General features: G+C 38.7%; 1 protein-coding gene across 2 annotated transcripts; it reads right to left on the bottom strand.

The window, feature by feature from the left end:
* Positions 1-16,840: 16,840 nt before the first annotated feature.
* zgc:113278 (Translocating chain-associated membrane protein 1-like 1-like) lies at positions 16,841-63,106 on the bottom strand. 2 transcript variants are annotated; one of them, XM_062053904.1, is made up of 11 exons: positions 62,708-63,106; positions 44,193-44,253; positions 44,005-44,123; positions 42,463-42,579; positions 42,304-42,362; positions 40,981-41,065; positions 36,523-36,593; positions 32,404-32,508; positions 32,169-32,312; positions 30,497-30,657; positions 16,841-19,276 (listed from the first exon to the last, which is right to left on the bottom strand). In XM_062053904.1, the coding sequence occupies exons 1-11, from the start codon at positions 62,825-62,827 to the stop codon at positions 19,203-19,205; spliced, it is 1,116 nt and encodes a 371-aa protein (XP_061909888.1). In that variant the 5' UTR covers positions 62,828-63,106; the 3' UTR covers positions 16,841-19,202. The 2 variants fall into 2 exon arrangements, with proteins under 2 accessions (XP_061909888.1, XP_061909889.1); XM_062053905.1 differs by having other exon boundaries at positions 40,990-41,065.
* Positions 63,107-72,089: the final 8,983 nt, after the last annotated feature.

Here is a 72,089-nt window from a genome sequence, read left to right as displayed (position 1 = left end):
GGTTTCTTGTTTGGCTCCTGACATCTGGCAACACCGTCTCTGTCGTGTAACAATAGGAACTAGGAAATCGCTAATGTATTTGAGTGATGGACCGGAGGGGTCAGAGTCCAAGCGATATGTATATCTGTGTATCAAAGGTAATGCTCAACCGTCCAGTTTGTTGAGTCAGGACTAAACAGAAAGAAAATACCAAATAGAAACACGTGAAACACAACAGCATCTTCTCAATATTTTCATGGATACATGTTTGTCATTTGGTCATTTGTGGCTGCATGCCCTGAAAGCTGACTGCAGTTTGTGTAATGTGGACTGACACTACAGTGGGGCTGACTTGCTGCTAACAGGTAGGACTTATTTTTAATGGTATGTATGTCAGATTTGGTTTTACATGCACTAACACTTTCAGTTCTGATGGTTGGAGAGCAGGTATATGTCGATGTCAATGCGCACGTCAACTTTCGGAAAAAAAACGTACGTTGTTTTTTGTTTAAACAAAGCAGGAACAACAATGTGTCACAATATATTAACTCTTCATTGCTCAAACAACACTATTACAAATATTACTTAAACTGACATAACTTATGCTCATAACTCAAGGTATGCTCGCAACTTAAAGGGCCCATATTATAATTTATTTTCAACATTTTAAAACACTTCTTTGTGGTCTACATAACATGTAATGGGGGTTCTTTCCTAGCTGCTTTCGGAAGCGCCGTTTTGTGAGCGGTCTTATTTACGTGCCTCCACTTTGACAGCGCCTTCTCCCTGTCAGCCATGTTGTTATTTTTACAGATTCCATTGCAAGGCTATTGACAGATATAAGTTGGAACTATACATAACTTTGTATTAAAAATGGCAACTGCGGAGGATGCATGTGCCTGTACGAGCCAGTCTGCCCCCACAACAAGAGGATTTAGAAAAAAGAAGGAGCTTATTGACTACAACGGCAAACTACAATGGCGGACTGGGGCAAAGCACTTTGGGTAAATTCTCTACGATACATACAGATATCCGCTGACATCACCTATTGGAAAAACATCACAAATTTGGCAAATTCCAAACAGCTCGTTTAGAAGAAGCAAATGTCGCTGCCATGCCCACATGGTTTGATTTCACATTTTCAGGACTTATCAGATCCCAAATACACAAAAACAGATACCAATAGGTACGAAAAGTTGGTTTTGCATAATAGCTCCCCTTTAAAACATAACAAAAAGCAGAGAGACAGCTTGTACCTCAAATTAGTCATAAGTCAGTTAAGTTGAGGTATTCTTTTTTTATTTTTGATACACCACAGCACAAATGTGAATGCAGCCTTAAAGAACATGAATGCTGGCCTAGGATTTTCGCACAGTACCTTTATCACTCCTTTAGATTTTACATGTCGCCGTAACATAGTCCACAGATTTTCTCTGCAGGCTTTTTTTCCCCCCATCAATCCATTTGTCACCAATATACTGAGGCCCCATTAAAGGAATTATATTGCATTAAGTATGTTTTTTACTTAAACCTGCACCTTCACTGCATTGACATTAAGAAATAATGAGGTGTGTGATCTTTAGTCTTGCTCACAATAGTTAAGTTCGGTAACACTTTAGTATGGGGAACATATTCTAAGTAACAAAGACTTAATTAAGAGTTATTTGGACACTAAGGGAACATATTCTAAGTAACAAAGACTTCATTTACAGTTATTTTGTTAGGGTTGGGGTTAGGGTTAGAGTTAGGGTTGGAGTTAGGGTTGGAGTTAGGTGTTGGTAATGCATTAATAAGTACTTAATAATGACTAATTAAGATTCAATATGTTACTAATTAATGGTGAATATGTTCCCCATACTAAAGTGCTACCTTAAAGGCCTACTGAAACCCACTACTACCGACCACGCAGTCTAATAGTTTATATATCAATGATGAAATCTTAACCATGCAACACATGCAAATACGGCCGGGTTAACTTACAAAGTGCAATTTTAAATTTCCCGGGAAACTTCCGGTTGAAAACGTCTATGTATGATGACGTTTGCGCGTGACGTCGATAGTTGAAGCGGAAGTATTCGGACACATTGTATCACAATACAAACAGCTCTGTTTTCATCGCAAAATTCCACGGTATTCTGGACATCTGCGTTGGTGAATCTTTTGCAATTTGTTTAATGAACAATGGAGACTGCAAAGAAGAAAGCTGTAGGTGGGATATTAGCGGCTGGCTGCAGCAACACAACCAGGAGGACTTTGAGTTGGATAGCAGACGCGCTATCCGATCCTAGCCGCCGACCGCATCGATGATCGGGTGAAGTCCTTCGTCGCGCCGTCGATCGCTGGAACGCAGGTGAGCACGGGTGTTGATGAGCAGATGAGGGCTGGCGTAGGTGGAGCGCTAATGTTTTTAGCATAGCTCTGACAAGGTCCCGTAGCTAAGTTAGCTTCAATGGCGTCGTTAGCAACAGCATTGCTAGGCTTCGACAGGAGGCACAGCATTAACCGTGTAGTTACATGTCCAGTGTTTGGTTCGGTGTCTCCTGATAGTAGTATTGTTGATCTTCTGTCTATCCTTCCAGTCAGGGGCTTATTTCTTTTGTTTCTATCTGCATTTAAGCACGATGCTATCACGTTAGCTCCGTAGCTAAAGTGCTTCACCGATGTATTGTCGTGTTTATAAAAGTCACTGTGAATGTCCATTTCGCGTTCTCGACTCTCATTTTCAAGAGGATATAGTATCCGAGGTGGTTTAAAATACAAATCCGTGATCCACAATAGAAAAAGGAGAGAGTGTGGAATCCAATGAGCCAGCTTGTACCTAAGTTACGGTCAGAGCAAAAAAAGATGCGTCCTGCACTGCACTCTAGTACTTCACTCTCACGTTCCTCATCCACGAATCTTTCATCCTCGCTCAAATTAATGGGGTAATCGTCGCTTTCTCGGTCCGAATCGCTCTCGCTGCTGGTGTAAACAATGGGGAAATGTGAGGAGCCTTTCAACCTGCGACGTCACGCTACTTCCGGTACAGGCAAGGCTTTTTTTATCAGCGACCAAAAGTTGCGAACTTTATCGTCGATGTTCTCTACTAAATCCTTTCAGCAAAAATATGGCAATATCGCGAAATGATCAAGTATGACACATAGAATGGATCTGCTATCCCCGTTTAAATAAAAAAAAAAAATTTCAGTAAGCCTTTAAGTTCATCTATATCTTACTGATAATCATTAAAATGTCATAATTGTAGCTGAATATTTTGTGGGGAAAGTCTAGTTTTGCACATAACACTGATAAGCAAACAAGAGTAAGACTATTGAGGCGTTTCTCTCTTTTTCTGTCCTAATTTGCTGTAGTTAACCCATGGAGACTTCCTTTATGTTTTTAATTGTCTTGTCTCATCATGCCTCAAGGCAAACCCTGAAATGACATTCGACATCCTACAGCCTTCTGTGAACCGGCTTTGTGTGTTTGCGACTGGAGGGAGTGTAGCTCCTCCAGGCCAGCCATCTCTTAAAGATGAGGCCCATATGCAGGCTCCATATGCGAGCTGGCGGGTCCAGCATGGAGCACTGACGTCTTTGCCAGGTGGCCTATGAATTGGGACGCATCGACACAGCGCTCTGACTGCTGCCAAGATACACGAGGCAGGGACAGACAGCAGCAGAATCCGTCGCCATGGTGATACCAGGCAAGAGCACCGATAGATGGATAGATGCACATCACACGCACACACACACACACACACACACACACACACACACACACACACACACACACACACACACACACACACACACACACACACACACACACACACACACACACACACAAACACACACACACACACACACACACACACACACACACACACACACACACACACACACACACACACACACACACACAAACACACACACACACACACACACACACACACACACACACACACACACACACACACACACACACACACACACACACACACACAAACACACACACACACAGTCAATAGATTGTGTTTTGTCAGTGTGAAGGGAGGAGACGGTTGAGAAGAGAAGAGGCTGAGAGAAAAACGGGACAAGATGATGAGATAGTGGCATTTGGTTTAAAGTAAGTAAAGGACTGATCACAGATAATGATAAATGCCGCCTATTTCCACAGAGGGGAGTGGGAACGCCAGAAAGTGTTAAAAAGAAAAAAGTCAAAGAAGAAAAGGAAGAGTTGTAATAGGAGTGAATCGGAGGTGGAAGTGTACAAAAGTAACTCTAAAAGTTAGCAATGGAGACAGTATAAGCCTGCAGAGAGTAAGGAAATGTTAAAATGGGGTTGTGCTGAAGGTTTAAAGCAATTAGCCTTGTGGGTCAGGCTTAATTCATCAGACAAAATGAAAGGGCCTGCCTGGGAGAAGAAAAGGAGATTAGAACATAACTCAGTGAGGGATTCGAAAATGTGACTGTTCTTGGAAAGCAAATTTACACAAGAAAGGTTTTGGGAGTTTAATACTGACATTTTAGAAAAAAGGTGCCCTGAACTGACTTTATTGCATAATCTTAGATTTGTCTTTGTGGAGCTGTAAAATGTTGATACATTGCCACAATAATTTGTGAATAAACATCCATTGTTTATTGTCCGGCGTCATTCAAAAGCTATTTATATATATTAGGTCAAATATCCGTATATAGGGCAGCACGGTGGAACAGGGGTTAGTACATGCGCCTCACAATACAAAAGTCCTGAGTAGTAGTCTTGGGATCTTTCTGTGTGGAGTTTGCATGTTCTCCCCGTGACTGCCTGGGTTCCGGGTACTCCGGCTTTCTTCCCACCTCCAAAGACATGCACCTGGGGATAGGTTGATTGGCAACACTAAAAATTGGCCCTAGTGTGTGAATGTGAGTGTGAATGTTGTCTGTCTATTTGTGTTGGCCCTGCGATGAGCTGGCGACTTGTCCAGGGTGTACCCCACCTTCCTCCCGAATGCAGCTGAGATAGGCTCCAGCACCCCCCGCGACCCCAAAAAGGACAAGCGGTAGAAAATGGATGGAGGTCAAATATCCACATACTTTTCTTATGAAAAGAATAGCTACTGATTTTGATTGATGACAAAAGAGCTGAAGTAACTTGGTTTAAAGGTCAAAACAGTGCTTTGCTGAACTGTACTTTTTTGAGTGCAGTTTGTCGATTCCTGATTGAACGATTATTTTTCTTGTATGTCATGATGGCAAAACGGAATCAGTTTCTGTCTAGATAACACAAAGGTCAATCATATTTCACTTAGTCTCAATAAGAAAAATACTGATGTATTGAATGAATGCATTCCAAAGTAAAAAACAGTGTGCTTTATTTATACGTGTGCGGTTTATTGTCGAGAGTTCCCCCGGTGAGGATTTTGGAGGCTAGAGCGTGAGGTGTGGGAGGGTGAGAAGAACAGGAAGCTGCTTAAAATTCTTAACAGGTAGAGATGAGTTCTCAGGAGGATAGTGGTACAGTGCACACGTTACAGTTTCAACCACCAATGGAACCATAGGCGCCGATCCCATGGGTGCTTCGGGGCCCGAGCAGCCACGTGGGCTTGATGGCAACTTTTGATCTTTAATATCATTTTTTTTAAATCAATGTTGTTGTTAATTTTGTGGCAAGTTTGGTCCATTTTACATTTAAAAAAAGTCGCAAAACATATAGTCTATAATTAACAAAGCCTAACCAAGACTTCATTGTGCCCACTAATGAACTACAGACATACTCATCTTGACTTTGATCACACTGCACACGAGCGAATGAAGGCATACTTAGTCAACAGCCATCGTCGTCATCATCGCCGGTTACTCAAAGCGAGTATGACGATCCTCCTGGTAGGGGGGTATCCCTTAATGGAGGATGCCTGTGCGTGACTTGGTTTAACGTGGGGAGACTGGTGCACAGACAGTCACCACACCATCATTGACAGACCCGAGTCAGGGTCCAGTGGCATGGAGTCCAAGACGACTGGGGACCCTTTTCTGCTGCAGCCTTCATCCGCCATCCCAGCCGTTGTGACGCTCCATAGGGTTAGCAATCATCCTCCGCCTGTTCCACCGTTGAGGTCTTGGGTTGTTAATTCCCCATAACTGGGCCCACAAGGATGTGGGGGTGCCTTTTTCCGCTATCGCAGCCGTTGTGGTGGTTCATAAATCTACCGTCTTCCACCTGCTCCGCCGTTGAGGTCTTCAACGTATCCCTGGCTAGAGAGCAGTCAGGTACTAGGCCTTTGCCAAGGGCCACCTGGGGTAACAGTAGTAAAGGGGTTAACCTCCCAACCCCCCAAGACCCCATAGAGGAGCCTCCACTGCCGGATGCACTTTAACGTCATGCCCAGGACACATCAACAGCCATACATGTCACACTAAGGGTGGCAGTATGAACAACGCCAACACTGTCATAAAGATGTGCCATATAGTGAAACTGTACTCAACAATAACGACAAACACATTTTGGAAGAATATTTGTACCGCAACACAACATAAACACTACAGAACATATTCCCAGAATTCCCTGCAGCACCAACTCTTCCGGGACGCTACAATATAAACAAACGCCTTTGGTGGATCTACACCTAACATCCACTGTAATGATACCACGTACAACAGCGTATCTAGTCGATACTACTATGATTACTTTGATATTTTTAACATCACAAAATCGGCGCCTATGAATGGAACGTTACTGAGGTGAAACCTGCTATGATTTAACTAGGAAAGAGCAGTTTTGGTGACAATGTTATTTTGTCAAATCAATCCTATGAGGCAATGATGTGCTATGATTGTGCAATGTCAAACCATGGGTAGAACAAACGGTTACGTTTCGTGTCGCTGTAGGATGCAGAGACGGCAGGCAAAGTGCAGGTTGTCACCTTGGGGTCGCATTTTACTGCGTGGATCGTTCTCCCAGGATGTAGACGGAAAACTCCGGAGGCAAGGTACAGGTAAGAAAATGATTTAATGTCCATAAATCAGGCAGGAACAAACAAAGCAAGCGTGCTTATAGCACGGGTAGCTAACGGAATAGCTAACAAGAAAAGCATAAGGCAAAGCTTAGCTGAGGGATCCAAAGGGTAAACGGCGTAACTTGTTGCATGTAAGCAAATAAGGAAGTAGTGTTGTAACGATGGTACCGGTACCAAAACTAAATTTATTTTGATACTTTTCGGTACTTTCGGTACTCTTTTAAATAAAGGGTACCACAAACAAATTGCATTATTGGCTTTATTTTAACAAAAAAATTTAGGGTACATTAAACATATGTTTCTTATTGCAGTTAAGTCCTTAAATAAAATAGTGAAAATACAAGACAACTTGTCTTTTAGTAGGGACCGGTACGTTTCAGAGGCGATATAGTATCAAAAATGATTCATTAGTATCGCGGTACTATACTAATATCGGTATACTGTACAACCCTATAAGGAAGCCAGACTGAGTGTGGCGAACAACGGGAATAAGTAGCTCTCTGATTAGTGCCCGGCAGCAGGTGGGCCTGCCGAACACTAATCAGAGGCCAGTGAAACCAGTCTGCACCCATGGCAATCAAAACACAAACCCAGGGGTGCTCAAAACAGGAACTGAGGGAGTCCAAAACTAAACAAAACATGATCTGGCCAACGGATCATGACACAGGTCAAATGTATTTAATGAGAAAAATAGTGCAGCACGGAAGTGCACAAAAAAAACATGCACAGGACACATAGAAAAAGCTACGAAACATAGAGGTACAAAGCACAACAATCCAGAGGACAGGGCTGGCATTAAAAGCATCCTGATTGGCAACCAAAAACTGGTGCGTCCTGATTACCTATCAAGCACAGGTGAAGGAGCCAGCGCTCGGACAAGAGTAGTAGTGGCAAAAAGTAGGCAAATAAGAAATGGAAACACAAATGGGAGCACTGGAAGGAAAGAAAACCAAATACCAGACACTAATAATAATTGTCATGAGAGATCGTGACACAATTAGCATCCAGGTGGGAGGAGCAGAGACGATCACTTGCTGGAGCTCTAAGAGCAATAAATAGTAAACATTGTGAATAAATAATTCATTCTCAAACGGTAGCGACTGGGCTTACTTTGTGTCTTTAAGCAATCACCTCCTCCTGTTAGCCAGCTGTGCAATAACATCATCCAATGCACAATCAATAAAGACAATCAATCACAATTGGGAGCAGTTGTAGAATCACCAACTCTTGGAGATCCTTACGGTGCGTAAAAAGAACACAGCCATCAAGGTGGAGGAGCAGGAACATGGGACTAGAAGTGGGAATGTGTGTTTACTGTCAATCAGGCCAACCCACGTGACTTCTTGGTGCCGACAGCCCAATGCACGAATGCACATGCGTGTGTGGAGCCTCACTATGCATAGATAAATCACGCCAATAACCCCCCATGATGTCTGTTGATCTCGCTTTGCCCAGTGTGATTGCTTCAGGCGACAGTGTGACACGTGCTGACTTCACGCCGCAACATTCCACTGATTTGCTATGGTGTGGTTAACCGCCATGGGCAGCACAGGGTGACCACTTCATCTGCTGCCTGATCATGCCACACACTTCCTCACACCCTTGCAGCTCACAGATATGTGGATTGTGTTTCATCATTGAAGGTTCTAAGAATGGGAGGGACGATATCCAAACGCGCAGTCTGAAGTGTATAGTCGACTCCGCTTGAATGATTCTGTAAAATGGCCCTTTTTTCAGGTGCTATGTGACCTTGCTAAATAAAAGTAAACGATGCAAAAAGCCAAGTTCACGTTGTGTAAAGAGCTAAGACAGCTCGCCCTGGCTCCACTATTTGTTTTTCTCAAAGGTCAGCACCGTCTAATTTGTGAGGATTTACTTTTACTTCCCTGCACTTCTCACTGTAAACCCGAATGCTCAAAATAATTAATAAGAATAAGTAGTGTAAACTTAAAAAGTTTTTAAAAGTTGTACTTACTTAAAAATGTTGAGTGTGAGTAACGTTTTCCTTCTTTTTAAGTTTATTAAACTTGTTATTTTTAATTAATATTAACTTGTTTGCAGATTATGTAACTGCTACTTAAAAGCCTACTGAAAGCCACTACTACCGACCACGCAGTCTGATAGTTTATATATCAATGATGAAATCTTAACATTGCAACACATGCCAATACGGCCGGGTTAACTTATAAAGTGCAATTTTAAATTTCCTGCTAAACTTCCGGTTGAAAACGTCTAGATATGATGACGTTTGCGCGTGACGTCAATAGTTGAAACGGAAGTATTCGGACACCATTGTATGCAATACAAACAGCTCTGTTTTCATCGCAAATTCCACAGTATTCTGGACATCTGTGTTGGTGAATCTTTTGCAATTTGTTTAATGAACAATGAAGACTGCAAAGAAGAAAGCTGTAGGTGGGATCGGTGTATTAGCGGCTAGCTGCAGCAACACAACCAGGAGGACTTTGACTTGGATAGCAGACGTGCTATCCGACGCTAGCCGCCGACCGCATCGATGATCGGGTGAAGTCCTTCGTCGCGCCGTCGATCGCTGGAACGCAGGTGAGCACGGGTGTTGATGAGCAGATGAGGGCTGGCGTAGGTGGATAGCTAATGTTTTTAGCATAGGTCTGTGAGGTCCCGTAGCTAAGTTAGCTTCAATGGCGTCGTTAGCAACAGCATTGTTAAGCTTCGCCAGGCTGGAAAGCATTAACCGTGTAGTTACATGTCCACGGTTTAATAGTATTGTTGATTTTCTGTCTATCCTTCCAGTCAGGGGCTTATTTATTTTGTTTCTAGCTGCAGTTAAGCCCGATGCTATCACATTAGCTCCGTAGCTAAAGTGCTTCGCCGATGTATTGTCGTGGGGATAAAAGTCACTGTGAATGTCCATTTCGCGTTCTCGACTCTCATTTTCAAGAGGATATAGTATCCGAGGTGGTTTAAAATATAAATTCGTGATCCACAATAGAAAAAGGAGAAAGTTTGGAATCCAATGAACCCTTGTACCTAAGTTACGGTCAGAGCGAAAAAAGATACGTCCTGCACTGCACGCTAGTCCTTCTCTCTCACGTACCTCATCCACAAATCTTTCATCCTCGCTCAAATTTATGGGGTAATCGTCGCTTTCTCGGTCCGAATCGCTCTCGCTGCTGGTGTAAACAATGGGGAAATGTGAGGAGCCTTTCAACCTGCGACGTCACGCTACTTCCGGTACAGGCAAGGCTTTTTTATCAGCGACCAAAAGTTGCGAACTTTATCGTCGATGTTCTCTACTAAATCCTTTCAGCAAAAATATAGCAATATCGCGAAATGATCAAATATGACACATAGAATGGATCTGATATCCCCGTTTGAATAAAAAAAATTCATTTCAGTAGGCCTTTAACTGCTAAATAACTCACAGTTACTTAAAACTCAGTGGATTAAACATAATTGTTTCTTATTTTGAAAGAACAAATCAATAAATCAAATCAAGAATAAATTAAGAATGAATCAAATGCATTATAGATTTGTATTGTTATTATCGTCGTCGGCGATCACTCGAAACGAGTATGATTGTCCTCCTGTTGGTGGGATTACCTTCAGGAGAACGCCTGCGCGTGAAATCTTTTAAAGTGGGGAGACTGGTGCACAGACAGCCACCACACTGTCCTTGGCAAAGAGAAGGCCAGGGTCCAATGGCATGGAGACCAAGACAATTGGGGGCCCCATCTTTGCTGCAGCCTTCTTCCGCCTTTGTGACCGTTGTGGAGCTTCTATGCAACCATGTATCCGCCGTTGAGGTCTTTTTCGACGAGGGAGACGTGCAGACTCCAACGTCACTTCTTCACTGTGGGGAGCTGTATCCGGCGGCAAGGAAAACCCAGGACGACCGGCACCTCCTCACAGCTGCAGGAGGCTGCCGTAGCTCCGGTCTGTCGGAGGACCGCCTATGGTGCGCCTACCAGCACTTGCTTTTCTCTCAGGGTGTGCTCCCCTAGCCTTTTGTCTTCCCAGACTAACCCACAAGGCAGCGGTTATAACTGTTATCATACGCTGTGTGTGTATGTATACATAAATTATTACATGCACACACACCCACACACACAGAGGAAGTGCTTTTATTTTGTAGCATGTGCGTGCACTTCCCCTTCAGGCAGCAGACATGAGGAGGAACATTTTTGAGTTGGCTTAATTGGTAAGTTTAATTCAATTATAATTCAAAAGTATATTTAACATAAACTTCAAATATTTACGATCTGATATACTCAAATATTTGAGTTTATGAACTCAAAAAATACGTGGCAACTGATTGCCTCACTTTTTTTTTAGTTCTGCTTACTTATTTGGGTTTACAGTGTACATGAGTCCAACAGGAGATATGAAACTAATCACAGTATCCCCCCAATGGATTGATTAGAAGTGCATGGTCACACAAAAAGCAACTCCCTGTAAGCAAGCTGAAGTATCGCTGAATATTTCCTAAGAACCTTAACAATGTCAAAATAAAATATTTGACTTTTACCATGACTTAAGGTCACTGTGACTGCTGGTAGAAGTTAAAGTTAAAGTACCCATGATTGTCACACACACACTAGGTGTGGCAAAATTATTCTCTGCATTTGACCCATCACCCTTGATCACCCCCTGGGAGGTGAGGGCAGCAGTGGGCAGCAGCGGTGGCCGCGCCCGGGAATCATTTTTGGTGATTTAACCCCCAATTCCAACCCTTGATGCTGAGTGCCAAGCAGGGAGGTAATGGGTCCCATTTTTATAGTCTTTGGTACGACTCGGCCGGGGTTTGAACTCACGACCTACCGATCTCAGGGCGGACACTCTAACCACTAGGCCCAGAACAAGTTTAGTCACATGGTTAAAACTTGATTCTCAAATAAATACTTTGTGTAAGCCAGCCTTACCTGGACTCTAACTCCAGCGGCCCCCAGGTAATTGGAGTTTGAGACCCCTGATATCCACTTAGCCTCACTTGCATGTTTTTGAACTTTGGGAGTAAACCTACAGTAAGACTATTCAGTTTGGTTAGACTGGTTCAGTTGGTGTAAAAGCAAGTGATCTGGCCTTTTTATGACAAAGTGAAAATGTTATTTTTAGATGGAATTGTCCTCCATCACACATACACGAACAAATATGTCCTTTAATTGTACCTTTTGTGCCTCCCACGCAGCCATTATTTGTTCACCACCTCCTCAATGTATTTACATGCAACTCTGACAATATGCACTTTACTTATATCACACACAAGCACACACTCGTCTCCCCATTGTTCCTAAAGTGCATGTGATCACACGCTCCACATCGCTGCCTGTTTTTCTTCCTCTCGCTTCCTTGACCGTGCCCTCCCATCTTTCCATCCCCATGACTACGCGATGCCTCCAGATGTTTCCACCCCTTCATCGTTGCACATCTGCTCCGCTGACCACCTCAAACACACCACTTTGCTCTGCGGGCCTGCAAATAGCCGCGAGGTCATGAACGTCTTAGATCTCCTCCGCACTTCACAGGACACTGCATGAAAAAAAAAAAAAACAACAGTCTTTGGAAAGCAGCTGCTACCCAATTTGCTCATTTGAGACAATCAATGAAAACAATGCTGGAGGACGACAATGCTAAGACTTTGCACACATGCATAAATGCACAAGCTCCAGCCCAGCTAATTGCCGGCTATTTGTCTGCGTGTTCGGGATTACATGTCCTATTAAATACAGAATTTGAAATGAGCTTTGTTGAATAAGAAAGTACTCCACTTTTAATGAAGTTAATTTATATGGAAATTACACATAATACTGACAATTCACTGGGTGATTTATCCTCATTTGGCTGTAAGGGAGGAATCGATGGGGTGGGAAGGTTCACCACCCTCTTCCATGGTGGACATTTTGCCTCTCAAGCACACTCCAGACAATCCAGATCACGCACGTTTGGGTTGGAGATGCAATGTGTGTGCCCGATGGAGAATGCGTGTGAACTCCTGTCCTTGTGTTGACCCTGCAGAGCTCCAGCCTTCCTCCTTACCTCTGACAAATGCATCATGCTGTCTGCTTGGCCGCAGAATAGCCATTACTAAAAGACACGCCAGTGCTGACCTGCTAGTGTCTCTTTTTTTTCAGGGGGAAGACATATGTCATGTTTAGGGTTTAGGTTTAGGTTTACACAACTGTGTTGCAGGTAAGGCCGAGGCCATCAATAAACCCACATTGAAATTTATCATGCAAAAATATCGACTGTTTTGGGGGATTGATTGCTGAGGACTAAATCGTTACAACCGAGCTGGATATTGTGTGAGAAGACATTTTGTCGGTCTTTCTCACACTGACAAATGATTTATTAATGCAGGTTTGTATGCAGCTATGCCCCTGCAGACTGCTTCTGTCCCCCGGGCAGAAAAAAAAAAAAAGACTCAAGGTTGCCCTCTGGTGGTGTTCTGGAATAAAGGAATAGTCCAATAAATAGCAGTGATTTTTAAAAAAATGCTTAATTTAGCTAATCATTTTTAAGAAGCTATTTTGGGGGAAACATTAACTGTGTCATTATGCACAGTTACCATTATTTTACAATCGTCATATTTTTTTCAGCGCTAATGTACTTTTCTAATGAGAGCATTTAAACAATAAAAGTGGAAGAAAAACCTTTATTTAAACGTAAATCAAAGTGACACAAAAAAGGTGATCAGAACACAATCATTTGCATAAATATATACTGTATTTATATATACTGTATGTCATCAAAACATTTCAAAGACAACACATTCAAAAAGGAATACACACCATCTGGTCACAGACGGCAACCTGACAAAACAAGGGTTTGGAGAGTTTAAACAATAACATTTCTGTGGAAACAATTGAAAAAGTCAAAGACCTCAGCAACTCTCACCAAATTGTCCGTCGGATTCAGTTCAAATGGAAAATGTCACAAAATCCATATTTTAAAATCCCACTCAATGCCAAAGATCAGAATGTGTTGGCAAGAAGTGCATTTTCTTTATAAATATTAACTATCAATAATCCAGAGAGAATAATTGAATGTTTTGTCATTCATGTCAGCTAAAATGCACGGGACAGCTACAGCATGGAGGCAACTGAGACTTGCTTCAAATAAGGCCATTCAAAGTGAAACAAACTGAAATATAGAGTACACAAGCTTCATTCTTGCAATACAAACAATTCATACACTGAACAACAGTGGCATTGAGTCACCTCACCCCTATAAAAATAGCATTAAATCTGACATGTATTACAGTGGTGCCTTTTAAATCGGAAAGTTTGGTAACTTCAGCTCGTTTCCATCCCCTGACCCTGCAACTGGGCTGTCAAAGTCCCAATAAGGTGAACTAAAAAGCGCAGAATTGGCATTTATATTTCCTCCTTGTTGGGCATTGAGACTCCAAACTGAAATCTGCAAGCGTTCTCTTCACAGGTCACGTGGTCCATAAGAAGAAAGAGGAAAGTGTCCGTGGTAATCTCCAAATTATTGGATGGATATAAACACAAATCTCAGTCTCTTAACATTGCCTTACACATAGAAATAAAGGACAGGCCAGGTTCAAAAAGACGCAGTGATGTGATATAATGGACAGATTGTCACATTGCTCTGCACACAGACTTTCTTTTCTTACTCGACAAGCAGTAAACATTGCTGTCATCAAAATTTCAAGTCACATATTCACAATAAGCAGAACAAAACACACATGCACACACTTCCCAATGCAACAAGCGGGAAACATGTAATTCCCTGATAAATCAGAATTTTTTTTTTTTTTAAAGTCCAATGAAAGAAGCGCACACACGTAGAAACAAGTGATAAAGCTCACTGACATTATAAGGACACTTGAAGGATTGTATTGTTTGGACTAACTGAACACAGTTTTGATGTACTGCTGTGTTTGCTGGTTATAATAACCATATGACAAAAATAAATAACCCTCTTGCAGCAGTTGTAAAAAAAGGCCACTGAATGCTTCTCGGCGTGTGTGTGAGTAGCAAACTCAACGTTCGCCATAGTGTGTTCAGACCACCATGCATTGACATTACCATAGAGTTGCACACAGAGTTCCTTGCTCAAATGTCTGCTCATGCTGACGGTTTAATTCAACTGCACGCTTATAGTGAACATGTCACAGCATTGCTACCCGGATGCGGACGGGCCCCTGTGAGCAAGGCTAGCGAGAATGAAATGAAGTAGGAAAAGTGCCTCAATCCAATGTTGGATTTCAAAGGCAATGGCCACAGAAGCTCGCAGTCAATGGTTACCAACTTCACCACGGACTACTGAGCACTACTAATTTACACAGACTGACTGATTGGGATGTTTTTGAACAAGAACACCATTTTTGTGCTGTGCAAGAACGGTTCTAAGGAGATGAAATAGCAGCCTGTTAAAACCAACCCTTTACAATTTATCTGTACATGAACACTTATAAAGGAACTGAAAATGTGTCTTACTCTATGACAAACTCCACATGGGATCGTACAGTGGTACCTCAACTTAAGAGTGTTTTCAGATAAGAGCAGTCTTTCAGCTAATTGTTATGCTTTAAGTTGCAAGTAAAAATGTGAGCTACAAACATCCCACCAATAATTGGCATAGCAAATGTTACAGTGAACCTCAGAAGATGCGCCTAAAACATCTGGGGCCTCGTGTATTAGGCATGCGTACTCACTAAAACCACCGTACGCCCTTTTTCACAGCAAAGTTGACATACAGTCGTGGTCAAAAGTTTACATACACTTGTAAAGAACATAATGTCAGGGCTGTCTTACATTTATAATCATTTCTACAACTCTTATTTTTTTGTGATAGAGTGATTGGAGCACATACTTGTTTGTCACAAAAAACATTCATGAAGTTTGGTTCTTTTATGAATTTTTTATGGGTCTACTGAAAATGTGAGTCAAAAGTATACATACAGCAATGTTAATATTTGGTTACATGTCCCTTGGCAAGTTTCACTGCAATAAGGCGCTTTTGGTAGCCACCCACAAGCTTCTGGTTGAATTTTTGACCACTCCTCTTGACAAAATGGGTGCAGTTCAGCTAAATTTGTTGGTTTTCTGACATGGACTTGTTTCTTCAGCATTGTTCACATTTGACATCACATGGACAAAGATAAGACCTTCTGGAGGAAAGTTCTGTGGTCAGATGAAACAAATATTTAGCTGTTTGACCACAATACCCAGCAATATGTTTGGAGGAGAAAAGGTAAGGCCTTTAATCCCAGGAACATCATGCCTCCCGTCAAGCATGGTGGTGGTAGTATTATGCTCTGGGCCTGTTTTGCTGCCAGTGGAACTGGTGCTTTACAGAGAGTAAATGGGACAAAGAAAAAGGAGGATTACCTCCAAATTCTTCAGGACAACCTAAAATCATCAGCCCGGAGGTTGGGTCTTGAGCGCAGTTGGGTGTTCCAACAGCACAATGACCCCAAACACACGTCAAAAGTGGTAAAGGAATGGCTAAATTAGGCTAGAATTAAGGTTTTAGCATGGCCTTCCCAAAGTCCTGACTTAAACGTGTGGACAATGCTGAAGAAACAAGTCCATGTCAGAAAACCAACAAATTTAGCTGAACTGCACCAATTTTGTCAAGAGGAGTGGACAAAAATTCAACCAAAAGCTTGTGGATGGCTACCAAAAGCGCCTTATTGCAGTGAAACTTGCCAAAGGACATGTGACTAAATATTAACATTGCTGTATGTATACTTTTCACCCAGCAGATTTGGTCACATTTTCAGTAGACCCATAATAAATTCATAAAAGAACCAAATTTCATGAATGTTTTTTTTGTGACAAACAAGTATGTGCTCCAATCACTCTATTACAAAAAATAAGAGTTGTAGAAATGATTGGAAACTCAAGACAGCCATGACATTATGTTCTTTACAAGTGTATGTAAACTTTTGACCACGACTGTAAATCAAAAGTGAACTGAGCATGGAAATGTGTGCTGCCTCACGCCAACTTGAGGAATGTGCCCACTTGGTGTCACATGGCTGCTACCACAAGTAGTTCTCCTGTGGTGTAATAATACATTGAGTAATCAAAGGAGTCAAAGTCTTTCATATCTTCTTTGAATGCCAGTATGTTTAAATGTAAAACATTGCAAACAAAATATTACATCATCAGGCTACTGTATGAACACATTTTGTTGTAAGTTATAACAAATTATATTTAACTTGGGGTAATCAGAGTCACCCACCTCTTCTAAAGTTTTACGTAATATTGCAGCCACTATCTTTTCAGACAGGAAGAGCGCTACTTTATTTTCGGTCCCCTCGCTTGTTTGGGACATATCCATCTTCTTCTTCTTCACTTTTTCCTGATGTAGTAGTTAAATGGGGGCGTGGACAGGGAGTGGCCAGCTGCACTCCAACATTTCTAGATTTGAGCCTACACTATTTTTTTGTAGGAAATTAACACAATTCTTAATACATGAGGCCCCTGGTCTTACTCTTTAGCATTAGTTTTTAGCTGGAGATCAGCATTACTTTGTTTTCCAACAATGGGAAGGAAGAAAGTGAGCGTGAAGGACAGTGCTGAGAAGAAGTGGCTGTTATGCACTGAATTAAAGAAATAAATAATCAAAAACATGACAGTGTGTGCCCTACTTGACATAGCAATTCAAGCGTATAACTGCTAGTCTGCACCGTACTGAAGCAAAACACTCCTCAAACATCTGTTTACGCCCCTTCACCTGTCCTGCTATTATGCTACAAAAACTACTGCTATTGTGCTGCCTATGTATGTACCAGAAGTGACCTGCACCACCACAATATGCTCCAAAATATTGTTGACAAGTATAACTGATAATAATAATAATAATAATAATAATAATAATAATAATAATAATAATAATAATAGATTTTATTTGTAAAAAGCACTTTACATTGAGTAAACAACCTCAAAGTGCTACAGTGTATTAAAAAAAATACAAATAAAAAGATAATAAAAATTTAAAAAAATAAAAACTACAACAGCCAAATAGCTAGAAGTAGTATGCACATATATAAAAAAAATGATGTTATTATGACAATGATAATACAGATTGATTGATGTATAGATTAATTGATTGATTGAATGAGTCTAACGCCAGCCAAAGATGTTAAAATAATATCTAAACAGCAAACATTTATCCATGAAAATATATAGAAGCTGCTGATGGTGTGTTTGACGGCAAAGCATCTGGAAGGAGATACTGTAGAAGTCCACTCTCTAAGGTAATATTGTACATTATCATAACATTACTTCATAAAACTACTGTAGTTGTTAGTAGCACATTTGTCATTTTTTCATACTCTATTTTTTATCTAAGACTATGTTTACGGCAGCACGGTGGACCAGGGGTTAGTGCATGTGCCTCACAATACAAAGGTCCTGAGTTCAATCCCGGGCGCGGTGTCTTTTTGTGTGGAGTTTGCATTTTCTCCCCGTGACTGTGTGGGTTCCCTCCTGGTACTCCGGCTCCCTCCCACCTCCCAAAGACATGCACCTGGGGATAGGTTGATTGGCAACGCTAAATGGTCCCTAGTGTGTGAATGTGAGTGTGAATGTTGTCTGTCTATCTGTGTTGGCCCTGCGATGAGGTGGCGACTTGTCCAGGGTGTACCCCGCTTTCCGGCCGAATGCAGCTGAGATAGGCTCCAGCACCCCCCACAACCCCGAAAGGGACAAGCGGTAGAAAACGGAAAGACGGACTGACTATGTTTACACGGCAGGCCAAAGTGGAACAAATCTCACTTTTTCGAAATCTGATTTTTTTACCCGATGACTGTTTGGTTTACAGGTAACATGCGATCTTTATCAGACTCCAGTATAAGTGCGCACATGCCCCAACGTGGCCTCGACAATTTTGTAAATGAACAAAGAAGAGGCTACTACACGAGAAAACATGGACGCCACATCAGCTTGTTCGGGGGTTTGTGCCGTGGCTGTTGTGTGTGATTAAGATAAAATTGCCAACATTGCAATTATTTTCAATGTTGCACTGTTGATTTCATATACAAATGTTTTGAGTTAAGAGCCCTGTCACAGAACCAATTAAGCTCCTAAGTTGAGGTACTACTGTACTTGTACACAAAAATACACTTTTATCTTAAAGAAGTGATATTGGTTTAAAGCATCAAAACCAAGTCTGTCCTGCAAACCTCCACCCAGAACAAGTCTTGCAAAGGGAATGTGATCGTCAAAAGAGACAGCTATGTGAGGTTTTTTGTGTGATTTTGTTTAGCGAGCAGTAAACAGATGCTCCGCGTTTATGAGTTTTTAGCTTTCCTCGCGCGTGGTGATGTCTTCTCATCAGGCTTCACAATTCCATTGGTGGCTCCTCCTGAACACAAATACCAGAATTAGAGCAGTGTAGTAAAGGAAATAACATAACAACTGCAACTAACGAACTGGAATGGATGACAGGAATTTGACATTGCTAATGAGGACAAGTGGACCTTTAAAGGAGAACTGCATTTTCTTTGGAAGCGTCTTTTTGTGTTCTCTCCATTTCCGGGTCCTAAATGGCTGTCAAAGTGTACCAACTTGTGGGAATACGTCCTCAGACTTCTTCTGTCCAAGTGAGATGCATGATTTAAAATGTTACAACAAAAACTTCCAGGGAGCAAGGAAGCTAGGAAACACCTCGCCAGTCGATCAAATACTTTGTCTGCGTTAGCGCTAATAATAACAATGTTACTAATACTTGGTTAATATTCAAATCACGAAATGTAAATGGAGTATTGTTGGCGGTTTTTCAATGGTTATTTATTAAATTTCATGGGCGAAATAGAGGACCTCCCTTTGGCTCCATTTCCAAGTTACAAAGCATAAAAAAAATCCATCCGTTGTCATGTCTTTCATACACTGCAAAAAGTCAGTGTTCAAAAACAAGAAAAAAAAATACAAAAATTAGGGGTATTTTACTTGAACTAAGCAAAATTATCTGCCAATAGAACAAGAAAATTTGGCTTGTCAAGACTTTCCAAAACAAGTAAAATTAGCTAACCTCAATGAACCCCAAAATACCATAAAATAAGTATATTCTCACTAACAAGTGCACTTTTCTTGATAGAAAAAAAAAAAAATGAGACCTTTTTTCTCAATATGTTGAAAAATATTCTTAAATTAAGTAAATGCTAGTGCCATTATCTTGACATAATGATATGCGGCATTACATTTCTTGAAACCAGCAAACTTATACTAAAACTAGTTTATTGTTCTTAATGGAAAGGCAACAAGGCAACCGCTTGTTACTCTTGGGGTCTCCTAGCCACTCAGGCAAATCATATTGTCTAAAAATGCATTTTTCCATCGATAACATGACATCATCGCGCCAAGTGCGTGCTCTTTCAGTCAATTAGTGCACAAGAGATATATGTATATATATATATATATATATATATATATATATATATATATATATATATATATATATATATATATATATATATATATATATATTTTATATATTTTTTTATTGTCATTTTGAAGAATTTATCTAAATGTGCATGAACTATTTCTGTTCAAAATAGTTTGAAATGTCACATGTGAAATGTTTAAATATTAACTGGCCGTTTACTGTACTGTGCCGACTGTACTACTATATGAGTATGTGTTTTCTATTGTTTCATTGAAAATAAAACAGCAAAGTCCATTTGGCTGTCATCTGTTTTAATTATGAGTCACAATTGTGTCAAAGTCATGATTTTTTTGTTCATGCTTGAAATAAGAAATTATTACTTTAAAAAAAGTAGTTTTATACTTGTGAGTGTTGATGACACAGCTTTGCAAAAGTTGATATTCTAGTTTCAAGCATGTTTTACTCAATATAGGTCATAACATCTCAGCAACAAGCTGTAATATCTTACTGAGATAATTTAGGAGCAAAACACTTAAAACAAGTAAAACACTCTAACATAAAATCTGCTTAGTGAGAAGAATTATCTTATCTTGCAGTTCCCCTTTAAAGTACCAGTAGAGGGTAAAAACATGTTGACTTTAAAAGCTTAATTGTGTTTCATTGTATCCATTAAACCATATCCACTTGTATTTGCAATCCGCAAACTATGTGAAAATAAACATCACAAAATGCCACAAATTCAGTCAGCCATTTTGAATATTCCGCTCTAAGTATATCCGTAAATTCTACGTCATGATAGGAACGCTTCTGCACTCTGACCATATAAGGGCTGCCAAGCTTCACGCTTTGAGTCAGAGAGTAATGAAATTTGACCCTTTCTCACGCCACTCTTGGCATTTCTCACGCTTATATTTCCCCCTTCACAACTCAATATATTTTTATACTAAAAAACTTTTTTCCTCGTGACATTTCATAGTTTGAGTACTGATTGATTGACAGAACAAACCAATCAGTCCATAAATTACTGTGCCTAAATCCAGCCAACCACGGAAGGCACCATGTGTAAACCAATCAGAAGCAAAGTAAGGCAGGTCTCGGCATCTCAATCTTTCACACATACCTCACTCGGTGCAGTGTTGTCAACTTTCTCGCTAAATCTAGTTTTTTTTCTTACTCCTTTTAGTGACTTTCATTCTCAAAAGCGACTAGCGACAAATCTAGCAACTTTTTTGGGATGTTTCGGAGATATAAAAGCGTGCATCACTCTATCTAATGTCAAAGGTGATAAGTGGCAGCTGAGCCTTCCCTCACTAGCGGTCCCCTGACTACTGCTCTTAGACAGCTTGTACTGAAGACACATTTTGTTGTACTTTTAAGTGCAATTACAATTAAGTTCCATTCCAGTCCAAGCAGAGTGGAGATGCACACCCACTCTGTGCAAAGCTGCCGCTGTTTCTGCCTTGGTTTACAGACTGAGATTAATGTGAATGTTTCATTACTGTCACGCTTCAAATAAAAACAAACCTGTCGTTCATGTTATGACCAGTCAATAAATTGAGTTTGTTCCTGAATATTACAAGCCTTTAGTCTTTTTGAAACTCTAACATTAAAGGATGTTAAACAAAAAAATACAACTAAACTAAGAATCAACAGAAGACAATTCATTAACAATTCTAATCTTAGTTTGCATTTTTTAACTCACTTTTTATGTCTCCCACCACGTTATTCCTCTCCTACAGCGTCCATCAGTTATGCGAATGAGCCAATTATGTCATCTATCAACTTCTAGCAACTTTTATGACAGTCAATTGCTACTTTCCTTACTGAGAAATTGGCGACACTGAAAGATGAATAGAGATCAGAAGAGATTGAGATCATGAGGAAGGAAATGTAGAAAAGATTACAGTTGGTACAAAATGCGGCTGCTAGACTTTTGACAAGAACAAGAAAGTTTGATCATATTACGCCTATACTGGCTCACCTGCACTGGCTTCCTGTGCACTTAAGATGTGACTTTAAGGTTTTACTACTTACGTATAAAATACTACACGGTCTAGCTCCATCCTATCTTGCCGATTGTATTGTACCATATGTCCCGGCAAGAAATCTGCGTTCAAAGAACTCTGGTTTATTATTTATTCCCAGAGCCCCAAAAAAGTCTGCAGGCTATAAAGCGTTTTCTATTCGGGCTCCAATACTATGGAATGCCCTCCCGGTAACAGTTAGAGATGCTACCTCAGTAGAAGCATTTAAGTCCCATCTTAAAACTCATTTGTATACTCTCGCCTTTAAATAGACCCCCTTTTTAGACCAAGTTGATCTGCCGTCTCTTTTCTTTTCTCTTCTGTCCAGGGTCGGGACTCAGGGTGGACCGCTTGCCTGTGCATCTGTTGGGGACATCTCTGCACAATATTATGCTAGACCCACTCGATTTTCTGGTTTATTAAGACTAGCATTAGCAGGCCACAATGCAGGGAGAGCTGTTGGAGGTGAGAACATCAGTCTTAGAGGTATAAATCCACATTAAAACAGGCCAAATTGGTGTTGTTAAAGGTCCATTTTTTTTCAAACGCATCATGCCACCAAAGTCTCACTATTGTCATTTCCTGGAACTTGGCAGCCCTGTCATATCATCAGATCAATCATACTGGAAATAGATGCAGTGTTTATCATGCTTGGCTTTTTTTATGCATTCAAACTCGAAAATAATTAGCTAACAATCGAGTCAACAGATGAATGTTCCTCTATTACACCCATTATACTCTCTATAAAAACATCCAGAGACCCCCAACAATACTCCTTTTACATGGCGTAACCTGAAAATTAACCACATATGAGTGATATTGTTATTTTAAGCGCTAACGCAGACAGACTATTTTAGCGGCACATTGGTAGCAGTGAGCTAATGCTACCTTACGCTGCTGTTGTTGTCACACTAAGCCGGCGGCTGCTTCTGCTTCGTCCCAAACTTGGTTTAATTAATTTCCAGATTATAATTCATGCATCTCTCACCCGGTAGTAGACAAATGTGGCCATGGACCGAAAGGCTGGTCAACTTTGACATCCCCTGAGATGGCATAAAAACTTTTTGCAACTTTTTTTAACCCTTCGTGAGGATCGTTATTGAATCTTTATCTAAACGGTATTATGTGAGCGTCCCACCGGTTGGCATCCCAGCGAGAGTAGAAATTGTACAGTGTTTGTTTTGTTATGATACATTATGGTTAGTGTGTATGTTGAGCACCTATCAATGCTGCTGATGCTGTAGTGTTTCAATGAAGCCCTTTAGCACTCTGCTTCTAAAACTTATTCTCTTTGTGTTTGGGCTCAAAAACATAAGGTTCTGGATCATAATTTCCCCCACAGTAATCGTTGTTATCTCTCACAAAGTGTGCTTGATTAGCATTGATGTTGATGGGCAAGGGATCCTTGGTTCTTAACTCTACGTCAAGGATCACGTGAGTGGCTTGCTCATTAACTCTCAAAATGGCTCAGGAATCTCTGTGAGATTGATACTATTGTGATCATTTATATTTATTTACAAATTTTGGAAGTCTTTTGGTGTCATAAATCAGATAAATACACTACCGTTCAAAAGTTTGGGGTCACCCAAACAATTTTGTGGATTAGCCTTCATTTCTAAGAACAAGAATAGACTGTCAATGGATGAAATACATTGAGAATGTTTGTCAGGGTTCTTCTTCTTTGTATTTTGTAAACACTTTAAGTTTGAAGAGTTTCTTGAAGTGGATCATATTAGTACATTGTTTGATTGCTTTGCTTAATCCATTCCATAATTTAATTCCACATACAGATATACTGAAGGTCTTAAGTGTTGTACGTGCATACAAATGTTTTAAATTACGTTTTTCTCTAAGATTATATTCCTCCTCTTTTTTTGAGAAGAATTGTTGTATATTCTTGGGTAGCAGGTTATAGTTTGCTTTGTGCATAATTTTAGCTGTTTACAAATTCACTATGTCGTGGAATTTCAGTATTTTTGATTCAATAAATAAAGGGTTTGTATGTTCTCTATATCCAACATGATTGGATATAGATTCTAACTGATCTTTTTTGTAGCACCGTTAATGAATGAAGCGTACTTTTGTAATTATTTCCCCATATTTCTACACAGTAGCTCAGATATGTGTACTTTTCTTGATAGAAAGAAAAAAAGAGACCTTTTTACTCAATATGTTGATATATATATACAGCCCGGCCCCCAGCCAAAAAAATGTTTATTGTAATTTTTAATAATTTATCTGAATGTGCATGAACTATTTCTGTTCAAAATAGTTTGAAATGTCACATGTGAAATGTTTAAATATTAACTGTCCGTTTACTGTACTGTGCCAACTGTACTACTATGAGTACGTCTTTTCTATTGTTTCATTGAAAATAAAACCGCAAAGTCCATTTGGCTGTCATCTGTTTTAATTATGAGACACAATTGTGTCAAAGTCATGATTTTTTTGTACATGCTTGAAATAAGAAATTATTACTATAAAAAAGTAGTTTTATACTTGTGAGTGTTGATGACACAGCTTTGCAACGGTTGATATTCTAGTTTCAAGCATGTTTTACTCAATATAGGTCATAACATCTCAGCAACAAGCTGTAATATCTTACTGAGATCATTTATAATAATGATAAATGGGTTATACTTGTATAGCGCTTTTCTACCTTCAAGGTACTCAAAGCGCTTTGACAGTATTTCCACATTCACCCATTCACACACACATTCACACACTGATGGAGGGAGCTGCCATGCAAGGCGCTAACCAGCAGCCATCAGGAGCAAGGGTGAAGTGTCTTGCCCAAGGACACAACGGACGTGACTAGGATGGTAGAAGGTGGGGATTGAACCCCAGTAACCAGCAACCGTCCGATTGCTGGCACGGCCACTCTACCAACTTCGCCACGCCGTCCCATTTAGGAGCAAAACACTTAAAACAAGTAAAACACTAACATAAAATCTGCTTAGTGAGAAGAATTATCTTATTAGACAGAAAATAAGCAAATATCACCCTTATTTGAGATATTTAATATTACTTAGATTTCAGTTTTTGCAGTGTATGTTTTGAAGACTGAGTTTGGTGTCAAGCGAGATGTTTCTATTTCTAAATATAGCACTTATTTTGTTGAAGCTGTCTTTCGACATGGCAGCTCACTAGTTTATCTCTTTTTTGCAACCTACCATCTGATATTATTGAGTTGCTAAGATATTTGAACGAGTCACAATGTTTTATTTTCTTGTTGTTGCATGTGATGAGGGATGTGGTTTCTTGAAAACTGTCATGCATTCGGTTTTGTTAACATTTAGAGTCTGTTTGCGTCACTGTGGGCCTCTAATCTGTTTAGGCTGTTTTGTAGCTTTTTACCACAGTCTGCCATTGCTATGATGGGGATGAGGAATATGACCTAAAATCTGGGTTGCGATATAGCCTCTTGCAATAACAATATATATCACAAAAGTATGTAAATGCTAATAGAACCATTTTAAAATGGGTTACTAAGGCTCCTAATTTCCCTGCAGGCACAAAACAGTGAAACAACGTTGAGAACTTGTTGAATTTGGTCCTGAAGTTGAGCAACTCAAACATAACATTGAAACAACATGCTTTTTGACGACGTTCATTCAATGTCAAGTTGTCAATCAACAACGTTGATCCAACATTAGACATCAACGTTCACTCTATTTACAAATACAATTATTTTGCAACAGTGTTTCGATGTCACTGATAAAGGACATGTATATATAATCAACTTTGTTCCACTGTCTTGTGCTTGCTGGGTTGGCTGCTGACATATTACATAATTTCTGGTTCTATTATTTTCTCAAAACTATTAATAGTTTGCTTGCTAATTCACTGTTTATAGTTGATTACCTTTTGTTGTTCAATTTACACTTACAGTAAGTTGAAATTTAATAATCACTTATTCCTATGTTGTTTTAATACTTTACATTAATTTTGACCGATATTACAAATGTGGGTATAAAATAATTCAATACCAAGTAGTGACAGCGGCAGTTTTGGCCTAAGATATGCTTATACAAATTTTAAAGATCATTAAATGATTCATTTTTTGATCACATTTATAATCAGACTAAAACACAGGATGGCGGTGTAACAATATTAATTAAATATTTTCATTATTCTCATATTCCCTTTTATTACATACAATATTTTGAGCAAAATAAATGTAACAGTGCAAAATAACTAACTACTAAAACTACAATTGGGTCTGTTTTAAATCCTTTGATTTCAGCTCTTATTGCCCTTCTGTGTCCAAGGATGTATTTCCTAAGTTTGTAAACAGTAACAAAAACAGCAAAAATGTTTTTTGTTGTAATAAAAAATAACTATCTAAAAATTGTAGTACCGACGATATACTACTGTACTTGGTATCGTTACTGTTGATACTTGTATCGACCCGCCCACCTTTGTTTATGTTCCAGATTTGTAGCTCGACGGTGCGCATAATTTACTGTATCCTCTTAGGAGGTGTAGAGTAGCATATTTAGATATTCCTCGTCCTGCAGTGATAATGTTACCCGTAAGAAACACTTTATTTGCCGCCATGAAGGCAAGTAATAGTTAGCCACTAGTATGCTGGTGAGCACGACATTAAGTTGAGAATGCGTTCGTTCTTTCGTCACTGTCAAGTTTGCAGGACTCAGGTCGAACGTGTAAAAAATGCATTATCACAATATTTCGATAGTATTAAAATCTCTATTGTTGGCCAAATGTATATCACTTATACTATATAAGGTCTATATCACACAAGCTGAGTACAGTGTCATTTGCATATCTGAGTCTGTTAGTAACGAATATTCACTCCAACTTTTATTCCAGCTTGATCATCAATGTTGGAGGAGATAGAACACAACAATGTCGAACACCCTTTCGAATGGGTTTAAATTCAACATCTATTCTGATTGCTGCTTCTTGTTCCCAGAACAGATTTCTTATAATATTAAAGTCTTTCTTGTCAATATCCAGCTCACTCAAAAAAAAAGAAAAGATTACAAGAAAAAAATAATAGATTTCTTAGGTGCCGTTGTTTTAATGACTCTGCTGTATTGGTCAGCATTATCTTAATTTTGTATCAGAACTATTCTATTGTTTGCCAACCTGTTCAAACTTTGGGTTAACTTTATTCAGGCTTGTCTCTGTGTCACATCTGCGAGTGACAAAGAGTTGCTTGGGAGAGGTCTTAAGGCGCCACTTTTTGTTAAGCATGTATAAATCTGTAGACCCCAAGTATAAGGCGATCCCTCTTTTCCAGACTTATTTTTATCTAAAGAAAATGTCTCTCTTATACTTGCGTGTAAGTGTTTAAAGGAGCCATATGTAAGAATCTGGCCAGAAATGGTACTGCAATCAAAATTCTGTAGTCCCCTCACCCTCTCCCTGACTGAGGTTGCCAGATACGCAGCTGAATCCAGTTTGATCGACTGGGCTACTCCAAGAAACTTCAAATGGCAAGCGACGAGTCCTACGCTGTAGGTTTCTCTTGTTTATGCTTCTTGCAAGATGGTTTACTAAGTAATTATGCCACATTTTACTAATGTTATGCAGTTGGTATTTTTATTGATCTAAAGAAAGCCTTTGATACCATTAATCATTCAATTCTACTAGATAAAATGGAAAGATATGGAATTAGGGGGCTGGCTGGTGACTGGTTAAAAAGTTATTTAACAGGGAGGGTACGGTTTGTTAAAATGGGTCAATTTTTATCTGATACTCTTGGCATTGCTTGTGGTGTCCCCCAAGGGTCAATGTTGGAGCCAAAACTATTTAATGTGTATATTAATGATATGTTTAATACATCCAAAGTACTGAAATGTATACTATTTGCAGACGACACAAATATATTCTACAGTTGTGATGACTATAATGAGTTCATAAATACAGTAAACACAGAACTAAACATAGTAAAAAAATGGATGGACACAAATAAATTGTCTTTGAATATGAATAAAACTAAGATAGTGATGTTTGTAAATCGCAACATAACGTCTGAACAGAAAATAAGTATTGATGGTACCCAAATTGAAATCGTAAATGAGATTACATCTTTGGGGAGTAATAATTGATAGTAAACTATCATGGAAACCTCATGTCAGACACATTAAAACAAAAATCTCCAAAAGCCTCTCAATTATAAACAAAGCAAAACTATACCTCAATGAAAATGCACTCCGTACTCTATACTGCACCTTGGTACTCCCATACCTTACATACTGTGTTGAAGTATGGGGGAATACTTACCACAACACAATTCATCCTCTGATCATATTACATCATATCATATTACGCCTAATCTACAACGTTTTTTTATAAGACGAGTGCAGGCTCATAACTTGAGAGGCTTTGGATATTTCTTATTGCCGAGAGCTCAAACCACTCGTAAACGTTTTTGTGTGTCTGTATGTGGACTAAAACTATGGAACAAACTGGACTTACAACACAAGTAATGCCAAACCATTAATCGATTTAAACTATTATACAAACATGGGGTCTGGTTCAAATATAGAGATGAGGGTCTTTAATTTGACCTGCTGCTGTACTCTGTCTCAAAGTGTTAACATGTGCTCAATTTTTCCTTACCATTATTGTTATGTTGTCTATTACCATTATTGCTATGTTGTCAATTACCATTGTTGGCATTTTGTCTATTACCATTGTTGGTATATTCATTGTTCCTACATTGTTGATACAAATTATTGTTACAGTTTAATAATTATTGTTATCTGTGGTAATGCCACTATGATACAACATCTGTATTATAATCCTTGAACAAAGTAAAAGTGAAACTCATGTGAATAATCACTGAATGGAAAACTGGGGGTGGGATTAAATAAATTATCTTCTTCCCAATCCCTTTCAGGCAAAACTGGACAATCATGCATTACATACTATACATTACCTTTTGCACTATATTAATTTATATTATTATGTGTTGTCAACCTTGTACTTTTTTATGTCATTGCCTGAAATAAATTAAAAAATGAAAAAAAAAATGAAATGAATGTTGATTAGCCAAATGTATTTGTAAAGTTACGCAGCAATATTTTAGTCGGGAGTCAGGACAGATTGTTGGCATTAACCTGATAAAATGTGTAGTTTGAACGCACGGACCACCATCAAAATATATATTGCTTTATGGCTACGGGGCTGACCATGGAAGAATCCTGCTTCCAAACCCCAGACATAATTTGGTACATGCAGTCCACAATATCTGACACGAATGAGGAATTATTTTATCGTTTGATTTGGCTCTCTCCATACGTTTCACATTGCCATGATGACAGCCGTGCTAATGTTGGAACCCATTTCCTCAGCGTATCAGCATATTGAGAACGAAATAGGCACTGACACTACCATATATCTCCCCCGTTAGCCTATATGTAGATGTGTTATTGAACTGGGCTATATGTATGCGCCCATTGACCGGGCCAGCATGCTTAGCATTCGTTGCACGAACATACTAGCTGTTAGACAAGATCATAGATTGTATTGGACAATATAGTTTCCATACGAAATATCCATTTCCATTTTTTTTTTACAAGTAATAAGAAAACGTAAATGCCTTACTTAGCTATCAAGGAGGAAATTAGCAAGTTTGGCGTCAGATGGAAAAAATCTTCTCCGCCTTCAATCGTCTCCATCTTTAAAAGGCATCCCCGATACAAATCCTCGTTTTGTTCCTGGCTTTGCCATGAATAAGTTGAGAATCGTAATGAGGCCTTTTAGATTTATTAAGGTCTGACATGTTTAGTAACTTTACCAGTGGCTGTAGTTAGACGAAGATGGCGGTGCGTAACCGGCAACCTGGATGTAACACACTCACTGACTTTCTAATTGTTTAAAACGGTGGAGGCGGGATGTCGAAATGAAAACAATAACAAGATTTCGGGGCTGTAAATCTAATTCTGAAATGAGCATATCCTGGCTGAACTACTGTTATCAGTTATAAAGGTATTCGAAAATAACATGATTTATTAATGCCTTTTGACATACTAGGGCCATTTAATGATGACTTGACATTAAATTATTACATATGGCTCCTTTAAATAACACTGAAAGTTTGAAGAAAATGTGTTGAACATGCCGTCTGTAAAGTCTCTTTACGAGGACTATGACTGTTATTCTTTTTGAGGCTGCTGACCGGACGAGGTTCTTAACAACTCACCCCTTATGAGTTCCCTTTTGTGAGGTTTGCTCTTTGGGCTGTTTGTCTTCTTCTTTGAGGCCTGGTTCTGATTGTGTTCCCTCCACTTCTTTAACTGGAAATTGATGAACTTCCACATCATCCAAGCCTGAGTCAGGCAGATGGCTGCCAAACATGTCATCCTAAATGTGCACAGAAGACACAGTCAATGCAATGTATTTATACTACATGTTCATACAATGGTTCCTCAATTTTTTCATATGCCCTCCTTTTCATTGGATTCGGTCTACACCAAAACAATTTGCCAAAGGTTTGCTCCAGTTTTCCTATACTGTCTGTTATCGTATGGCCAAACAAAAAAGTAGAATCCAATGCATTGGTGACTTGATCTTGTCTTGTTATTAATACACTGCGTGAGTACTACAACAGAATATTCGTAACATGTCTTTATTGTAAATTGTGCTTTTGTTAGCGTGCCCGGAAGTCATTCTTCCCCAGCTTTTAGGTTATCACCAGTTGACTTGGTAATTATTTGCTAACTACCACAACCACGCCGAAAGTCTCTGTCACAATGGGGCCACACAAAGTTGCAAGTAACAGCACTGTAAAGAAAAAAAAAGAAAAAATGGTGAGAAACACTATTGAATTTGAGAAGTAACTTGGAGCAAAATCGAAGGTTGCTCTTCTCTCCCTCTCGTTTTCACCAACAGAAGTCTTCAATAAAAGGTAAAAGTGATGTTAAATGTTCATTTATCCATTTAATTCTGTTCTCATCTGTTTCGTAATGTTTTCTGCATGCAAAAGAAAAAATATTTTCTAAAAAGAAGTGTTTTGTGTTTGTATTTGGGTATCTGCAACAAACTGATAGGACTGCCTTTCTTATAGGAAAAAATGCTTAAGTTTTTGAGCAATTCTGTCTTCGTTAGAACTTTGGTAATGGTTTTAGTTTATTTCAAACATGTATATTTGGTTACAATATTGTGTAACGCCACACGTTCAGTTTTACAATTCAACAAAAGAGAAAGAAGAAGCAGACCTTTTGGGAGTAATGACTAATGAAAACTAAAGTACCTCTCTATACAGATGTTATTACATCAGGCGTTTGCAACCTTTACTATCAAAAGAGACCTTTTGCCACCTCTTGCACTACAAAAACAATGGTATAATGTCGCAAAACCTTTTCTCTTTTTTTGGGGGCAAGTATTGATGGTTAGCTTACCCAAGGGGGTGCACACTCGAGAAGCTGAACTGAACACACAGGCTTCCAGTCTCTTTTACATGCTTCTCTTGTGCCTCAGGACTCAGCCTGTGTGCTTTCACAGCCTCACAGACAGTCAGAACTTATAGATCTCTTTTTAAAAACTGCAAACTTTTCTCACTCTGGGGATAAAAAAAATCTGAAGGAGCCAGAATAAAGAGGCAAAAGAGCCGCATGTGGATACAGAGCCGCAGATTGCAGACCCCAGTATAAGAGAAACAACTGTAAACTACAAATGTGAGATTGTAGCGGACTTAAAAGTATTCCAACGGAAAATGTCTAGAGTTTCTCAAGCGTTCCAACATGCAAGTGCACAATTAGAGATACCAGTTTAAGTCCAGATGTTAAGTATAAACTCAAAAAGGTGAACATACAGCAGGTATATCTAACAAAGGACTATAGAGTTGATCTCACATTGTTGTCATTTTAACTTGCCTTACAGTGAGGACATTAAAGTTGCCTTTCACGAGTGAAAAGCCTTGGTTTTCTATCCGGGGCAATCCGAAGCCAAATGTCAGGACAGACAGGGTGAGAGTAAGCAGTCGCGCAATGACAAAAAGTAAAGCCCACAGAGTGAAACTGTAACAAGAAAACATATGAAGGAAGGGTGTTACATGCTGTAGTAGATATCACAATTTAAATGACAACATAGTGGTTTTATGTAGCATACCCCTTCTGCTTGTTCTCATCACTGAAGTAGAAGAGACGAGAGGCGTGAAACAGCAGCTCCACTAAGTAGTGAGGGACCAGCAACAACAGTCCGAGTCGGTGGAGACTGACCAAAGGAACACAAAGAGAAACTTTCATTGAGTGTTGGCTTGTAGTACCAATGATGATGTAATAATTGGTCTCATGAATGTCACGTAACTGAATTATTAGAGATGACGGCTTGTTGCATCCTGATTTACCAAAATCAGCAATCACATCAGCAATATTGGATACAGACATTATAAAATGCCTGGTCATAAAAAAAAAAATCACACTTGTTTGTCTCTTTTAGCATCGATTATATTCGCTGCAATGTCGCATTTATTTACGCATAGGGTTACATTTGTTTTTTGGAAAGTTTCTCTACTTTCCCTTCACTTTTTTATAATGTGTTGGACAGTTCTTAAAACTGATTATAGTATTTTCAGCAATCCACTACAGTGGTAACTCAACTTACAAGTAATTTAAAGTATGAGATGTCTCAATTTTTTGTTATGCTTTAAAGGGGAACTGCACTTTTTTTGAAATTTTGCCTATTGTGCACAATCATGAGAGACAAGAGAACACATCTTTTTTATTAGGATTTTAAAGATGATAATAAACGCTTGGAAGATGCGGCTAATGGGAGTCACCATTGTAGCCTTCAAAGCCCTCAAAGACCATTTTAAAACCCTCCATCAACGTTTCATATACACACTGCAAGTCTATATATAATGTAGTAACCAGTGACGTGCGGTGAGGTCCGTGGCTGGTGAGGCACTGACTTCATCACAGTCAGATTTACAAACATATGAACCCTAAAGAGTATCTTATTCACCATGTGATTGGCAGCAGTTAACGGGTTATGTTTAAAAGCTCATACCACCATTCTATACACATACAAACTGTAGCACACAAAAAAGCACATTTAATAAAAAAAACATTATTATGGTCTTCCCTTTCTTGCTGGACATCCACACAGCCAGCCTTTGCGTGTGTACCACGCCGTTTGAAAAGAATGGGTCTTCTGTCCCGAAGTCAAAAGCAAACCTTTTAGCTCGGCGTTGGTCTACCTTAAATTATTACCTCCTGCTTCGATTGAAAGTCCAGTTTAGAAAACTGTTTTATTTTACAAATGTAATCCTCCATGTTTTTAATAAAAGTTCAGGCGAGAGGAAATAAACAATCGCTGCACTTGACTTGCTAATTGTTGCTTGTTCTCATTTCTTCTGCGGCCGAGGAATGATCTCTGGGATCACTACCGCCCTCTACCACCAGGAGGCCGGATTACTGCGAGCCTCAGCCAGTATGTCTTTTGCAGCAGTTTTATGAATGCTCAGCACAAAAAATAGTTACACACATACAGTTTTTGACAAAATACACTATACATTATATACCTCATCTAACTAAACTATGCCATAGTTTAGTTAGCTGATATAATTCATATAGCAATACATACAGTCTCACTGCACAGCAGGCCAGCAGTTAGCCGAGTCATTGCGCACAATCCATGTTGAGGCACAACTGAGTGACGTGCCTCAACTGGCTGCTGATCACCGCACAGTCTCTTCTCAGTATTTGAACGGCAAATGTGAAAATAAAAATAAAAATAATCTAAAACTGGTGAAGTTAAATGGAAAATATCTTTAGTATAATCACTGGATACATATAACAATTTAGCAATTTTTTCTTTTTACATTTTTTTCCTTCCATGATGGCAGGTGAGGCCCCGCCTCCCCTGCCTCTACTGACTGCACATCACTGGTAGTAACAGACATGTTTATAACAATATGTAATATGTAAAATATTTACCGTATTTTGATCATTTTAATCATCATCATCATCGGGACTGATTTTTTCCTTCCATAGCAGCGCACTTCCGACTTCTGGCAACAACTTTGTGTTCCTACTCCTGTATACTAAGGCGTGTGTGTGTTGTAATCATGGCAGACTCGGTAACAGACAATGAAGACGACTATTTTTGGACTATTCTTAACCTTATCTTTTTGAAGCTGAGTGAACGAAGGATTAAATACTGTTTATAGAAGCCAGCACTGAGAAGAGGGTGAAACGTTGGAGCCGAAAGAGTGAGGACGGCATTACACAAAGCTGCAAAAGTGGAATTTGGAGACAAGCTCTTTCGACATAAATGGCGTGCTTACCCCAAATAAACCAGAAAAAACATCCACGGCCAGTTGGTTCAAATGCACAACTGTCTATCGAGTGAGTCACACTTTAATATCGATCATGGTACACGCAGTACGTCACGCGTGTTATTAAAACTATAGTACATACGCTGTCTGGCTAGCTGTGTACAAACAAAACATTAAATGTGGGCTAATACTTTACAAATACCGTAATATGATTGTACATGTTTTTCAGTCAGTACAGATTGGTGTCTTATCACATTGTGTTGTGCATTACAGACTCAAACGCGTTTCGTGCTGGCGTAAAAGCTAGCTTATCTCTTGCTGTAGTTAGCTTTTACAGCTATTAACGAAGCACGTCGATGTGTTAGTACGATAGAAAAAGAGTTCCTCAGTGTTCGCTCTTACAATAACAACTTTGCGACAGCTCGATTATTATACAGGTTACGGAACGAAATTAGATATTGGTGACGGTTTAAGAATGCATTTCTAGAGGGATTTAGAGGTAGAATTGATCTCTCCCATTAGCAGCATTGCTAGCTACCTAGAACAAGTCAATTTTTAAACGTAAGACTGCAAAAATAAATACACATTTTTTGGCTTGTTGTCTCTCATAAGGATTGTAAACGGTAGGCAAAATTTAAATAAGTGCAGTTCCCCTTTAAGTTGTTGCATACCTTGAGATACAAGCGTTTTTCAGCATCGGTTGTAACATTTGAGCAATAAAAAGTTAATATATTGTACACGTTGTTGTTCCTGCCTCGTTTACACAAGGATCAAACATAAGTTTTGATTCGACAGTCGACGTACGGGTTTGAGCTCTGACACAATCCTGCCCTTCAACCATCGGAACTAAGAAAGTTAGTGCCAAGTACAAGAAGCAGACGGCAAATTCTGAGACTGCATATACATGTATTGTAGTATTGTCATATTTGCCCTTAATTTCATTAGGTGCTTCAACATTTTCAACCAGTTCTGCTCTGTCATAGGTTTACCAAGGCAAGTGTGAGCAAACAAAAACTACACTAAAAGCCAGTCAGTTGTTGTCAAAACCTTATAGATGACTTTAAACCCGTGGTGTCCAAACTTTTGCCACTGAGGGCTGAACACTGAAATATCAAAACCAATACTATATATATAATTTTTTTGCCTTTAGGGATCCCTTAAAAAGTATTCCCGGTGACCTGGAGGGGTCTCAATCATAAAAATGTTAAAAATAAGTCATATACATTTTTTATTTTTATTTTACTTTATTTATTTATGTTTAATGCCCTTTATTTTAAAGAAAACCCCGTTTTTATGGGAAAACCCCCTACAAAATATGCAACATTTTCCCCAAACAATGTTCAAAATGAAATATTTGATATAAAGTCATTGGAGCCTTGAACAGGTCGATAATCCATGACAATATTGATTTTAATTCATTATAATTTTTTGAGGAATGGAAAATCCCACGAAAAGTTTCTAGGATGTTATTTTTTATTTTTAACCCTTAAATCTTTATAACAACTTTCGAATTATCTGTCAATTACAAGTGTGTTTTATTATTTTTCTATGTTTTTGTTTGTTGGTTGGTTTAATGCGCTTTTTGGCATTTCATTTTTTACTTTTTTTGCCAAACACACAAAGTATGCAATATTTTCCCCAAAATATATTTCTAAGTGGAATATTTGATGTAAAGTAATTGGAGCCTTCAAGAGGTCAATATTTCATAACAACATTGATTTTGATGTATTATTTTTGAGCAATGACAGTTTTAAAGGAAAAAAAACCTGCCTCTATAGCAGTTTTGCGTTAATTGTCAACATTGCAACCTTTTCTCGTTACCTTTCACCTGTTTGATCTTTTACTGCACTTGTTTGGTTTTATTGTAATGGTATTTTTTAGAATGTGCCGCGGGTGGTAAAAAGCTGGGGGCCGCACTTTGGACACTTTTGACCTAAACGTATACTTACTGTAGGACATAGGCACCAGTGATGTGAACAACATAGAGGCAAATATAGTAGAGCTGGCGAGGGATATCCTCCTAGACACAGAACACAATAATTAGACAAACATCTGTAAGTTTGTGTGCATTTGCTTTTCTCAGATGTGCGAGTGAGTTGTGCAAAAACATGTAGTGTGGGTCCATGACTGTAGGTGTGAACATGAATGGTTAAAGTGAAAGTTCCCTTTCAGTGTGATTTAAGCAGTAACTCCTGAGTCGAACCAACAAAAGGAAACTAACAAGTTGGAGCATTGTTCAAACTATACTGAACAAAAATATAAACTCAACACTTTGGTTTTTGCTTCTCAAAGATCTAAAACGTTTACTATGTACCGGTACACAAAAGACCTATTAATCTCAAATATTGTAAATTTGTGTTAGTGAGCACTTCTTCTTTGCCAAGATATCCATCCCACCTCACAGGTGTGGCATATTAAGAAGCTGATTAAACAGCAAGATTATTGCACAGGTGTGGCTTAGTCTGCCCACAATAAAAGGCCACTCTGAAATGTGAAGTTTTGCTTTATTGGTGTCTGGGAGGGTCAGAAAAGCAGTCAGTATCTGATATGACCACCATTTGCCTCATGCAGTGCAACACATCTCCTTTGCATAGAGTTGATCAGGTTGTTGATTGTGCCCTGTGGAATGTTGGTCCACTCTTCAATGGCTGTGACAAGTTGCTGGATATTGGCAGGAACGAAAATACTAAAAAACTACGCTGTCGTATACGCCGATCCACAGCATCCCAAACATGCTCAATGGGTGACCTGTCCAGTGAGTATGCTGGCCATGCAAAAACTGCGATATTTTCAGCTTCCATGATTTGTGTACAGAACCTTGCAACATGGAGCTGTGCGTTGTCATGCTGCGACATGAGGTGATGGTCTAGGGCAGTGGTTCTCAAATGGGGGTACGCGTACCCCTGGGGCTACTTGAAGGTATGCCAAGGGGTACGTGAGACTTTTTTCAAATGTCTGTCAAAAAGAACTGTGAAAAGAAATGCAACAATGCAATATTCAGCGTTGACAGCTAGATTTTTTGTGGACATGTTCAATAAATATTGATGTTAAAGATTTATTTTTTTGTGAAGAAATGTTTAGAATTAAGTTCATGAATCCAGATGGATCTCTATTACAATCCCCAAAGAGGGCACTTTAAATGATGATTACTTCTATGTCTAGAAATCTTTATTTATAATTGAATCACTTGTTTATTTTTCAACAAGTTTTTAGTTATTTTTATATCTTTTTTTCCAAATAGTTCAAGAAAGACCACAAAAAAATGAGCAATATTTTGCACTGTTATACAATTTAATAAATCAGAAACTGATGACATAGTGCTGTATTTTACTTCATCTCTTTTTTTCAACCAAAAATGCTTTGCTCTGATTAGGGGGTACTTGAATTAAAAAAAATTCACAGGGAGTACAGCACTGAAAAAAGGTTGAGAACCACTGGTCTAGGGTGAATGACACAATAATGGGCCTCAGGATCTCATCAACATCTCTGTGCATTCAAAATGACATCAATAAAATGCACTTGCGTTCGTTGTCTAGAACATACTCCTGCCCATACCATAACCCCACCCCCACCATGGACCACTCTATTAACAAAATTGACATCAGCAAACTGCTCTCCCACAGGACGCCACACAAGCTGTCTGCCATCTGCCCTGAACAGTGAAAACCGGGATTCATTTGTGAAGAGAACACCTCTCCTACGTGCCAGACGCCATCGAATGTGAGCATTTGCCCACTCAAGTCGGTCCTGAGACGGTTTCTCTTAGTTTGTGCATAAAAATAATTTGGTTATGCAAACCAATTGTTGCAATAGCTGTCCGGGTGGCTGGTCTCAGACAATCATGGAGGTGCACCTGCTGGATGTGGACGTCCTAGGCTGGTGTGGTTACATGTGTTCTGCGGTTGTGAGGCCGGTTAGATATACTGCCGAATTCTCTGAAACGCTTTTGGAGACAGCTTATGGTAGAGAAATTAATATTCAATTAATGGGCAACAGCTCTGGTGGACATTCCTGTAGTCACCATGCCAACTGCACGCTCCCTCAAAACTTGTGACATCTGTGGCATTGTGCTGTGTGATAAAACTGCACATTTCAGAGTGGCCTTTTATTATGGGTAGCCTAAGGCACACCTGTGCAATAATCATGCTGTTTAACCAGCATCTTGATATGCCACACCTGTGAGGTGGGATGGATTATCAGTTTGTGCTTATAGACTTACATTGGTCAGATCTAGTCCAGCGGCTGGTGCCAAAACCCCACATATTTATGCTCCAAAAAAACCAGGAGGGTGTGCCTGGCAAGGATGGTTTCGCCCTATCGTAGTGAGAAAAACAACTGTTATGATGCAAAAACGAGCAATCCTATCTGTCAAAGCCAACAACCGTCGTTGAAGTGTAATTTCCCCTCATTAGAATTCAGGTATTGTGTTGCAGAACGATCGCTGTGGATCGACCCGTCTAAAATAGTCGAAATCCCCTACGTAAGCATTCCATTCAGTTGTAAACAAATGGCATTCTGGTCACAGAAAGTGACTAGAATGTTTCTAACTCCTGTTATATGTTGGAGGCTAAATTGCTGAGTTTTTTAGGAATGGTTGAAAGGACAGTGTTGTATGTGGGAGATAGGTGGTGTTGCAGACCATTTCCTCTGTTCTGGGGCTCCCCTCAGACCCATTGTCAGCCGTATCAACTCTGTGACATAGAATATTGCTAAGAATGTGACCAACATCTTAGCACCTTTGGTTGGTAAAACTAAACATCATGTCCAAAACTCAATTTCGAACATGTTGAAAAGAGAAACTGGAAATTGTGATGTATCATGTTGTATGCTTGCATGTTCGAAATAAACTCAAACTCAAACTCAATTGACTTTGTAGCAAAGATCAGAGATCTAAAACTGGACAAAAATGAAACTATAGATTAATTTGACATCACCTCCCTGTTCACCTGTATTCCAACTCAGGATGCAGTAGAGACAGTGAGGCAACGTCTACTAGGTGACCACACCTTACAGGATAGTTCCACACTAAACCCAGATCAGATTTGCCTTTTGCTGAAACTTTGCCTTAACACTACATACTTTCAATTCATGGGAACGTTTTACCGACAAAAACATGGTTGTGCCATGGGATCACCTGTATCCCCAATAGTAGCAAAAATTTACATGGAAGACTTGAAAACGAGAGCTTTGAACTTTTTTAAAGGAACAGCACCAAGTCATTGGTACAGTTACAGTATGACACATGGGTGAAAACCAGAAACCAAGAAGTGCAAGCCTTCACAGAGCACATGAACTCAGTGGACAAAAACATCAAGTTCACCGATGAGGATGTCAAAGACAGTAAGTTGCCTTTTTTGGACTGTGATGTCCAAATTGGAGAAAACAGGGGCCAAAACTCTTCAGGCCAAGACTCTGCTGTCTACCTGCACCTCAGGGAAAAACAGCAGTTTTTTGGGAACAAAATTGTATAGATCTGGACAGGGAGGACAGATGGTACGAAAGAGGAATTAGGGAAGCCATCTATGTCAAGGTTGAAAAACCATCCCTGAACAGAGGTGGTCTACGACACCACTTGTCTCCCACATACAACACTGTCCTTTCAACCATTTCTAAAAAAAAGTCTGCAATTTAGCCTCAAACAAATGGCATACTGGTCACAGAAGGTGACCAGTATGCCATTTGTACCATTTGTTTACAACTGAATGGAATGCTTACGTGGGGGATTCCGACTATTTTAGACTAGTAGTGGTCGATCCACAGCGATTGTTCTGCAACACAATACCTCAAAGCTAACGAGAAGAAATTACACTTCAAAGACTGTTGTTGGCTTTGACAGTTAGGATTAATCGTTTGCATCAAAACAGTTGTTTTTGTCACTACGATAAGGTGAAACCATCCTTGCCCAGGCACATCCTCCTGGTTTTTTGTTTTTTTTTAGTATAAATACTTGGGATTTTGGCACCATCCGCTGGACTAGATCTGACCAATCTAAGTCTATAAGCACGAACTGATGAAGCCTACTCGGATGAGCGGCAAAACGTCTTCTAAGACAAACCAAACAGTCCAGTTGCGATCGATTGAATGCCCTGAGATTATTCATACATTCACTGTTGCAAACGGCCCTCTGAGAGTAGCCGTTAATGCGATGTGGCCCTTAATGAAAACAAGTTTGACAGTCCTGCATGAGACCATCAATTGACATTGGCATAGTGAACCTACAAGTGTAATATAAAATACAGTGAACATAAACAGCAGCATAATAAGGCACATAATAGTCAGTAGCTGCCGCGTAAACAACATGGCACAGCAGCAAAGTGAGATAGCAAAACAGTAGGATTTAAAATATGCAAGTCCGGTTCACAATTATTGTATAACATACAATAACGTTTCAACATTAAACGCCTTACCTTGCGTACTTTTTGAAAGTAGAGTTCAGGAAGTGTGTGAAGCCAATAAGCAATTTGGCATACATAGAAAAACTTGGCCTGAAAACTAAACAAACAAAACAGGTGTTGAAATAAGGACATGGTTTATATCGCATTGTGCATGAGATTTTCATACAACGTCTGCTATACTGCAGGGTTTCCCCGAGATTGCCAACATACCCCTGGTGGGGGGGGGGGGGGGGGGGTGTGGCCATGGGCATGGTGGGGGCGTAGTCAACATGATGCCATCATTTAATTTGCATAATCTTCTATGAATCATCCAATGAATCAATCCATATATTATATAATACAAATGTACATACAATGTTACATATATAAACATTTATACATAGATCTAAAAAATATATTTGTTATAATTTGGTATTAACATAATTTCTTATATTATATTGTTTTGCTCTTTATCTAAATTTTTGCCTCTTATTATACAATGTACATTGTTGAGATCTTTTCAAGACCCTTCCTTCTCCAATCCTTTTAGTGACTTTTTCTTTATATAAAACGACCAGCAACAAATCTAGCATTTTTTTCTGGTGTGACTGGAGACTGTAATCATGTTTAGAGACTCTTCCCTCACTCCATGTTCCCGACCAACAGTGAAAGCAGCAGCGGACCTGACACACTTGCTTTGCGCTGCTCCAGTCTTTCTCTCCTCGAAAGTCACCACTGTCCTCTTATTATCGCACAGTGCACATTTTGTAGATCACTGTTCGCGGTTATATTTCGGCTATATTAAAAAACGTACACGTGCATGCTGCCTCTGCTCCAGACAATCCCATGCACATTGATTAGGTCATCACAACATCCGGTTTCAGAGTATTTTTTCGGTGCATCACTAGTGAATAGTGCGCAAATAATAGGCTATCCATTACCAAATTTCACACAGTAACGATCCTGCTGGTGTTAAAGTTTATGTTCATGTATTATTGCTATTCATTGTTCCCATGACTGTAAACACACCGTGTTGGCGGAGAATGAGGAAGTGTTGTTGTGTGTCTAAGAATAAAGCATGTGTGTGTGCACAGGAGGCAATACTTGTTGGAATTGGGTCGGTTGTCAGCATAAGATTCGCAATAAAAGTTAAAAAGAGTGTCAGACTTTGTGCGACTTCCTCTGCAGGCTACAATACATTATATTGCTTTTATTTGTTTACTCGTAAAAAAAAACAACCTCATTTTTAAGGGGTGGTGAAATTATTTTGCCATGGCGTACCATCACAATCAATTACATTAAGGGGAAACCCTGTACTGAAAGGACATAACTATATGAAAATAACACTTTACGTACACCATGTGAGTGTGTGGGTAACCCTCCCATAGGAAAGTTGGGTTTTTTGCAAAGTCCTCCTATCCAGGAAAGTACAGAAAGAAAGTAAAAGAGAAGATGTTAATAAATAGTGTGACAGACTGAAGAGACGTGTTTTAATGTCCGGTGTAACTTTCATACCGCTGTCAGGATGCTGCAGCCCCAGATGAAGGAGAACAGGTAGAATGCCGCCAGTTGCCCTGATTCATTGAACTTGCTGTGTTTGGTTTTTGACAGATGCAGCCTCCTGTTAATTTTCTGAAAATCAGACAAAACATTAGAAAATAAAATCATATTTTAATGGCACTTTGCAGATTTTTCATTTAAATCTGTGAAAATGTATTTGATGTTTTCAGTCCTTTTTGTAATGATATGTAAACAAATTTGTAGATGTGCATGTTTATTAGTATTTTAAAGCTCACAAAACTGTGATGAGACTTTTGACATAAAGGTACCAGTAAGGAATCATTTTATTTGCTCTTGGCTTCTTATAAAATAATTAGAATGCACTTTAGGCCATTGTTGTGATCATTAATTAACAGAGGTAAACATTTGTTGAGAGGTTAAAGTGGAAGTGAAGTCAAATAACATATTTTATCAAATAAAGTCTGATCGTTTTTCATAGACGCTGTACACAACCATGAACAGTAATGTTAAAGCACCAAGAGGCGTTTGGCTGGTCCACCGTTATTCTTCTAGACCATTAAAATGTAGTAGTTGTTTCACTGTCATAATAACAATAACAAGGTCTCGTAAATCCTGAGTACAAGTCAGAGTTTTTTTAAGGTTAATATTGTTTGCATATTTTTGGTGTCCGTTGTGACTCTTCGGCCTCCTTGTGGTGCCTCTCTTTGAAGGACATTTTTTCAAACATGCTGTGGAGGAAATGCGCATTTTTGAAAAGAAAGTATAATTTCCGACTATCTATGAGGCTGTGAATGTGTTCCTGACTCGTGATTATGAGAGATAGGAAGGCAAGGAAAGGGAAGGGCAGCATTTTGTGTATCGTGACATCTACACAAGAAAGACGTCTGATTCTTCAGTGTGCAACCCTCGCGGTAAGCAACAACCTAAAAATAAAAACCTCTAAAGAAAATAAAGCGTTTAATTTGATTTCTTTGCCTGCTAAATCTTATTTTTAAGTTGAATTGCAGTGTTATGTTTTGCAAAACGGCTCTTATAGTAAAGGTAGCCAATCCCTGTTCAATAGTCCATTCCCATACAACACCTCCATGTTTGTATGTATACTCATACTGGCAGGGAATAATGTATTGCTTTTTTTAAAATGTAACTGAAATTACATTGACAGGATGACATATTAAATCTAAATATTACTTAATGCACGATTAGTGTTAAATTACCCCGTCTGTGTTTTGACAGGATATCAGAGGCATGCTTTTTTGATTTGGTTAACACACAAGACTGTAATTATCCCTCTGCATGCTGAAAATATTCAGAATGTATAAAAAGGCAAGTGCTTTAGATATTAGTTACATATATATTCAGGGAGAGTGCAGGAAAGCCAAAATGGGGACAAATTTCACCTAATTATCAACTATGCTGTTTTAAAAGTCATTTCAAATGTCTAAGTGAAGCATGTAGCAAAAGTCTCATCATAGTAAGTCAGAGTATAAGAAGGGAAAACATTACACACTGATAAAACCGCTCAGCATGGATTCTTACATCCAAAATATATTCTTGGATCAGGGCATGAAGGATGACAGCGATGAGAAGATAAAAAAACACAGTAGCCACATCTTTTGGGCCATAATGGTAAAAGTTCACTGGGTCGTTCTTCTCACCTGTAAAAAAACAGATGTTTACCAAAAAGAAACAAGACATCATCACTAGAAATTGCGCTTTCTACTCACCAAGAACTTGTGTGACATTATACTGGACTGTGATGAACATGATGGCAAACTTTGCTGTGACCTGCAGTGCAAAGAAAACATCACCGTTTGTGTAACAAAAAATAACAAAAACAGCAAATAGCAAGTGAATGGCATCATTCTACATATGGTTTCAAAGATACAAATAATCAACAAATACATACTCCAAAATTGTGTAGTTTTCCAAAATAGTGCAATCAATCTCCTGGCCTACAGGAGTCCAAAGTCAGTCAAGGTTAATTTACTTGCACAAACCACAAAATCATTCAGATAGATCCCCAAGAAAACAAGTTTTGCTTTTGCACTTTACTCTGACAATTTTGGACATGATCTGGCCCATTTCTGTCCAACATATTTGTAATTTAGGGCATGCCCAAACACAGTGAAACAAAGTACCTCATTCTTTTACACATTTAGTACAGGTGTCTGGAATATCAAGAGACCATAAGTGAAATTGTAAGATGTTCCAAGTTAGAAAGAGGATGTTCTGAGTGCATATGTCTGTACTTTGATGATATAAAGTGTCTGAGCTGCAAATATTTAAAAAGATGTTTGGTATTTCTGAGTAAGTTAGACTTCGACTTAGACTTAGACAAACTTTAATGATCCACAAGGGAAATTGTTCAACACAGTAGCTCAGTTACAATGATGGAAAGTGTAAGGATGGAAAGGACAATGCAGGTATAAATAGACTAATATAGCGATAAAAAATCTAACATATATACAAATATATACATAATATGTGTACAGAATAATATATATACAGATATATTATAGTATGTCTATAACATATATACAATATATACCAATGACCATGTACAATATTACAGTATATACAGTATATGTGACAGCAGCAGCATAAAATAGAGAGTAGATCCAGCAGGAAATAGAAAATAAACATTAAAAACAAAGAGAAGTAGCTAACATGTCAGGTGTCAGGTAATAGGCAGATGTCATCTATTGCTGTATGGCGAGTGATTATACAGCTGGTTACAGCTGGTAAGTTCTTCAAATGTGAATAGTGTGCCATTTGTATACAAATCACCAACTTTTCCAACATCATTTTCTGCCCACATTATGAATCCTCCATCATTTCTTCCTGCTGTAAAAGTTGTATTTCCCCACAAAGAGGTAAACTGAGAGATTGGAGAGTGTCTTTAGTGTGCTGATGGGCTTCAAACCAAACATCAATAGTGTTCCCTGGGAAGGGAACACTTGTTTGTCTTTTTTAGGACATTTGGTTCTGCTGAATATAGGTTTCATCTCAGAGTAAGGTATGGTACTGACGTTTAATAGATAACCATGATGGGGCTGTGTCATTTGAAAAAAGAACATTGTCGAGCGTAACTGAGCAGCCCAGTAATACCATTTTAAATTTGGAAGCTGTTACCCCCGTCTTTCGTAAGGGAGGTACAGTAACCTGAGTCGCAACCTGAACTTTTTAGTGTTCCAAATGAATTTAGTAAAAATACTATTAACTGTTTTAAAGAATGTATAGGACAGAAAGAGGGCAGGGTTTCCTCTAAACTGCCAAGATACCTGTAGGGTGTGGGGGCGTGGTTATGGGCGTTGTCACAATGATGTCAGAGTAATTTGCATAATTTGCTATGACAATATGATTTTCTTTAAAAAGGCTCAAAATATGTAAACAAAAATTTAAAACAAATCTCTTTTTATTCATTAGTATTAACATATTTTTTTTATCGTTTTGCCATATTTTGTCGTGGACCATTTTAAGTATCTGGGTGTGGTCCTTGATGTAAACCTAACTTTAAAGTATCATGTACAAAAAATTACAAGTATCATCAAATTCTACTTATCAAATTTTAATCATATAAGACCTTTTTTGACTTTAGAATCAGCAAGTGTATATAAATGCCATGATTTTTCACATATAAACTACTGTTATACAACTTGGTCTCATGCAACACAGGGCACCTTAAGACCCATCAAGTATCTCTTTAAGAAGACATTAAACATTTTAGACATAAAGCCCTTTTCACTATCATTATTGTAATATTCTCAGCAAGTATTATATTTTAGATTTGGATAACTATAAGTCATTTTGCGATGTATGTTTTGTTTTTAGGGTTTTGATCGAGCGTGCCCCTCCACCACTACAAGTTTTTAGAAAGAAAAAAACCTGCAATCGAGTCAATACTAGAGTGCTAACCTAGGGTAATTGTAACATTCAACGACGTAGGACTAAATTTAGTCAAATGGTAGTCTCAATTAGAGGCACACATGAATGGAACACACTAACAGCTCATATTAGAAACTGTATCAACTATTCAACTTTTTAAAAAACGGTAAAACAGTGGTTAAAGACAAACCAGTCTTGTACCCATGTGTAATGTGGATGCTCAGCTGTTTATTTTATATTGATTGTTTTATTGTCAATATTTATTGTAAGTCATATGTTAATGTATGATATTGTCTGTAAATGTGTGTCTGTTTTTATGGTGACTGCCTGAGGACAACAGCCCTCAGGCTATTGTAGCTAATTCTGGCATATTTACTCCGATGCTTTGCTTATATGTTGATCAATATGCAATGTCCTAATCAAATAAAGCTATTCTATTGAATTCAACTCAATTTTAATTTTTTTCTGCTTTTTGTTCAAGGTACTTTAAGATTTTTTCAAGTGCTTACAGACTTTTAATGATTTTTAAAATTTTTTTATTAACAACAACTAACAATAAATCTTGCATCGTCTTCTGGTGTTATTATAGAATGTACTGGTATTTAGAGACTCTACTTCTGTCCCTCGATGTCCCGGACTAAAGAGGCTGAAGCGAGCATGACGTCACACTTGCTTGGCACTGTTGCTCTAGTGCAGTGGTTCTTAACCTGGGTTCGATCGAACCCCAAGGGGTTCGGTGAGTCGGCCTCAGGGGTTCGGTGGAGCCTCCACCGTCAAGCCACACCCGACTCATCGTGTAATAAAAACTTCTCCCTATCGGCGTACTATGGATACCCCCAAACAATGTTCCCTCTAATTTTCCATCTGATTTGCAGGTGTGTAATTTGTTGTGAGTTCATGGACTGTGTATGTTTTGTTCTTTGAACAAGGTGGTGTTAATGCACAGTTCATTTTGTGCACCAGTAAAAAACATGGAACTTTGTCTTTAATTTAAAAAAAAAAAAAAACATTTTATTTTTCATTAAAGAAGGGGTCGGTGAATGCGCATATGAAACTGGTGGGGTTCGGTACCTCCAACAAGGTTAAGAACCACTGCTCTAGTGGGACTTTCTTTTTTTAAAAGCTGCCACTTTCTTCTTAATATTTGCACATTTTGTAGATGGCTGTCCGCACGGGTATATCTGCAATATATATAAAAAAAATCACTGAAAACAATCCAGAAAATGGCGTGCGCTTTGTTTACGCTTAGTTTCGGTAGCACGGTTTTCGGTGATCAAAGTATTTTTCGGCGGTCAAAATCTTGATACATCACTTGTCAATAATGCACAAATACTAGCCTATAGGGGGCATTCTACCGAATTAAAGCAAAGTGCTCTCACTTAACCTAAAAAAGGGTTTAATAAAACACTTAAGTATTCAAACATGCATATTTACTTATGTTAAATTATGATTTGTTTGAACCAAGTGTATTAATTGAGATAGTGATAAGATAAATAAATACAAAATTATCTTTTATGGGGTAATTTCAATTGAGACTTCTCAAGTTGTCCCCGAACGTGAACCCTAAATTTCAATTTACGAAAATACAGCTTAAAACATTTTTTAGATTTGTTTTAATGGTATAATTTAAAATATCTTTAAGATTAAGTTTAAACAGCGGTTGAACGACATATTTATTGTAGGTTTAATTTTTTTAATAAAAAAATGTGCTGAAAAAAATCACGCCCCTTGTTTTTATGTCACTACTGAAACACAAGGGTTTTAGAGGCGTTGCAGATTCTAAATTTAGGCCACACCCCTACATTTTTGACCAGGAAGTGACATTACTTTTCTGCCCCTCATTGCTGAATGGTAGGTCACTTAATCCAATAGTTTTTAAATGACTGTGATCCAAAGTCTGAACATCAGTGTGCATCTTTAAAAACTGTCACTACCGAACACCAATTCTCTTCAATTATGTAAACTTTTTCTGCATTTATGCAACATATTATGTTTTTATGAGTGTACAACTCTTCAAATATGTGTTTGTTAGCCATATGCTTGCTAGCATTATTTAATTATAGTCAAAATTAGCTAGAATTGTCACACCCGAAACAGTCACATCCGAAACATGATAACGTTTTGGTGGTGACATAATGAAATGGAAAGTAGTTTAATCCTACCATTTTGAAATAATGTGTTCACAAAGTCTTAAAATAAGTGATGATTTTCAAGACTCATTGTTTTAATAATCTATTTAAAGCAAATGCTGTTTTCTATCTGTAATTGTAGAGTTCAGAGAGAAAGAATCAAGACACCAACATGCCAAAACCAAAAAAAAAAAGTGGAAAAGAAAGGTTGAGAATACGGAGAAAGAGTGAAGACTGACCGAGTTAACACCAAGAATATATGAAGAAGGAATAACTAAAGAAATAAGAAAAGAAAGGAAGAAGGAAAGTTTGAAGTCATCAATGATTTATCGGCCAGGGAGCAAAAGAAGGCTAACCCTAGACCTGGAAGTCAAAAACTGTGTTTACAGTGCAGGCCAAAGTGGACCAAATCAGATTTTTTCGAGATCTGATTTTTTTTACAGCTGACTATTTAACTATATGTAATCTTTATCAGACTCCTGTAGAAACGCGCCCCTATGAGGCCCCAATGTGGACGTCGGTACTTATTTTCAACTGATATCAACAGTTTTCTCCAAAAATTAATTATTTTACTGACCACAAAGCATAAGTGTTTGCAATATTTCCAACATCAACCGTGTTATAAGTTAATATCAAGCAATAAGGTTGAGGGAATATGATACAACCTCGCAAACAAAATAGTGGTCACTACCCAAACATGTGCAGTCACTACCGAAACACTCAGTGTTTACAAAGATAATAAAGTATATCGAGTGTCCAGAGTGTACCCCGCCTTCCGCCCGAATACAGCTGAGATAGGCTCCAGCACCCCTCGCGACCCCGAAAGGGACAAGCAGTAGAAAATGGATGGATGGATGGAGTTATGAACTAAAATATTATAATACTGATTGGTTAAATGTATCTTCAGATCCATTAATCATTAACCCTGAAATCAATCAGATCAGTGTATTTTAAAAAGAAAGATTGCATGTTGATTTTGAAGAATTTCATATATTGAAGTAAGAAAATGTGTTAAAAAATTAATTTTTATGGATTTTATTGTGAAAAACATCAATAATTATTAAAAAATAATATTTACAAAAGTTAAGTAAGCATGATATTAACAGAGTAACATAATATTTTATATTCATATTTTAAGGCTATGATTGGGTAGTGACACATTTGGGGAGAGGACAAACATTACCAAATATTCTGAAAATACAAAATACAAGTTGACTGTTCTTTTTATAGAAATGTGTACTTCAGATATTATACAATATATATAGAAACAAAGAGAATGAGTAAGTGTTGTGTGTCCGGCGGGGAAGCGAAGACTAAAGGAAACAAAAGTGTTTTTATGGGAGATAAATCCTGTTGGAATTATGCCGTTGTTTGTTATCATAAGATGGGTAATAAAAGTTGAAAATAGCGACGGACTTTATGTGGTTTCTTCTACGATATATCGATATATTATATTACTTGAATTCGGTTTCAAGTACAAAAAAGCACTATTTTTAAGGTGTGGTGGCGCTTCACATTCAATTACATTAAGGGGAAACCCTGGAGAGGTATTGATTGGAATAGGCATAGAAATTTAGGCAATACACGGTACTCATTCTTTATTATATTTATACGACCAATTACTGATACAGGCAACATCATCCAGTGATTGATTGTTTCTTTTATGTCTTCAATCAAAGCAGTGTTTCTCAATTATTTTCTGTTGCGCCCCCTAGGAAGAGGAAAATATTTTGCGCCCGCGCCCCCACTCTCCACCGCGCCTGTAAATAGTATATTTTGTCTATAAAATTGTTATAAGTACACCTCTGCATAACATTGTATCCTTATTAACATTAAAGAAACAACCCACCCGTCTTTCCTCGCCTCCCACCGTAGTCACTAAAGGTGGGGGGAATAAGCGATTTTTAGATCCATTGCAATTAAACGCCAATAATCGATTTATTTCTTGTAAATAAAGTAATGCAGACGGTTCTAAAATTTGGCTGGCAGCAGTGACCTACCTCACCGAGAGATCCGACCAGCTCCTTTTTTATAAGGCTCCTATGTTCCAGTTTTGCACACATTTCCAATTACTTAATAGATGTGGGAATTAATTCAACTGTTTATTATTACAAATGCACTGTTTTTAAAAGTTGCAAGTGATAAACGCTTATTTAGTGAAACAAAACATTTTTTAAAACTGCATCAATATACATAAATTAAAGATGCATCAATAATGGATTTTTAATCGAATCGTAGCTCCTGAATCATAATTGCAATCGAATCGTGAGGTGCCCAAAGATTCCCATCTCTAGAAGTCACAGTGAAGCCAAATGCTACATACAGTACACTTTGTCATATTTTAGTATGGCAAAAAAAAGCATGTTCCACAAGGTCACACGGTGGTATCGCCCCAGTATTTCAGAAGGACTGAATTAAAGGATGATAATTTGAAGTGACAATTGTTTTAACTGAAGGTGTAATCTTGACCCCAACATATGTAAATCTGACAAATGGGCGTTTTTACAATTGGGTTTGACCTTTCATCCTTATATCCTTATGTATGGTTAAGATTGTAACCAGAAAATTATCCAAAGATGTTGATATATTTAAGTAAATTTGGAATACTATTACACAGGTTTGTTAAGAAAATAAGCACATCATCTGCAGATAACAATATCTTATGTTCTTGTCCTCCTAATGTAACACCTACTATGTCGGTTTGTACTCTAACTGCTGTTACCAGCGGCTCTACGGCGGTGATAAGGGGTACCCCTGGTGTGTCGATCTTTTCAAAAAGGTATTGGCTTTGAAATCAGGTTATCTGTTAACACACTTGCCATTGGATTCTTATATAAGATTTTAACCCCATTTAAGAAGATTATGTCCCCCGCGACCCTGAGAGGGACAAGCGGTAGAAAATGGATGCACGGATGGTGTCCAAGTCCGTATCTAGGTAAAAGACTGAATAAATATGACCATTCTATTCTATCAAAGGCCTGTCTAGCATCCAGGGACAGCACTGCTGTATCCTTAGCATCATATTATTCATGAATGATGTTGGGGACCCATCACCTTGGCGTTTCTGTGCAAAACCATTTTGGTTGTAGTGCACCAAATGTGTGATGTACTGCTCTGGCCTATTTTAGTGTCACACCCCATTAAACTTATGGGTCGAAAGGAGGAGTGTTCCTTAGAGGGTTTGTCTGGTTTTAAAATCAATGTTATAATTGCCAATCATAATAAGTTTGGGAGGATTTAATTTTGAAATGATTAATTAAGCATATCTAATATTGGGGCAAGTAAAATGCCTTTGAACTTTTTATAAAATTCACTGGGTAGATCATCTGGTCGAGGCATATTACCGCTGTTTATGCTTTCAAATTTTCATCAATGGTTAAATCAAGATCCATTTCCCTTTTTGTATCGTCCGTCATTGTTTGAAATTGATATTGATCAAAACACCAACTGTCTGATGGTGTGACGTGGGATTCTAGTAGAAACACTACTTTTGATATAAGACATTTAACTCTCTTTATAACCTGCTTCAGTTTGCTTAGTTGTCTCAGCCCCCTCGCATTCCAATTAGTTACCCCCATATTTTTAAGATGAGGAGTTTTCCTATTCTTCATTAGGTATTATTTACAAGACAAAACTATCCTTTACATCAGGGGTGTCCAAACTTTTTCCACTGAGGGCCGCACACGGAAAAATTAAAGCATGTGGGGGCCATTTTGATATTTTTCATTTTCAAACCATAACAAAATATATGCATTTTTTATTTATTTTACCTTTAGGGGTCCCGGGGACCATAAAGGGTCTGAGTCATTAAAATGTTAAAAATAAGTCAGATTATTATTATTTTATTATTATTTAACGCTTACAGTAAATCTCTATATCAACTTCAAGATGATATAAAGTAATACAAATTAAAAAAAATGTTTTATGGCTTTTCTGTCAAAAACAACTTAGTTTTTTTTATAGTAAAACTGAAATATGCAGTATTTAGTAATTAGAGCCCTAAAAGATCAATAATGCAGGACACCATTGATTTTAATTATTTCATATTTTTGAGTAATCACAGTGAAAAGATAAATAAAAAATCACTAAATATATTTGTGATCCAAAAGGTGCCCCACTCATAAAGTGATACATTTTTATTAGGTTTTTCTTTTACTTTCAACACTTAAGTTACGAGATCAACTTCAGATATATCTGTCGATTTTATGCTGGAACTATTATTTTGTTTGTTTTATGCACTTTTGTCAAAGAAAACGTTGATGTTTTTATATGGCTACTACACAATATAAGCAATATTTACCACCTAAAACATTTTAAAGTGAAATATTTGAAGTAATTGGAGCCCTGAAAATAATTCATTATAACATGGATTTTTTGTCATTATTTCTTTTTTTTTGAGCAATGGCAAAAAAAAGAAAAATTAAGAAAGACAAAAGAAAAAAAACAGCCTGCATCGCAGCTTTTGTGTCAACATTGCAACTTTTTCTCGTTAGATTTCACCTCATTCCACTTTTTTTAATGTTCTTTTTTATTTTTACAATAGTATTTCCAGAATGTGTGGCGGGCCGGTAAACAATTAGCTGCGGGCCGCAAATGGCCCCCGGGCCGCACTTTGGACACCCCTGCTTTACATAAACCATTGCTTTGTGGAGTGTGGCGTGATCTAACAAATAATTGGACATATACACAAAAAAAACATACATTTGACACTTAAAGGCCTACTGAAATGATTTTTTTTTATTTAAACGGGAATAGCAGATCCATTCTATGTGTCATACTTGATCATTTCGTGATATTGCCATATTTTTGCTGAAAGGATTTAATAGAGAAAATTGACGATAAAGTTCGCAACTTTTGCTCGCTGATAAAAAAAAGCCTTGCCTGTACCGGAAGTAGCGTGACGTCACAGGAGCTAGTATTCCTCACAATTCCCCATTGTTTACAATGGAGCGAGAGAGATTCGGACCGAGAAAGTGATGATTACCCCATTATTTTGAGCGAGGATGAAAGATTCGTAGATGAGGAACGTTACAGTGAAGGACTTGAGAGACAGTGATGGACGTATCTTTTTTCGCTCTGACCGTAACTTAGGTACAAGCTGGCTCATTGGATTCCACACTCCTTTTTTTATTGTGGATCACGGATTTGTATTTTAAACCACCTCGGATACTATATCCTCTTGAAAATGAGAGTCGAGAACGCAAAATGGACATTCAGTGCCTTTTATCTCCACGACAATACATCGGCGAAATGCTTTAGCTACGAGCTAACGTGATAGCATCGTGCTTTAACTGCATATAGAAACAAAAAAATAAAGGATAGAAGGAAGGATAGATAGAAAATCAACAATACTATTAAACCGTGGACATGTAAATACACGGTTAATGCTTTCCAGGCTGGCGAAGGTTAACAATGCTGTGCTAACGACGCCATTGAAGCTAACTTAGCAACTTAGCAACGGGACCTCACAGAGCTATGCTAAAAACATTAGCTCTCCACCTACGCCAGCCAGCCCTCATCTACTCATCAACACCCGTGCTCACCTGCGTTCCAGCGATCGGCAGAAGGACGAAGGACTTCACCCGATGCGTTTGGCGGCCCGGAGACGTAGGAAGTCAAGGTGAGGTCGGCGGCTAGCGCGGCTAGCGCGGCTAGCGCTCCAACAAAGTCCTCCTGGTTGTGTTGCTGTAGTCCGCTGCTAATACACCGATCCCACCTACAACTGTCTTCTTTGCAGCCTTCATTGTTCATTAAACAAATTGCAAAAGATGTCCAGAATACTGTGGAATTATGAAATGAAAACAGAGCTTTTTGTATAGGATTCTACGGGTACCATAACTTCCGTTACTCTGACTTCGTCACGCGCATACGTCATCATACCGCGACGTTTCAGCCGGATATTTCCCGGGAAGTTTTAAATGTCACTTTATAAGTTAACCCGGCCGTATTGGCATGTGTTGCAATGTTAAGATTTCATCATTGATATATAAACTATCAGACTGCGTGGTCGGTAGTAGTAGGTTTCAGTAGGCCTTTAAAGCCCCCCCTTATTTAGAGTTAACTGTGGAGCTGGTGCTGGTCCACCTACAACTATTGCAAGTGCCCCTGGCTGCAGCCCGCAGATCAAGGAGGGGCTAAACGTTTAACCCATGGGTTCACCCCCGCTGCAGTCAGGGGTTACTAGATTGAGGAGGGGCTTAAATTTTCCCTAAATGTGGGCTGGTCTAAACGTTTTATTGTACATTATAAACTAATGTATGGATAGACAAACAAGTCGATCATTAAAATATTCATGCAAGTAACAGCCAATCAGCATTCAACCGTCAAACTCAGTGCAGTGTAGTGCAGTCCGGGGTGAACTGCAGCATGGAGGAGAAAGTGATTGTTGCCGTTTGCGACATGGGTTAAACGTTTAGCCCCTCATCGATCTGCGGGCTGCAGCCAAGGGTTACTCAACTATTGTGACCCGACCCCCAGCAAAAGAGTTGGGCAGAAGCGTCTCCCACAACCACACACATTATAAAATTGCACATATTATTAACGCTTACTATTCATATTATTTAAACCGTAAGAAATAGATGCACTTTGTTAAAGTGGCACCAGGCTCTCACCGCAGTGTTATGACTAATTTGGACGTTTACTTTAACGGTGGAAGTCCTCAACAGCTTTTGGAGATGGGAATAGGTATATCTTACCTTTGTAGAGGACTCTCATTTTGCAGGGATTATAGGTGAATCTGCAAAATGTTCCTTTCTCTGCAAAAACAGCGTTCTGTGGGCTCTTTCTAGAATAAAGGGTCAATTAGCATAGCCCTACTCCACAGCGCCCCCCCAGTCCCGATAAATGTAATATAAATTAGCCAGAATAGGAGTTTTGATTCACTTAAACCTATGGATAGGTTGATTGGCAACAATACATTGGCCTTAGTGTATGAATGTGGGTGTGAATGTTGTCTGTCTATTCGGCTGGGATAGGCTCCAGCCACCCCCGCAACCCAGAGAGGGACAAGCGGTAGAAAATGGATAGATGGATGGATGGATGATTATAAATCTGTCAAGTTTCTCTTTACTTCATAGTGTAGGGTAGAGATTAACTCATTAATGTGGGATTATTATCATAAATTGATCATAATAATCATATCAATGCCTAATTATTATGATTATTGATCTGATCTTCCTCTTCGCCAGAAGCGGCAGTGTTCAACTCGCCGCCGCCACCTGGCTCTCCCCCACTGGCTGCAAGGACACAAATCCACCCTCCACCCTTTTTGGACTGTTTTGTTTTGGGTCTTAAATGTCTGCAATCTGTTTTTGCGGAACACCTGTTGTACAATCTGTGCACACCTGTTCTGAGTTGCCAATCAGGCTTCTTGATATGGCAGCCTGCCCTGCAGACAGGACTAGATCGATATTGTGTGTACACAGTTTGTGCTTGTAATTGTTGCTTGTATGAGTGACACAGGCGTGTTGGGTTTTCTGTTACCAGATGGGATGAATAATTTGCATTATTTCAATGTGGTGTAGGTAGTGTTACACATTATACATTCCTAATAACGTTTGACAGCTAAATATATTTTACCTTAAAGGCCTACTGAAAGCCACTACTACCGACCACGCAGTCTGATAGTTTATATATCAATGATGAAATCTTAACATTGCAACACATGCCAATACGGCCAGGTTAACTTATAAAGTGACATTTTAAAATTCCCGGGAAATATCCGGCTGAAACATCACGGTATGATGACGTATGCGCGTGACGAAGTCCGAGTAACGGAAGTTATGGTACCCCGTAGAATCCTATATTGATTGATATACAAAAAGCTCTGTTTTCATTTCATAATTCCACAATATTCTGGATATCTTCTGCAATTTTTTTAATGAACAATGAAGGCTGCAAAGAAGACAGTTGTAGGTGGGATCAGTGTATTAGCAGCGGACTACAGCAACACAACCAGGAGGACTTTGTCGGCGCGCTAGCCGCGCTAGCCGCGCTAGCCGCCGACCTCACCTTGACTTCCTACGTCTCCGGGCCGCCAAACGCATCGGGTGAAGTCCTTCGTCCTTCTGCCGATCGCTGGAACGCAGGTGAGCACGGGTGTTGATGAGCAAATGAGGGCTGGCTGGCGTAGGTGGAGAGCTAATGTTTTTAGCATAGCTCTGTGCAGTCCGGTTGCTAAGTTAGCTTCAATGGTGTCGTTAGCACAGCATTGTTAACCTTCGCCAGCCTAGAAAGCATTAACCGTGTATTTACATGTCCACGGTTTAATAGTATTGTTGATTTTCTATCTATACTTCCAGTCAGGGGTTTATTTCTTTTGTTTCTATATGCAGTTAAAGCAAGATGCTATCACGTTAGCTCGTAGCTAAAGCATTTCGCCGATGTATTGTCGTGGAGATAAAAGGCCCTGAATGTCCATTTCGCGTTCTCGACTCTCATTTTCAAGAGGATATAGTATCCGAGGTGGTTTAAAATACAAATCTGTGATCTACAATAGAAAAAGGAGAGTGTGGAATCCAATGAGCCAGCTTGTACCTAAGTTACGGTCAGAGCGAAAAAAGATACGTCCATCGCTGCCTCTCAAGTCATTCACTGTAACGTTCCTCATCTACGAATCTTTCATCCTCGCTCAAATTAATGGGGTAATCATCACTTTCTCGGTCCGAATCTCTCTCGCTCCATTGTAAACAACGGGGAATTGTGAGGAATCCTAGCTCCTGTGACGTCACGCTACTTCCGGTACAGGCAAGGCTTTTTTTTTATCAGCGAGCAAAAGTTGCGAACTTTATCGTCGATTTTCTCTACTAAATCCTTTCGGCAAAAATATGGCAATATCGCGAAATGATCAAGTATGACACATAGAATGGATCTGCTATTCCCGTTTAAATAAATAAAAATAATTTCAGTAGGCCTTTAACTTTATTTATAAGTCGTATTGTATAACTGACGGATTTAAATCTTCCAATTTTACAAAATCCCCCGCCATAATCATGTGTCCCCCCTAGGGTTTGTGGCCCTAAACAACCGCGTAGAGAGTTGTGACTGATCGACCTGTCAGTAAAACTAAATATATACGAAACTTTAACAAAAGCAGCACCATTACAGGTTGCAGTGCATCCGGATCATTTTCACAGCGCTTGACTTTTTCCATATTTTGTTATGTTACAGCCTTATTCCCATAATAAAATACATTTATTTTTGTCCTCAAAATTTTATATACAATGTGAAAAAGTTTTTTTTTCCCTAGAGATTTTTGAAAATGTATTAAAAATAAAAACTAAGCACTCACATTTACACAAGTATTCACAGCCTTTGCCATAAAATGACAAAAGTGACCTCAGGTGCATCCTGTTTCGACCGATCATTGTTCCTACAGATTCATTGGAGTCCACCTGTGGTAAATTCAGTTGGTTGAACATGATTTGGAAAGGCACACACCTGTCCATATATAAGGTCTCACACTAAACAGTGCATGGCAGAGCACAAACCAAGAATGAAGTCGAAGGAAATGTCTTTAGACCTCCAAAACAGGATTGTCCCAAGGCACAAATCTAGGGAAGGGTACAAAAAATATATATACTGCCTTGAAGGTCCCAATGAGCACATCATCTGGAAATAGAAGAAGTTTCGCACCACCAGGACTCTTCCTAGCTGGCCTACAGTCTAAACTGAGCAATCGGGGGTGAAGGGCCCTACTCAGGGAGGTGACCAAGTACATCCTGGTCACTCTGTCAGAGCTACAGCATTCCTCTGTTGAGAGAGGAGAACCTTCCAGAAGGACAACCATCTCTGCAGAAATCCACCAATCAGGCCTGTATGGTGGAGTGGCCAGATGGAAGCCATTTCCTAGTAAAAAGTTTGCCAAAATGCTCCTGAAAGACCATGAGAAACAATATGATCTAATCTGATGAGACAAAGCTTGAACTCTTTGGCGTGAATGCCAGGTATCATGTTTGGATGAAACCAGGCACTGCTAGTCACCAGGCCAATACCAGGCCAATACCATTTTGGTTGCAGCATCATGCTGTGAGGATATTTTTCAGAGGCAGGAACTGGGAGACTAGTCAGGATCAGTGTTGGGTTAATTACTGAAAACCAGTAACTAGTTACAGTTACTAGTTACTTAATTTCAAAAGTAACTCAGTTACTAACTCAGTTACGTACACCAAAAAGTAATGTGTTACTGACTGTGAAAAGTAACTATTTAGTTACTTATTTTTTCTTTTCTTTTTTATGGCTCCCATTAATGCCCTTTTAGCCTTCATTTCAGTGCAGTTATTGCACTGGAGAATAATACAATCTGTTGATCAACTTGACATGCATTTGCATCACTGAACTCTGCTAAGCAATGTGGTCTACATACAACACACAAAGACAAAGATATATTTCAAAGGGCCAGTTTATTTTGGGCCAGAACAAATTGACAAAACTATTTTAAATAGCTGCAACATACCATACATAAGTAACAAACCGCATAATTATGAGCGAACTGTGGTGCTGAATTTTCCCCCAGGGATCAATAAAGTACTTTGTATTCTATTCTATTCTATAATAACAACATGTCACAACATGTCACAACATAGCTGTAAACCTGGCTTCACCCAAGGAAGGAACACATGACATGATTATATGTCATGTCACTATATACAGCACACATACTGCTATACACACACGCCTAACCAGGCGTTTTTTCTCTCTCAAGGAATTGTGAAATAAAATCATGTCTTCAGGAGATCAACACTGTACTGAAGCGCAGAACACTCATTTCCCCAGTTTTAGTTTAGAGAAAAGGAAAGATTGGCTTGGCCCACTAGGATCCCTCTTTATGTTTGTGAACGTTATAGTCTGTACATTTAGAGTGATGTGATATTCAAAAACTCTAGAAGTCTAGAATGAAAGAGTATATAAGAGAATTCACAGTGTGTACCTTCAGTGCTGAATGATGAGCAGAGGCAGAGTTTGGAGTGTCTTCTTTAGCTTGCTTTCCATAATTATGTACTCACTGTCCACTGTGTCCAGCTCCTTGGAACATGTTCTCCGTGCCATTTGCTGTTTGATGCCCGATATCATGCTAATTAGCTGCCTGAAAGCGGGTGACTCCAATGTAGAAATAGCCTGCATGTCTTCTACCACATACGCTGCAATGGCTCTATCAATGTTGTCCTGGCTAGCAGTCCGTCCGTTAAAATTCAGCCACTGTTGCTTAGGTGGAGGTGGAGGTGGAGGTGAAGTGGCATCGAAGTCTGTGTCTCTCTTTACTAGCTTCGTCGAAGCATGTTGCTTTTGTAGCTGTTTCAGCAGATTTGAATTGCTGTTTTGGGCAGGAGATGGGATCTTTGATACAAGACACAACTTACATTTACCGTATTTTCCGCACCATAAGGCGCCCCGTGTTATTAGCCGCACGTTTAATGAACGGAATATTTCAAAACTTTGTTTACCTATTAGCCGCCCCGTGTTATTAGCCGCACCTACGCTACGCTAAAGGTAATGTCAACAAAACAGTCAGATAGGTCAGTCAAACTTTAATAATATATTACAAACCAGCGTTATAACAACTCTGTTCACTCCCAAAATGTAATGTACAAATGTGCAATCACAAAAATAGTAACACTCAAAATAGTGCAGAGCAATAGCAACATCAATAACTCAACGTTGCTCATACGTTAGTGTCACACAACACACAAAATAAACATTTAAAGCTCACTTTCTGAAGTTATTACTCATCCACAAATCCCTCGAATTATTCTTCTTCGGTGTGCTTCACTTGTTTTTTGACACCATCGATGATGTGGACGCGCATGCAGTCGTAGATCAACAGGAACGGCGCTGCGTGAAAAAAGTCACCCGGTGTCTTCGCGTAAACGTCTATCAACCACTCGCTCATCTTTTCTTCATCCATCCATCCCTTCGAGATAGCTTTTATGATGACGCCGGCTGGAAAGTTCTCTTTTGGCAAGGTCTTCCTTTTCAATATCACCGTGGGTGGAAGTTTCTGGCCGTTAGCATGGCAAGCTAGAACCACAGTAGGACGACTTCTCATTCCCTGTGGTGCGAATATTCACCGTACGTGTTCCCGTTGTATCCACAGTGCGGTTCACATGAATATCAAAAGTCAGTGGAACCTTGTACGCGTGTCTCTTAGTAGGAGACATTTTGTTGTCTTTACAGAAACACACAAATGAAATGAAAGGTAATATCCGCGCGCTTCTTCTTCTACGGGGGCGGGTGCTCACCTTGGCGGTTGCTTACAGTAGAAGAAGAAGCGCTTCCTCTTCTATGGGGGCGGTTGCTTACCGTAGAAGAAGAAGCGCTTCCTCTTTTACGGGGAAAAAAGATGGCGGCTGTTTACCGTAGTTGCGAGACCTAAACTTTATGAAAATAAATATGAATATTAATCCATATATAAGGCGCACCGGGTTATTAGCCGCACTGTCTGCTTTTGAGAAAAATTGTGGTTTTTAGGTGCGGCTTATGGTGCGGAAAATACGGTAACTAAAATGTTACTAAAATGTTATTTTCTTTGTGCTCGACAAAAGAAAAGTAGTGATAATATCTCCATGTTAAGAAACTCGACTGCGACTCCGCCATGATGTCTTGTTAGTAAACACAGACACGCCACGCCCCCCCCCCCCCCCCCCGGTGCACCTCTTGTGACACAGGAAGATTCAGAAGGACGACACCGCAGCTCTCCAATAAAACACACTCAGATCTTCTCAGTTTCTAGCCGATATTGTATAAAAAATAACGTAAAATAACGTAGTAACGCATCATGTAGTAACGGTAACTGAGTTTCTGAATATAAAAAAATAATGTGTTAGACTACTAGTTACCGCCGAAAATAACTGTGTTACAGTAACGCATTACTTTGTAACGTGTTACTCCCAACACTGGTCAGAATAGAGGGAAAGATGAATACGGCAGTATACGGAGACATCCTGAATGAAAACCTGGTTTAGAGCGCTGTTGAACTCAGATTGGGTCAATGGTTTATCTTTCAGCAGGACAACGACCCTAAGCACACAGCCAAGATATCAAAGGAATGGCTTCAAGACAACTCTGTAAATGTCCTTTAGTGAACCAGCCAGAACTAAGACTTGAATCTGATTGAACATCCCTGGGGAGATCTGAAAATAGCTGTGCACTGACGCCTGCCATCCAACCTGATAGAGCTTGAGAGGTGCTGCAAAGAAGAATGGGCAAACCTGCCCAAAGATAGGTGTGCCAAGCTTGTGGCAGTGTATTCAAAAACACTTGAAGCTGTAATTGCTGCCAAAGGTGCATCAAGAAAGTATTGAACAAAGGCTGTGAATACTTGTGTACATGTGATTTGTTATTTGTTTACTATTAATACATTTGCAAAAAGCTCTAAAAAAAAGTTTTCACATTGTCATTATGGGGTATTGTGTGTAGAATTTTGAGGACACAAGTGATTTATTCTAATTTGGAAAAAGGCTGTAACACAACAAAATGTGGAAAAAAACTGAAGCGTTGTGAATACTTTACAGATACACTGTATGTACAGTAGAACACAACGGATACACAAACAATTTTGTTTATCACACAATAAGCAAAGGTAAAAAAAACGAATTAAAAAATTAAAAAGGGAACAACTGAACTTTAATGTTTTTGTATATTGCTATTATTCGTTATGTATTGCTATTACTATTATTAGTATTATTTTGCTTGCTGTTTATTTGTTACTCAATTATTTATGTTGCTCTTTTATTTAACGTTGAATTTTGGTGGTGAAATAAATACTTTTTTTTCAAATTAATGAATAATCGTGTTAAAAAACGTGATTTCAATATGAATCCAAATAATCGTCATCATTATTTTTGCCATACTAATCCCTACTCTTTAGTGGGCCATTATTAGCATGGCTCCTCAGTATTGTATGGTATCCATATGGGCATGTTACTGTAAGTGTTTGGCTTTGGACATTTGTAATTCTACTACAATGTACTAATGTTCTACATTGTTCATTGTTCCATACATACTCTGGTGTCATGCTGATGGTTAAGTTCGATGTGGACAGGTTAGAGAAGAGGTAAGAGACAAATGTTGATGTTTAGGTCTAATGTGCGCCATTTGGCGATCAGACGTGAGGGTGGGCAAAAGGGGTGTGGGGAGGAAGGAGGACGACAGGCGGCTGGTGTCATGTCAACCAACCGAACACAACATTAGCTCGGCAACTAACAAACACGCTTACATCCGCACAGTACCTCGAACATCAGGCCCAGGAGGATGGTCATAGCCAGGCACGAAACCATGTCGGCGTGGTTCTGGATAATAAATTCGTGGCTGAGCATAGATGGGCTCTTGTTCTTCTTGCGGAAACCCATGGCTGACTCACAGGCGAGACTCCTCTTGCTCCTGCGGGTCTGCCGTTAACTGCACCGCGGTTGGCCTGCACCGGGCAGCCGATGGATGAACGCCCCTCTCGGTGCAGTCTGTGTGCGCGGTGTCCCGCTGCTCATGTGTTCAAAAACATTGCGAAAACATTGCGAGCCAAACAAAACTACAACTCAACACCCACTTTTTTAACCCACGGCCGACTGGTAAAGACTGACGATGGGCCCTCCCACTGCCCATTCATGAACCGCCCTGTGTGTGCCTTTACGTGCAACACCTCGTACCCACTACAGTTGGGACGTTTGCGAACGAGGCGAACAGTTTGAATGGCTCTTCTAAGACAACGATGAGAACCGGATTGCATTTGCGAGTCGTTCGTTTGGGAGACAAATGCAAACTGCCCACGCTGCCTTCATATACGCGCCACAAGACAACTCTGGAGTCCAGAGGTGGGTAATTATGCGCTACGATACTAAGTAACTTTTTGGGTGAATTTTAATTGTCAGAGTAGTTTTAATGCAATATTGTAACGATTTGCTGCGGTTGTTGTTGTGTAAGTGTGTGAGTGAAGTTCAGAGTTCCCATTATCTTGAACGTACCACGTCTGGAATGTGATTGGCGGAGAATGAGGAAAAGTTTTTTGTTCTCCCCCAAAACATTGTTTTGATAACAGTGTGTTGGCCCTGCGATGAGGTGGCGACTTGTCCAGGGTGTACCCCGCCTACCGCCCGAATGCAGCTGAGATAGGCTCCAGCACCCCTGCCACCCCAAAAGGGACAAGCAGTAGAAAATGGATGGATGGATGGAAGAAGTAACACGTAAACATAAAGGAGTAACACATTACACACAAATATAATAAAATAAACGTTAAAAAAATAATACAAAGAACATGATATGTGCAAGGAATAACACTAAAATAAAAGCAAACAAAACTATCAGGCTATGCATTTTATATTTTCTTTGATGGTGATTGTTTAAAAAAAATAGAATATGGGAGGTTAAGATGGCCTTTTTGTTTTCCTTTGTCAATACTAGTGAGTTGTACAATTAGTTCAGAATAAAACAAAACAATATTTGGTTTGTGTGATAACACTCTGGATTTATGAATGTGAAATGTACCTAAAAGACATAACCGTTTTAATGCATTCTCCAACTCTTGATCAAAATTACAATGTAAAAACAAAACCATTTATTTTTTAACTCAACGATTGTATGGTAAGTACTAAACAGAATAAATTAAACTTCAGTCCAAAACAATTGGCAGAAGGGACAATGAAAAATCAAATGGGTAAATTATTATATTTCAGTATGACAAGATGTGCATTCTGGAGGAACATCTTATATGAATTTGAGTAAATATGATTTACTGAGGTAAAAATGTTTCATTATTTTGACCTGTACTTTAGTTTTATTTGGGATGACAAATGTTATGTTCAGTCCAAATTTTCCTGAAATTAATATGAGGGAATGAGTTCCTCCAGAATGCAACAGCCTTTGGTGGACAACTTATCTAAATTCAGAGGATTTCTTGTGTTTGTTACATTTTTGATCTAGGAAGTTTCTCCCTGCTATCATTAAGCCTGGTAAAACACCTTCCAGCTGTTCATACTGTAGAGAAGATTTAACCAGCTGCAGAAGCTGGGCTGAGATGCTATTTATAATTGTTTATAGTCAATAATACTCGTGTCAATATTATGTTTTTCAATAAATTTAATATAATCAAAAGACATTCCATTTGTATAAAAATATTAAGAAAAAAAAGATTCTTTTTTCAGCGCATTGTTTGTGAAACAACGTCTTGTTTCTGTGTAATATGTATTGGTTATTCCAAATAATGCATTTATGAGGGGAGACGTTATGTTTAAAGGCCAACTTCCAGGAATCCAGAGCTTGTTTGTGAAAATTAGATAACTTAATGGGTAATTTAGAACACTTCAAATCACAACTTGGTAAAAATCTGAGGCCATCACATTTTTCAAATAAGAGGTTGGGGAAAAACAAACCACAGGTTTTTGTCAGGCATCAGACATTTTTTGATCCTTTTGATTTTGAACACATAATTAAGAGATTCAAAGTCTATAGCATTGCATTCTCTATCAGCGTATTTATATCATTGTATTTATTTTAACATACTCTGTTTTATTTCTCCCTATAAATTTAAACAGAGTAGAATTTAGTGTTGAAGATGTCTTTTTTATATACCTATAATGATAAGTAAGGATAAACCATCCTAGAAATCCCTTCAGCCTTGTAGAGCATTATCCTTCTTTGTGAGCTAAGGTCCCTTTGAAGCCAACAGTTAAACATAGACTTCCATTTCTGGATATTTATAGAGAAGTTTTCATCTAATCTATCACATATTGGCTTGTTGATGGTAATTCCAAGTTAACGAAGAGAGTTTTTAACAGTAATTCTACCAACGGATTGCTTATCTATTTCATGAATAAACATTATTTCACACTTCTTCCTATTAATTACCAAAGCAGAAGCATTTGAAAAGGCCTGCAAACCCTTCAAGACAGCTGGGACCTGCTGGTCATATTGGAGAAAGATGCAAGTATCGTCTACTAGTTGGCTAACTAATACAATGTGTTCTCCAACACCGATTCCTTCTGCGTAAATGCAGTTGACCATGTATAAGTTCAACATCTCAGTCAGGGGCGCCGCTAGGGATTTTGGGCCCCATGAAAATAATCTTTACAGGTCCCCCTGTATTATAATTTCATCATCATTAGGGGCCTCTCTGGGCCCCCCTCCATTATGGGCTCCTAGAATCCGTCTCCTTTACCCCCCCCCCCCTTTCGGCGCCTCTGATCTCAGTTGCAATTAAAAACAAAAAGGGAGAAATTGGACAACCCTGTCTAATACCTTGTTTAAGTTCAAATCTTTAAGAGGAGCCTTCTCAAAGAGCGACACTACTATTAATTCCATTATAGATTGTTTGGACCATTTCTCTAAACGTAACACCAAACACAAATAAGTGTAAGGCTTTATTTATAATTTTATGCTCTACAAAGTCAAAAGCTTTATAGAAATCTAAAAAAAGAAAGAGAGCTCCTTCATCGATGAGATGTGAATAGTCGATCATATCCAGCACTAAACGGATATTGTCAGATATGTGACGACCTCTCATGAAACCTGACTGTGTACCTGAAAGGATGTCTTCCAAACAAGGTTTTAGTTTTTTAGCATATAAAAAGTTACAATTTTTGTAATCTGAGTTTAGCAAAGTAACCACCTCCAGTTTTCAATATCAAGAATATCTTTGTTAGATTTAGGTAAAAGAGTGATGATACCTTGTTTCATTGTTTCTGGCAGTTGGCCTATAAATCTAAAGCTTTGTTGAAGACACACAAAAGTAGCTCTTTCATCTCATCCCAGAAGGTTTTAAAGAATTCAAACGGTAAACCAACAATGCCAGGACTTTTCATTAAGAGGCGCTCTGTTTACAATGTTATCTAGTTCTGTCATTGTTATGGGACTATCACATGTTGTTGAATTATGAGAAGACATTTAGGGTACAAAGGTATTGACTGTATGGAAGAATGAGTCATATTCTTTAATGTTAAAAGAAGACAAGTGCTTTTAGATAGAAATTTGAAATATATGTTTTAATTACTTTAGCGTCTGCAGTGAAAATTTAATTTGTTAAGTTTATCAATTATTTTTGTAGATCAACATTTCTTCTCCAAACTATAAACATAATTAGATTTTTTCCCCCTTGTTCCAACCATTTAGCTCCTGATCTTATACAATATACATGTTGTCTAGTTTATCTCAAAGACTATTTAATGCACATTTCACATTATCATCCAAAATATATTTGTTTAAATATTTCTGTTAATTTCAAAGAGAATATTTTTATGTTCATTAGCTTTCTTTTTAGCAAGTTCTTTTAAATGGAAAAAACTCTGCACTCATATTTCAACAATTCCCATTTCTGAGTAAACGTGAAATCTTCTAATTCTATGTGTCTAAATATTATTTCTTTAATACCCTCACAGTACACATTATTGTTTAATAAAGAGCAATTTAATTTCCAATATCCTGAATTACTTCTTCTGGCCCCCTTTCTTTGTGATAATAATAAGTAAATCCCAGTGTGGTCAGTAAGAGGCGCTGTTGCCATCCCATCCATCCATCCATCCATTTCTACTGCTTGTCCCTTTAAATAAGAGGAAGCAAGGAGTCTGAAACATCCACAGGTCTGTCCTTGACTTTCTAGACATGTCCTTCTGAAACCAAGTGAATTAAGTATTTGTGTCAGGATGAAGAGTTCTAAAAGGGTCCAACAGATATTATTTACTACAAAAATGATTAATTATTGGGTTGATAATAGATTTGTCAATTACTTGAGGAAACCTGTCAAGTTTAGAGTTTGGGACTTCATTAAGGATGGATGGATGGATGGATGGATGGATGGATGGATGGATAGATTTGTCAATTACTTGCGGAAACCTGTCAAGTTTAGAGTTTGGGACTTCATTAAGGTCTCCTCCAATAATTAAAAAGGCTGTTATATATTGACCTTTCATTTGTATAATTTTTTGGGCTATGTTTTGAAACAGGTCAACATTTGCAGCTCAGATGTTGCACCCATAGATATTATAAGAAGGAAATATGATTTGTTTTGTTGCACCACTGCTATGCCCCACCTGCCTTCCAAAATAAATAGTGAGTGAACAATTTCCACTTAAAATTCCTGTCGAACAAAATGGCGATTCCACTAGAGTGATTGGAGCCATGACTAAAAAGAGATTGACCTCCCCATTGTTGTTTCCAGAAAGAATAATCTTTTTTACATGAATGTGTTTCCTGTGGAAAGTATATATCTTTCTTTTGAGATTGACATCACAAAAATAATGCCTTTCTTTTAGTTATGTCACATATACCTCACACATTATGAGAATAAAAGAGATAAGACCATATGAAAAAAGAAAATAAAAGTTATACAATTCATCAATGTTTCCCCTACAAACTATTAAAAAGAACATGTTTACAATGCACTGTCATCTGTGTTAGTAATAATGTTCACTTAAAGGCCTACTGAAATGAAATCTTTTTATTTAAACGGGGATAGCAGATCTAGTCTATGTGTCATACTTGATCATTTCGCGATATTGCCATATTTTTGCTGAAAGGATTTAGTAGAGAACGACGACGATAAAGATCGCAACTTTTGGTATCTGACAAAAAAAAGCCTTGCCCCTACCGGAAGTAGCGTGACGTAGTCAGTTGAACATTTCCGCAAAGTTCCCTATTGTTTACAGTGATGGCGGCCAGAAGTGAGTGCGATTCGGACCGAGAAAGCGACGATTTCCCCATTAATTTGAGCGAGGATGAAAGATTTGTGGATGAGGAAAGTGCAAGTGAAGGACTAGTGGGGAGTGGAAGCGATTCAGATAGGGAAGATGCTGTGAGAGGCGGGTAGGACCTGATATTCAGCTGGGAATGACTACAACAGTAAATAAACATAAGACATATATATACCCTATTAGCCACAACACAACCAGGCTTATATTTAATATGCCACAAATTAATCCCGCATAACAAACACCTAGGTGTTTGCTATGCTAGCTCCTAGCTCCCGTCCATATAACCCGCCAATACAATTCAAACACCTGCACAACACACACAATCACTCAGCCCAAAGGACCGTTCACCTAACCCAAGGTTCATAAAGCTTATATATTTACCCAAAGTTACGTACGTGATACGCACGTACGGGCAAGCGATCAAATGTTTGGAAGCGCAGCTGCGTACTCACGGTAGCACGTCTGCGTCTGTGTATCCAAATCAAAGTAATCCTGGTAAGAGTCTGTGTTGTCCCAGTTCTCTACAGGCGTCTGTGTATAAAAGTCAAAGTCCTCCTGGTAAGAGTCTCTGTTGTCCGAGTTCTTCGATCTTGACAGCATCTTTCGGGAATGTAAACAATGAAACACTGGCTGTGTTGTGTTGCTGAATTCCCTCGCAAAATACTCCGCTTCGCACCGACAACTTTCTTCTTTGCTTGCTCAGCTTCTTTCTCCATAATGCAAAGAACAAATTGCAACAGATTCACCAACACAGATGTCCAGAATACTGTGGAATTATGAAATGAAAACAGAGCTATTTTGTATTGGCTTCAATGGGGTACCGATACTCCTGTTTCACTGGCTACGTCATGCGCATACGTCATCATCCAAAGGCATTTTTAACCGGAAGTTTAGCGGGAAATTTAAAATTGCACTTTATAAGTTAACCCGGCCGTATTGGCATGTGTTGCAATGTTAAGATTTCATCATTGATATATAAACTATCAGACTGCGTGGTCGGCAGTAGTGGGTTTCAGTAGGCCTTTTAAGCCTACAAAAATTCCACTTTCAACTAGAGCAGTGATTCCAGTGGCACGCGGCTCCATCTCGTGGTACGCCAAATAATCACCTAATTAAATATTCCAACACAGTGTTACTGTTCAAACTACCTACAATGTTACAATGGCCAAAATATTGAAAATACTTGTTAAATAAAACCTCTGCCTTGTTTTTAATTAATATTTAGGCGTATGCTACTGTATTTTAATGTTGGTCATTATGGTGGTACTTGGAGAGCCAAGTACCAAGCTCCAAAAGTTTAAGAACCACTAAATTATAGAAAACACATTGCGGTAAGCTCTGTATGTTGGGTTTTTTTTAGCATCGTGTATGCTAACATTAGCTCTGTTATAACATCATAAGTGACTATAAAATGTGTAGTACATGCTGTACAGTAGTACTGTCATTTGTCTCTTTCTCCCAAAAACTACCCCCCCCCCCCTTCGGTACAAGGAAATGAATAAGAATGATCTCACTGTCAAAGCATGAGGTAAGGTAAAACCTGATGGAATGTTTGCAATGGAAACACAAACCAGATGATATTCATGTTTTGAAATATTTCCCACAAATAGAATATAAATTGGTGAAAATTTGAAATATTTACATGCAAATTTTTTCTTGTAACTGCTACCAGTGATTATGTTCTTAATAAAAACCTCAATGACGTGTGATCACTTACAAGAGCAATATCACAAATCATAAAAGTCACAGTATAAGAAAAAGAAAACAAGGTAAAAATAAGTGAATGTTACTGGAATGATGAAACTATAAACACAAATTAAGCATCCACCAGAGGGGGTGCTGTGGTTCCATCATTGCTACCAATCTACCACCATCAAGTACAAACCCCGTTTCCATATGAGTTGGGAAATTCTGTTAGATGTAAATATAAACGGAATACAATGATTTGCAAATCATTTTCAACCCATATTCAGTTGAATATGCTACAAAGACAACATATCTGATAAACTTTTTTTTTCTTCAAATAATCATTAACTTTAGAATTTGATGCCAGCAACACGTGACAAAGAAGTTGGGAAAGGTGGCAATAAATACTGATAAAGTTGAGGAATGCTCATCAAACACTTATTTGGAACATCCCACAGGTGAACAGGCAAATTGGGAACAGGTGGGTGCCATGCTTGGGTATAAAAGTAGATTCCATGAAATGCTCAGTCATTCACAAACAAGGATGGGGTGAGGGTCACCACTTTGTCAATAAATGCGTGAGCAAATTGTTGAACAGTTTAAGAAAAACCTTTCTCAACCAGCTATTGCAAGGAATTTAGGGATTTCACCATCTACGGTCCGTAATATCATCTAAGGGTTCAGAGAATCTGGAGAAATCACTGCACGTAAGCAGCTAAGCCCGTGACCTTGGATCCCTCAGGCTGTACTGAACCAACAAGCGACATCAGTGTGTAAAGGATATCACCACATGGGCTCAGGAACACTTCAGAAACCTACTGTCAGTAACTACAGTTGGTCGCCACATCTGTAAGTGCAAGTTAAAACTCTCCTATGCAAGGCGAAAACCGTTTATCAACAACACCCAGAAACGCCGTCGGCTTCGCTGGGCCTGAGCTCATCTAAGATGGACTGATACAAAGTGTAAAAGTGTTCTGTGGTCTGGGGGCAGGGTTAAGGGGAGGAGTAAATTCATAGCTAGAATTCACTTAAAGTTCTTATGTATATATATACATATATATATATATATATATATATATATATATATATATATATATATATATATATACACACATAAAATAAATACTTGACATTCTGTGAATTCAAGCTATATATAAATATGTATTTTATTATATATATATATATATATATATATATATATATATATATATATATATATATATATATATATATATATATATATATAAAATATATACTTGAATTTCAGTGTTCATTTATTTACATATATACACACATAATACTCCTCTCTGCTCATTGTGTATTTGAAAGTGCAATGCTTTGCAGCCAGTAGCACAGCCTTTGAAGGAGAGTAGGTATGTGCAGTGTAATATTCTGGGTTGGAGTCAATAACCAGGCGAGGTGATGAAGTTACATCTATTTACTTCATACTTCAGAACCGACTCCCACACTTGCCGTCAGGGTGCGCAATACAACGTAAACCGTTGGCCAACCAAAAAGTAACCACAGAACACTACTTTTTAAACCGTTGGCCAACCAAAAAGTAACCACAGAACACTATAGTGTTCTGTGGTTACTTTTCCGTTGGCCAACCAAAATTAACTTTTTGGTTGGCCAACGGTTTACGTTGTATTGCGCACCCTGACGGCAAGTGTGGGAGTCGGTTCTGAAGTATGAAGTAAATTGCGGAGGGGGCGTCCCTTAAGTCCGGCAGGAAATCGGGAGAAATTCAGGAGAATGGTTGTCCCGGGAGATTTTCGGGAGAGGCACTGAAATTCGGGAGTCTCCCGGAAAATTCGGGAGGGTTGGCAAGTATGATGCCAATACCAATATCGTATGTTTTAGTACATTATTCAAGATCATTAAATGGCTTTGTGATTGTGCCCTTCATTTATTGATCATCATTTATAATCAGAATAAAACACAGAACAATTTTTTTTTTTTAAACAGTTTCCTTTTTTAACTTAAAAACCCTATATAGGTTAAAGTGCTTTTCAGCTTTATTTTACAATTTCAATATTATTAGCAAAAAATTAATCAATTTATAAAATGATAAGAGATAATACAATAATCCACTAAATATTACACATATTTTCTTTCATTGCACACAATTGCTTGAGGTTCAAATAACTTTATTGTCATACCAGCCCAATTTACACATGATTTTGCACATATGGTAGTGTAGTGCAAAATAACGGAACTATTTAACAATCTATAAATCAGTGACGTGCTG

This window comes from Entelurus aequoreus, linkage group LG07 (genome assembly GCF_033978785.1).
Source record: "Entelurus aequoreus isolate RoL-2023_Sb linkage group LG07, RoL_Eaeq_v1.1, whole genome shotgun sequence".
Lineage (NCBI taxonomy): Eukaryota > Metazoa > Chordata > Actinopteri > Syngnathiformes > Syngnathidae > Entelurus > Entelurus aequoreus.
Note: the sequence above shows the minus strand (reverse complement) of the source record. Positions and strands in the feature narration are given on the sequence as shown.

What these genes read in the sequence shown, in the direction of transcription:
- zgc:113278 (XM_062053904.1), bottom strand. Translation starts at nt 62,827, where the DNA reads ATGGGTTTCCGCAAGAAGAACAAGAGCCCATCTATGCTCAGCCACGAA. An exon ending in GCTGCAGCATCCTGACAGCG is followed by an intron (nt 42,363 to 42,462) that starts GTATGAAAGTTA and finishes TTTCCTGGATAG; the next exon opens with GAGGACTTTGCAAAAAACCC. An exon ending in ACTGGTGCCTATGTCCTACA is followed by an intron (nt 32,509 to 36,522) that starts GTAAGTATACGT and finishes TCCTTTGGTCAG; the next exon opens with TCTCCACCGACTCGGACTGT.